The sequence below is a fragment of the Panicum virgatum genome, chromosome 8K, assembly GCF_016808335.1.
Source record: "Panicum virgatum strain AP13 chromosome 8K, P.virgatum_v5, whole genome shotgun sequence".
Taxonomy (NCBI): Eukaryota; Viridiplantae; Streptophyta; class Magnoliopsida; order Poales; family Poaceae; genus Panicum; species Panicum virgatum.
This window is the reverse complement of record NC_053143.1, coordinates 48,593,101-48,654,048: the sequence shown is the minus strand read 5'-3', so window position 1 is coordinate 48,654,048 and position 60,948 is coordinate 48,593,101. Positions and strand designations below refer to the sequence as shown.

The 60,948-nt window shown below is 45.2% G+C and overlaps 3 protein-coding genes and 1 pseudogene across 5 annotated transcripts in view; 3 read left to right on the top strand and 1 right to left on the bottom strand.

The window, feature by feature from the left end:
- The first annotated feature begins 17,504 nt into the window (after positions 1–17,504).
- On the top strand, positions 17,505–20,493 carry LOC120645872 (disease resistance protein RGA5-like). Its single transcript, XM_039922594.1, has 3 exons — positions 17,505–17,736; positions 17,858–18,678; positions 19,038–20,493. The coding sequence occupies exons 2-3, from the start codon at positions 17,870–17,872 to the stop codon at positions 20,491–20,493; spliced, it is 2,265 nt and encodes a 754-aa protein (XP_039778528.1). The 5' UTR covers positions 17,505–17,736; positions 17,858–17,869.
- Positions 20,494–21,601: 1,108 nt separating this feature from the next.
- On the bottom strand, positions 21,602–22,161 carry LOC120645003 (annotated as a pseudogene).
- A 31,723-nt stretch (positions 22,162–53,884) lies between these two features.
- LOC120644995 (disease resistance protein Pik-2-like) lies at positions 53,885–58,535 on the top strand. 3 transcript variants are annotated; one of them, XM_039921741.1, is made up of 3 exons: positions 53,885–54,696; positions 55,129–55,989; positions 57,781–58,535. In XM_039921741.1, exons 1-3 carry the CDS (start codon positions 53,885–53,887, stop codon positions 57,788–57,790), a joined length of 1,683 nt encoding a protein of 560 aa, XP_039777675.1. In that variant the 3' UTR covers positions 57,791–58,535. The 3 variants fall into 3 exon arrangements, 2 of the variants coding, with proteins under 2 accessions (XP_039777675.1, XP_039777674.1); XM_039921740.1 differs by lacking the exon at positions 57,781–58,535 and adding an exon at positions 56,165–56,212; XR_005664038.1 differs by lacking the exons at positions 53,885–54,696; positions 55,129–55,989 and adding exons at positions 57,287–57,371; positions 57,563–57,599.
- Positions 58,536–60,015: 1,480 nt separating this feature from the next.
- Positions 60,016–60,948, top strand: part of LOC120645004 (ubiquitin-like-specific protease 1A) — a 2,737-nt gene continuing 1,804 nt past the window's right edge. The window contains exon 1 of the mRNA XM_039921747.1: positions 60,016–60,202. The gene's annotated coding sequence lies outside the window, so the exon portion shown is untranslated. The remainder of the gene's footprint in view (positions 60,203–60,948) is intronic.

Here is a 60,948-nt window from a genome sequence, read left to right as displayed (position 1 = left end):
GTTGCTCGCAGATGACAAGTTCCTCTGCTTCGCCAGATCTTCAGATTAAACTGCTCGCCCATGCATAGTACGGATCAACTTGAACCGTGTGAGTGAATGAATCCTGGAAATTGCTGTCATACAGTAGCAATGTTATTTGCTTAGATTTGGTTGTTAAGCACTATTTGATGTCTTCCTTGTGCACGCATATGCCGTGTCTAAATTTTACTTCCTTTTTTGCAGTACTATAATGTTTCTAACATTAATAATGCGGTGCATGGGAAAGGCCGCGTGATGTGCCGGTCTCACGAACCTGCAACGGGCGGCCATGGAGGTCTGGAATGAATAAAACGCAAGGTTTTTTTTCCGGCGACAGAGTCGGGCCTAGATTTCACGCAAGGGTATATTCTATTGTAGAGTGTGGTCCAGTTGAGTGCAGTGATCTACTTCTATGTGGCTCTCGAAAGCAAAATCGTTTGCATAGATTTTATTATACTAGCCTATTAACATGTGCTCCTGCACGGCTAATTAAAATTAATATAAAAATAAGGTTTATAGCTAATAATTATAATTATCTATCTCGTGCTCTCTTTTATGTATTAAATATTCTAACACATATTTTAAAATATATATTTATTATTATCAAGTTGCAATATATTTCATGCATCTCACATCCATGTGTATTTGATATATATGTTTAATTGAACTATTTATTTATGAGTTGGTATTCTTATCTCCAGCATCCTATGTGAATGCATGGTGACACATGACATGGGTAATATTTTATATAAACATTAATATAAATAATATATTAATATTTTAGAGGATTACTTTAGTCTATTTTCATAACGGCAGCGTTGTGTAATTTATTAGAAAAAATAACAGATCCAATGACTATTATGATAAGAGTTGTTGGATGGATGACTTGATGTTTATGATTTTTGTGAAAATTTCTAGAATTTCTCTATTTTTTTAGAATGTCCACTTAGGATCCTAGGCGGTTTGTATTTATCTTCAAGAGTCTACTCCTTCCGTTCCGGAAAGTGAAGAGGGAGAGAGATGTAGGGTGGGGCCTACATGGCAGAACTGCCACGTCACGGTCAATGTAGTCAAAACCATCGCCACATCAGCGCTATGCCACCTAAAACGAGCATAGGTGTCAAAGTTGCATGATATTAGAACTTAGAGTGTCTATTGTACCCGGTTTTGTAGTTGGGAGTCAAAGTTAGACAAATCCAATAGTTGAGGTGTCAAAAATGAATTTTTTCCTTTATTAATAAAGCATACTTGGATAGCGTTGAAATCCATTTCAGTCAAATTTGAACGGCAAGGCCAACAGATCGGAGGTTTCTTTTGAACCTTCCACGTTCATTGAATTTTTTTAAATAATAAAAATTTTGATAGGTAATTGCAGAAATAAATGTCGAATAAAAATAAATGCAAATATTGGTGTCTGTCGGCCCTTCAAAAGCCAACAGGAAACCTAGGAGCTATCCAAAAACCGATAGGTACTTATCGGCTATAGAAGGGCCGACTAGTGCTACCACATCAGTAGCAGCCGCGTGGCCTCACGCCAGCTAGACCTGTCGGCGCGATAGGGGACCTATCGGCCACGCAAGAGCTGACAGGTCTATCAGACCGATAAGGGCACCAATCGGCCGCTTAGTAGCCGATAGGGGTATCGGCTCATTTACCCTCCATCTTCTACCCCGGCCCTCCATTCACCACGCCTCCTCTTTACTGCCGACTCCTACCACTACAACATAGATGACATTCTGCGAAGAATTTCTCGTGACGATAGAGCTATTCGTCATTGAATACTTCTGTTTGTGATGTTTCCTAGGAGTCAATACATTTTAGTGACGAAAATGCAGTCTGTGTCACTAAGACTAATAAAAAATCGTCATAACCAATTCCATTGCCACATTTATGACAAAATTTATGACAATCCTAGTTCGTCATAATTGTTTTAAAAATTAATGCTTATGTCATCCTTGTTAGTATGCCCGGCGCAGCCAACATGCGGGGTGGCTTCCATTGCCATTTGATTATGTGGGACTGACACGCACTGCTAGGTTCTACACGTACACAAATATTTATTTAAAAGGTAAGTGTGACCCACTAACCATTCGATGTGAGTTAAGGGGAAAATCTAACCCAAAATGAAATATTAAAGATAGATGTGAACTTTGTAAAACTTAGAGATGGGATGAGAAATATAATTAATAATAAAGTACAAGAAATTGTTAACGAGGTGCTGACCTCGGCGTAACCACTATGCGCCGATTGTATTTCGTTAGCTTTAATTTTTACCTTTATTTTTTTAGGGTTAATTCTTTCTATAGTTCCTGCAGCCTCCCTATTGAAAGCAAAGGACCAACCATTCATTGTAAATAGTGCATTTCGTTAATTGTGCCATGAAAAATATTCTAGTTCGGAAGCAGGAATCCCGGCCTTTTCCCCGTGCTGAAAGCCCACATGGAAATCGGCCCTGGGCCATTTGGAAACCCACGAGAAGGTGTCTAACCCTCCCGATCCCAGGGACCGGGCGTCACTTCCTCATCGTGAGCGACGCATCTGAGGCCGCCGCCTCACCTCCGCCTCCGCCTCCACGTCCAGGCGCCGCTACCCCTCCGTCCCTTCATCCTCGTCGGTGGCTCCTGCTCCGCCACCCCTCCGCCGCTCGGCCTCCCCGTCGCTGCAACCGCTCGGCCTCCTCGTGGATCTGCAGCAGCGCCTCCAGCTCGGCCTCCGGCCGCCGTCGCTCCGCCCCTCCGCCTCCCCGTCCAGGTTATGCCGCCCCGTCCTACCGCTGCGTCGTCCGCCTCCCCCAACTGCCGGTCCCCCACCTCCCCGTCCAAGATCCGGCACCGCGCTACAGTCCTTCGTCGCCTCCGTCTCCTGTCCGACTGATGGTGGCGGAACCTTGGTGCACAATTCCCCCTGCAGCGGCTCCTGGTTCCGGATGTGCAGTGGCTACACATTGTACAGTCAAGTGGTTAGTTATCTTCGGCCATAATCTCCAATCAAATTTGATTTTTGTCATTTAAACCAGTTAATCTTGATGTATATTATGCTTGTTTCCCCCCCCCCCCCCCCCCCCCCCCCGTTGATTACATGGATCCATCTCCGATCTGTGTGCTTGGCAGTATGTCATGTTTTATCTTTTTCTTTTTGTATCCCTCGGGTCTGTATGTATTGGATTTATAGTTCGTGATATTAGCGTAACCCAAGTTCTTCTGCATGTGATCCTTATACAGATTCTTATCCTCTGGTTTACATCTATAGGTGAATAAACATCTGCAGTACTGTTGAGATGTGCCTGATATATTGCCATCAACGTTAGATGTCTGTAACTGCAATGTTCACAAAAGGAGGTTCTGCTTTTATGTTCTCTTTCCTTGCAGGCAATAATGGATACGAGATGCAAGATCACAGGTACATATTAAACTATTGGAATTTACTTCTATTTTAATTCAATTGCTTCTTTTGTTTCAAAAGATTTAATTGTTTCTAAAAATTGTTTCAGATTCATTTGATTAATTCTGGCCACCTACAAGAGATGTAACTTTCTGTTTGTCTTGGAGCCTGTCAATTTTTTGCCTCTGTTGTTTAATGACAAGTCAAGTGCAAAGTATAGTGCTACTTGCATAATAGATTTTATTTACTAAAGGCAAGAGTATATACGCTGTTTTGGATCTAGTTGCTCGAAGTGTCATATTGACAATAATTTGACTGTGCACAGTCCGCTCTATCAAAGTAACATTTTTTATAGAAAATTTTATGACTTAATAATATAAGTGAACTACATTGAATAATATCTAAATTAACCATTCCTTATACTTTTTGAAAGAAATCGTATATTTGAATGCTTGTGCTTACATGTTTGTGCTTCATTTTTGTTTAGGATGATTATTCAAATAAATATAGATAGCGAAGTTTCTTCAATAAGAGTTTTCCTTCAAAATTTGAAAATCTAGGAATCTAGTGTTCATTCAGACAAGGACATTTCTATTTCAGCTTTAGAATAGAGATTTGGCTGATGCAGAGTGAACTTGAACAGAGAGTCGTCAGTTTGCCAGGTAACTATGATCACACTAGTTCTGGATGAGGACTTCGTGTAGTCCTTTAGTAGAAAGATGTCTTACAAAGATCAATTCCTACTATCTGAAAAAATGGTAGAAAGATGTCTTACAAGTAACTTCAGAGATTAATTACTATCTACTTTCTATTTCTATGAACGCAATGAGCATGGTTTTAGAATGAACTGTTGGTTTTAATTTCAATAGAAATTTAGATAGTATTTTTTAACAAAAGAAAATGTTATTAAATACTGTAATATGTGCTTACTGGAGCATCATATATTTTCATGCAGGACAAATGTATTGGCACTGGGTACGCACAGTGCGGGAAGCCTACGGTACTGGGTACGCCCTTTTTTTTACAAATGTATTGACACTGTAGGTATTGAGATGATTCCAAGGATGAAGTATGGAAACACAAGAAAGTTTACCCATTTCAGATGTCATGTATATTTTACTTCTAGTCTGGAATATTGTATATATTGTATACCATCCCTCTCTCTATCATTTTCTTCCATGTACAGAACAACTTATTGAATGGAAATATATGGTATATTTTATAATGAATCAAATCGTCATAATGGAGGTGCCACAACATATCCTAGTCATTGCCACATCATATGGGATAAAAAATTTATGCCGTTTTCTATCCTACGTGGCACATGTATAGTCATCTAAGCACTCAGTTTTGTGACGTTTCTTGGTATTGATTATGACGAAAAATGAGTGTCACAAATTAGTGACGATAGAATAATCGTCATAAGATTTACGATGAAAATATATGTTTTTGTTGCAGAAGACCTTTTATGACATGGTATAGGCGACGAACTGATTTTCGTTACGCAAATGTCACAGATTATGAAAGACGACAAAAATACCACTTTCAGTGACATAAATAAAACGTCGCAGAAGCCCAAATGTGTTGTAGTGTACCGCCGGTCACCGCCCCTGCACACGCCGGTGCCACCACCGCCCCTCCAAACGCCGTTGCCCCCGCCGCCCCTCCACACGCCGCTGCCAGCCCCCGCATCTGCATTTTAAGCGGGCTGGGTGCCGCACCACTCCAGCCCGTGGCCCCCGAGCCGGCGGCCCTGACCACCTCATGCCGGTAGCAGCGCGCGTAGGAAGCGCAGGCCGGTCCACTCCCACGCTCTCGGGAGCGCGGCCCCCGCAGTTGTCTCCATCCAGTCACCGGTGAGTTTCTTTATTATGTCTTTTTCAATTGCAGTCAGGATACAATAATATATATTTGTGCTTTAGTTAGTTTAGGATTATTGTAATATTATATAATTATTTAGATGAATAATTTAGTATTAGACTAGAAGAATAGATTTGTATTGCATATGATTTAGTTTGTTTAGTAGAATAGTTTAGTATGAGAATAGTATAATTCATTATTTCATGATGTTAGTTTTGACTGTGCAGGTCGTTCGCTAAATCGTGAACATGCATAGACGAGTATTGAATATTTAATGTCGGTGCAAATTAAAGAAACATAGCAGCATAGGGATTTTAATTTAAGAACAGGATTGTAGCAGCAACGTTTTTAGTTTAAAGAAATAATAAGTAGCTGGATGTGGTGTCTAATGTCAGATCATGTGATGCATTAGCAAGGATGAGTTCGGAACTAGTAAATATCAGAGTTCATCATGGCAAATGATTCATCAATTATTGTGAATCTGGGGTAGATTTATATCAGTTTCAGTACGTAGATACAAGTGTGACCAATCCGTTACAGACGCGACATGCGGATGTCTTAGGTTGGTTGCATAATTTTCTGCAAATGGACTCATTACACTGGAGGATGAAAGTTAGTGGTGTAGTTCCAAGAAAGCGTAAGCACGGTTGGCAGTGGGAACTATACGAGATGAGGAACTCGAAATGTTGGCGTGCATTTGTGGATATGGCTTTGCACAAAATTAAATCCCCCTTGTTGTGCTTGTTTAGCAAGAAATGGCTAATGACAGTCAAGGGGGCAGTAGCATGAGCCATGTCAATCGTGCAACAGAGATAGTCGCTGAAACTGAGTGGCCCCATGAAAATGCTATTGCAGAGGAGCACGAGGCACAACCTGTGGTCCATGAATAAGTCCTGCATGAAGTTGAAGGTGTGGAAGAATTTGGCGGTGAAATGAATGCTGATCAGGGGGAACTGGATGCGATGATTCTTGATCAGATGGAGCTGGATGACGAGGAGTACCGAACCTTTGTTGGAGGTCGAGATGGTAGAGTTTTTGAAAATGGAAGTACCATCCTTGAGAACTGGGGTGACTTTGCAATGGATGGGCTCACAGTTAACAATAGGCATGACAGTAACTGGGTGTATAGTCAATGGGAGATCACAAGAGGTCAACTATTTCATGATAAGGTGCACCTGCAGCATGCAGTTAAGAAGTGGGCTTTCTCAGCGAAGAAACCATTCAAAGTGATTATTTCCAACCCGAGCACATATGATGTGAAGTGTCTCGCCCCTGGATGCCCGTGGTGGGTTCACAGCTATCTGCCGAAGGGGGAGAGCAACTTTGTGGCTTCGATCGTTGTTGGGAACTCATGCAAGCTTTTTGGCACCATTGTCAAGCACAAAAACATGACAGCACAGTTTGTGGCTAATGTGATGTTTGGAGAAATTGTGAAGAAAACTTCCATGTCTCCTTTCCAGATTATGCTTGCTATATCTAATAGGTACACATATGAAATATCCTATGATATGGCACGGCGAGCGAAGCAGAAGGCACTTGAGTGGGGTTTAGAACTATTGATGGCCATTATTTTACATTTTGACCGCCAACTTCTCCGAAATAAATTAAGTTTTACACCATGTTCCATACATATTTTTCTTAATTCTAATGAGTTCCACAAGTTTTGGATGAGTTGTGCTTTCAGGAAAAAAATGTACCAAAAACGAACCAAAATTGACAAAATGTCCTTGCTCCACATACACTGTCACGTCTTCGATCCAGGAGCAAAGTAACACACTTGCAATGCTCCTGAGCCGTGGATTGGATGTCGGTTTGATCAAAAGGACCGAAACGCTTCACCATGGATCAAAGGACCCACAAATCATCAAGAACATGTGTAAAACTCATTGATCCACCACCTTGGACAATCCTCAAGCGTTGATGTGCAACGTCGGTAAAACGGAGGGCGAGATGGCATGGAAGATAGGTCGACCAGCCTTGATCAGGCCGCCGGCCTAGCAACCACGTGCTTTGGACCGGGGCAACAGTCAACCGCCTGCAGGAGCAAATCTAGGCCGTCCAAAAGAAGGTCGGTGCCAAGTGGCACCAACCCCAGGCCGGCCGGCCTAGGAGAGGCCGACTGGCTCCACTTTTCAGCCTCCCGGCTGCCTCCTTCGCGTGAAAGCTACGTCAATTGCCAAAGTTGCTTACAACCGACGCACCGACCATTTACTGACCTTGAGCTACTATAAATAGGCCCCTCATCCTCACTTGTAAACACACATTCAAGGAGCTCTTCTCTCTTCATTTTCTAGACTAGGTTAGTAGCTTGGGAGTTAGAGTCAAGTCGAGCTGGTCTCGAGACTCCGGAGTCGTCGAAAGTCTTGTATGGCTATTGTATCTTTCTTTTGACTTCATCAATATAAGTTATCTTTTTTATCTTTTAGAGTCAGCTTTACTTTTTGTATTTATTTACCTTTCCAAGTGCTTAGCTTGTGTGCGGAAGTAAACTCCTCTAGCTTAGGCTTTGTTCTCTGCCTAGTTTTATCAGGATCTTTCCTTACATGTTTTTTCGGCTGGACTAGCGAGCTCAATTTAGTTCTCTAGGTTGAGGGGGATTTCTCTTGAAGGCCTCAAGAGAAATTCTAACACTGAGTGCGCCACTCATCACCAACTTGCTAGATGATGAAGTTTTCTCCACCGAGCTTGAAGCCCTATGGGAGCTCTAGTTCGACAGCTCTTTCTACATGGATGCTGATCTTGATAGCACCCCCAAGCGAAGAGCTGGAGAAGGATTGGTGTTCAATAACCCACAAGGGGGAGTAAGGTATCACTCATTCTCCCTTCTAAAAGCACAATGCTCCAACAATGAGGTGGAGTATGAGGCGCTTGTCTTTGGGCTTCTCCTAGCCCTATCGATGGAGGTATGTTCTCTGCAAGTTCATGGAGACTCGCAGCTCATTGTTCAATAGGTCAATGAAGTCTATGAAGTTTGGAAACCGGAGCTGGTGCCATACTATCAAGTAGCCCGGAAGCTCATGGCAAAATTCAAGCACGTTGAGGTTGTTCACATCCCACGAAGCAGGAGGGCATCAGCCGATGCCTTGGTGAAACTTGCTGCAGCACTTTTCCTTCCTGAAGGGGAAGCTGCACAAGTCACTGTCAAAGAGAGATGGCTTCTCCTCACCCTCATGGAGCTCATCCCAGAGGAGTATGAATTCAACACTATCACGACCAACGTCATTGAAGAAGGCGATTGGCTCACACCCTTCCTCGACTACTTCAAACATGACACCCTTCCTGATGATCTGGTGAAGAGGTACCAACTGCAGACTCCTCTCCTACGCCTACAAGGTTGGCGTCCTCTACAGCAATCCTATGGATAGGAGGTCCTACTTCGATGCATCAATCGACATGAAGCTGACCAAGTCTTGAAGGAGATGCACCATGGAGTCTGCGGAGGACATTAAAGTGGACCTAAGATGTATCATGTCATCCGGTTAGCTGGATATTATTGGGCCAACATCATGGCGGATTGCCTAAGGGTGGCTAAAACCTGCCATAGTTCCCAAATCAATGGCAACTTCGAGCACCAACCACCGATTGCTCTTCATCCAACGGTCCCCTTGTGGCCGTTCGATGCATGGGGCATTGAGGTCATCAGCCCCATTGACCCCCCTTCATCATCAGGTCACCGATTCATCCTTGCTGCAGCGGACTACTTCTCTAAGTGGGGGGAAGATGTAGCATTGAGCAAGGTGAAGAGTGACAATGCCACCAACTTTCTAGAGCGACACATCATATACCGCTTCGGAGTTCCACATCGCATCATCTCTGACAATGCCAAGGCCCAGGTCAGGTAAGATGCATAGGTTCATGGAGAAATACAAGATCAAGTGGAACTATTCCACCAGCTACTATCCTCAAGCAAACGGGATGATCGAGGTGTTAAACAAGACGCTCGGCAAGATCCTAAAGAAGATGGTGCACAGACATAGAAGAGATTGGCATGACCGCCTCTTTGAAGATCTATGGGCAAACCGCGTCACAGTCTGTACCCCAACTCAAGCCACCATACTCTCTTGTTTGTTTTTTGATGGGGCTACTCTCTTGTTTGTGGGTGTGAAGTAGTTTTGGCCCTGGAGATCCAGCTACCGTCACTACGTGTGGCTCTTTGTGATGGTCTCACTCAAGATGAACATATCCGGCGTCGTTTTCAGGAGCTCTATTCCCTAGAAGAGGTGCATCTCCATACCGTACAAGACTTGGATCTGTATCAGCAAAACATGGCCCGACCTTACTCCACTGATGGCATTTCCTTGGACAGGAGATACTTGACGGGATATGTCAGGATGATGGCGACATCTGACAGGACTGCACCCTCTTTATCTCTTCTCTTCTCCACAGCTTGCTCCAGTAGAGTTTTCACTTCTGCTATATGCTTCTCTAGCTTGTTGGCATTGACGCACTGCGAGTTGACAACATCATTGCAAGTGCTAAGGTACTGAGAGTAGGTGCCCTCGCACTCTAGGAGTCCTACCTCGTGTTGCCTAGCAGATTTCGCAAGTTGCTCATACTCTGAATCTTGCTTCACATACTCCACAGCCTGTGTTGAAGCTTGCTATAACTAAGAGGTAGCCTTCATGCGCACAGAATCCAGGGCCTCGTGTCCCACCAACCCGCATTGTATCTCATCATTGTCTTCAATTAAGGCGGCGTCTAGCTTCTCCAAGTACAAGCGCGCCTTCTTTTCAACCAGATTGGCGGGTTCCACAGTAGTGGAAGTGCCCTCCAGGCATGTCGCTATGGCCCCCAGACAGGAAATGAGCTGGCCCAAACTCTCCGGACACACTCCCTTGTAATTATGCACACAATAAGGGACGTACATCTAGATGCGGCGTGCAGCAATCTCCTTGTCAATGGATCTTCTTTCAGGAGGTGCTGAATATCCTTTAGCTCAATGTGGATGCCGCGCACAAGGAAGTGTTCACGCTTCGACCCAGTTGGAAGATCAAGAGCGAGATACTACTCAGCCCTGGCTTGGGGATGAGTGTGGTCGGCGAGGCATTGCGGACGCTTGAGGTCTAGCTACAAGATACGTGTGTCTGCTTTGATTTTGATCCCCTCTCTTCTCCGCAACTTGCTCCACCAGAGCCATCACTTCGGCTATTTGCTTCTCTAGCTTGTCTGCACTGACATACCGTGAGTTGACGACATCATTGCAGGTGTTCAGGTGTTGAGAATAGGTGTCCTCTTGCTCCAGGAGTTTTGCCTCGCATCGCCTTGCGGACTTCGCCAGTTGTTCATATTCTATGGCCTGTGCGAAAACTTTCTGCAACTTGGATGTGGCCTCCAAGCACGTGGAATACATGGCCTCGCGTCCCATCAACCTGCGTTGTATATCATCATTGGCTTCAAAGCAGCATCCAGCTTCTTCAAGTATGAGTGCCCCTCCTCTTAGCCGGATTGGCAGGTCCCTCGGTAGTGGAAGTGCCCTCTAGGCATGTTGCCAAGGCTTCCAGATGGTAGATAAGCTGGCTAAAACTCTTTGGGCATGTTCCCTTGTAATTACGCACCCAATAAGGGACGTACATCCTGATGCGGCGTGCAGCAATCTCCTTGTCAATGGGATCTTCTTTCAGCAAGCGCTGAATATTCTTCAGCTCAATGTGGATGCCGCGCGCACTGAGGATTTCATGATCTGACTCAGCTGGAAGATCAAAAGGGAGATGCTCCTCAGCCTTGGATTGGGGATGAACAAGCTCAGCAAGGCACTATGTACACTTAATCCCGTCTCTTCTCCGTAGGTTGCTCCATTAAAGCCTTCACTTGTGCTAAATGCTTCTCTAGCTTGTCGGCACTCACACGCTGTGAGTTGATGGCATCATGGCAGTTGTTTAAGTGTTGAGAGTAGGTGTCCTCTTGCTCCAGGAGTTCCACCTCACGCCACCTTGCAGACTTCACCAGTTGTTCATATTCAGCAGCCTGTGCTGAAACTTTCTGCAACTCAGAGGCAGCCTTCAAGCACGCAGAATCCATGGCCTCGCGTCCCATCAACCCGCGTTGTATATCATCATTGGGTTTGACAAAAGCAGCATCCAGCTTCTTCAAGTATGAGCGCGCCTCCGCTTCAGTCGGATTCGCATGTCCCTCCGTAGTGGAAGTGCCCTCTAGGCGTGTCACCAAGACCTCCAGACAAGAGATGAGCTGGCTTAAACTCTCTGGGTAGGCTCCCTTGTAATTACACACCCTATAGGGGACATACATCCTAATGCGGCGTGCAACAATCTCCTTGTTAATGGGATCTTCTTTTAGGAGGGTCTGAATATCCTTTAGCTCAATGTGGATGCCACGCAGAAGGAAGTGTTCACGCTCCGAGTCAGTTGCATGATCCAGAGCGAGATACTCCTCAGCCTTGGCTTGGGGATGAGTGTGGTCGGCGAGGCACTGCAGACGCTTGAAGTCTAGCTCCGACATATGTGCATTTGCTTTGGTCTTGATCCCCTCTCTTCTCGACAGCTTGCTCCACCAGAGCCTTCATTTCTGCTATATGCTTCTCTAGCTTGTCGGCACTGACGCGCTGCGAGTTCACAGCGTCATTGCAGCTATTCAGGTGTTGGGAGTGGGTGTCCTCTTGCTCTAGGAGTTCTGCCTCACGCCGCCTTGCGGACTTCGCCTGTTGTTCATATTCTACAGCCTGTGTCGAAACATTCTGCAACTCAGAGGCAGCCTTCAAGAATGCAGAATACATGGCCTCACGTCTCATCAACTCGTGTTGTATATCATCATTGGCTTCGACAAAAGCAACATCCAACATCTTCAAGTATGAGCGCGCCTCCTCTTTTGCCGAATTGGTAGGTTCCTCAGCAGTGGAAGTGCCCTCTAGATGTGTCGCCAAGGCCTCCAAACAGGAGATGAGCTGCCTCAAACTCTCTGGGCACGCTCCCTTGTATTTATGCAGCCAATGGGGGACGTACATCCTAATGTGGCGTGCAGCAATCTGCTTGTCAATGAGATCTTCTTTCAGGAGGCGGTGAATATCCTTCAGCTCGATGTGGATGCCATGCGCATTGAGGCGTTTAGGCTCTGACTCGGCTGGAAGATCAAGAGGGAGATGCTCCTTAGCCCTAGCTTGGGGTCAAACGAGCATGGCGAGGCACTACAGATGCTTGAGGACTAGCTCTGAGATACATGCGTTGGCTTCGGTCCTGATCCCATCACTGAACCGCAGCTTGCTCCATCAGAGCCTTCACTTCTACTATATGCTTCTCTAGCTTGTCGGCACTTACGCGCTGTGAGTTGACAGTGTCATTGCAGGTGTTCAGGTGTTGAGAGTAGGTGTCCTCTTGGTCCAGGAGTTCCGCCTCGCACCACCTTGCGGACTTCGCCAGTTGTTCATATTCTACAGCCTGTGCTAAAACTTTCTACAACTCGGATGCAGCCTTCAAGCATGCGGAATCCACGGCCACGCATCCCATCAACCTGCATTGTATATCATCATTGGCTTCGACAAAAGCAGCATCTGGCTTCTTCAAGTATGAGCGCCCCTCCTCTTAGCCGGATTGGCAGGTCCCTCACTAGAGGAAGTGTCCTCTAGGCATGTCGCCAAGGCCTCCAGACGGGAGATGAGCTGGCTCAAACTCTTTGGGCATGTACCCTTGTAATTACACACCTAATCGGGGACGTATATCCTAATGCGGCGTGCAGCAATCTCCTTGTCAATGAGATCTTCTTTCAGGAGGTGCTGAACATCCCTCAGCTCAATGTGAATGCTGCGCGCATTGAGGCGTTCATGCTCTGACTCATCTAGAAGATCAAGAGGGAGATGCTCCTCAGCCCTAGCTTGGGGTCGAACAAGCTCGGCGAGGCACTACAGACGCTTGAGGACTAGCTCTGAGATATGTGCATCAGCTTTGGTCTTGATCCCATAACTTAACCGCAGCTTGCTCCACTAGAGCCTTCACTTCTACTATATGCTTCTCTAGCTTGTCGGCACTGATGCACTGCGAGTTGACAGTGTCATTGCAGGTGTTCAGGTGTTGAGAGTAGGTGTCCTCTTGCTCCAGGAGTTGTGCCTCGGGCCGCCTTGCGGACTTCGCCAGTTGTTCATATTCTGCAGCCTATGCCAAAACTTTCTGCAACTCGGAGGCAGCCTTCAAAAGCGCAGAATACATGACCTCGGATCCCATCAAGCCGCGTTGTATATCATCATTGGCTTCGACAAAAGCAACATCCAGCTTCTTCAAGTATGAGCGATCCTCCTCTTCAGCTAGATTGGTAGGTCCCTCAGCAGTGGAAGTGCCCTCTAGACGTGTCGCCAAGGCCTCCAGATGGGAGATGAGCTAGCTCAAACTCTCTGGGCACGCTCCCTTGTAATTGCACACCCAATAGGGGACGTACGTCCTGATGCGGCGTGCAGCAATCTCCTTGCCAATGGGATCTTCTTTCAGGAGGCGCTGAATATCCTTTAGCTCGATGTGAATGCCGCGCGCATTGAGGCGTTCATGATCTAACTCGGTTGGAAGATCAAGAGGGAGATGCTCCTCAGCCCTGGATTGGAGACGAACGAGCTCGGCGAGGCACCGCGGATGCTTGAGGACTAGCTCTAAGATATGTGCGTCGGCTTTGGTCTTGAACTCCTTGGATCGCTCCAGGAGCATCTGCACGGCCTGTTCCTTTGTTCTCTCAAGCTCGGAGGGAGAAATTAAACCGGCCAGTCATCAACGTTCTTGTTAACTGCAGAGTTAATAGATACATAAGCAAGCTAAAACTCTACGGAAGAGATAGAAACGAGTAGATTTGAATATTTTCCAACCTTTGTTATTTCCTGCCTCACCACCTAGTTGTGCAGGCGATCTCCCTCCGGAAGGCTCCTTGATTGGAGCAGACGCTTGACAAGGAAGACTCGCCACGCTGCTGGCAGGAGGAGCAGGAGCCTCAGAGACATGAGTTGGGGCCGACGAACGTGCTGGCCGCTGTCAAAGGCGCCACTATTGAGGCCGAAGATGGGGCCAAAACCTGAAGCTGTCATGGAACTTGAAGCTGGCCTGCGCCACCACGGACTTGTGAATCTCGGGCGGCATCCAGGTACAACATTAAGTCATCCAATGAACCATTGTCTGAAAATAAGTGCTCGGGCAGCTCAAAGATGGACACGAGGCTATCCAAAGTCACATCCTCGGGCCGCTTATAGAGAGTACATAAAAGGAATTCACTCCCAAAATCCTACAAAGAAAAGGGATTACGAGACGACACTTACATCTGAGCAAAGTGGAAGATGGTCAAAGTTAGGCAACCCGTTCATCCCTGCTGGCTGGGCGGCTTTATCCTGAATAAAAAAAATGCAATTAGGAAGGATGCATGGCAGTGTGGTGCTCCTCCGTTCAGATCACATTAGCTCAGAAGTGAGTTACCTTCCGTACGGCCGCATGCCCGCATGTGTCTGGTAGGTGTACTGAAGTTTCCGAAGGGTTCAGCTTGATGGATATGCCAGGGAACGAGGAGGCAAAAAATCTAGGCGGTGCAACCAATGCATCTTCCTGAGATTTAGTAGGGTGCGTAAGTTTAGACGAACCCTCAGGTGACTGGCTGGTAGATTCATTGTATCACGAGCACCTCCACCGCTGCTCGCTTTCTTCCCCTTCTTCCTCGAAGGAGCTTCTGTTGGGGACGACGGTCCAGAACTCCAGATGACTCATAGTTGAGTATGTTCTCATCAGCTATCATCATAACACCCTGATTGGGCAGATTGCCGTTCCACCGGCTACCAGGAGCACTCCTGTCGTTGCGCGCCCTCCTCCAGCTTGCATGTGCGTCGTCCTTGTCACTGATCATCCTCGTCCTCGTCACTGCTCATGGTGAGGCGCATGCGCGTCCTCCTTGCCGGAACCGCTCGGGCGCGATGATGATGGGACATTCACCTTCAACTCTGGCGGGCTCCTGGCCGCGCCGATTGGCGCGCGCGTCCCGGCATCAAGATCGCATCAGCTTGAAGAACCTTGATCTTCGCGGTCACCATATGGGACCTCCCTGAACGGGGCCTCTTAGCATGCCAATCCATCTCACGTTCGTTGTTATTGCGAGCCATCAATGCAAGTCTTGCAACGGAAAGCAGAGGAGAAATCAGCCGATAAAGAAAAAAGAAAATAAGGGAGATGAAACGGAAGCTCGAGTTGGCTTGCCTGTTGACGGGACATCGGCGGAGGCCTGACCTAACTTCCTTGTCGATGAAAACGTAAATCTCAAGCTCAGCCTAAAATGCAAGCAAAGGAAAGATTGTGCCATCGGTGGGATCTATGGGTACCGCGGGGCTGTATATATAACCGGCAAGTCCACATAGATTACAGCACTCCAAAAACTGTGTATATTTAGTCGATGCGTCGGACGTTACGGATTCTTCACCAATTCGAGTTCGGATCATGTTGTTTGATCGTGTGTCCATGACCGACATCCTCACCACGTACGGCCTCGACGGGTCAGAGCATCTCCAAGAGTTCCCAATCTTACTTCCCCATCTTTATTTTTTTGGAAAAAGAGAAAAAAAAACCTTCTCCAATAGTTCCCTATCCTAGTTCTCCATCTCCTAACAATTCGCAAATCCTCCTCTGCCATGCATAAAAATACGCACCCCATCACTCCTCCTTATCGCCCCGCCCAGCCGTGACGCCGAGACAGGGACGGCAGTCCACTCGCCGCCGGTGACCTCGCCGGCGATGAGGCCCAGTTCCATAGCAACCCTGTGCGACGACCAAACTCCTCCGACATCCTCTCCACCTCTCCTCCTTCCTGCGATGACCCACAGCGGCTAACTCTATGGCTGACAGCGACCAAGGCTCTGCTCGCGACGCCCAGTCATATCGAGGTCTTTCGGCCTCAAGCCCCCGCCTAAAAACCAACACAACCATCAGATTCAGCCACGGCCATCAGTCAGGCCTCCTGGAGAGCTGGAGCTCAAGCTCCACGGCAAACCTCCATGGCCGCGGCAATAAGCTGTGGCGAGGGTCGCATTCCGGCAACCTGAGGCACGAAACCTCCTGGATGAGATCCCCTAACACCATCTATGCTTTCTACTCTCCCTTCACCCAGAACAACATCCAAGCACGGGGAAGATCCAAGACTGTCTTGTAAATAGTTTTCAACTGGCTCGGATGGAGGGTTAATTTTGATAAAACTGAGGGACTCTTTTGCAAAAGTACCACAGTTGACCGGTAAGGGTTAGGTTTAACTTGAGTTGAATCTAATCTGGGCCACCCGATCTCGATCGGACGGCTGGGACGAGGCGGGCGGCGCTAGCGGCGGCGCAGAGCGCCGGCGGCGAGGTCGGGGCAGCGGCGCTTCGCCGGCGCAGGCCAAAAACGGCCATCCGGCTAGGAATTGACGCGCGGCTTGGACGGGGAGCATGCGCGCGACGCGGTGAACGCAACGGCGGGGCTTGCGCGGGGAGAAGTTGGGCCGGGAGAAAAAGAGAAGGAAAAGGGAGGGGCTGGGCCGGCTAGGCTGAAATCAAGGGGAGGAAAAAGAAGAGGCTTTGCATTTTTGAAACTAATTCAAACAATTCAATTCAAACTCAAATTCAGAGAATTCAAATTTGAACCGAACAACAAACAATAAAACAATACATTACAGCATGAATGCAACACTAAAACAACAACTTTATTTAATTTAAAAGACAATCAATTATTTTCTTTATACTAAATTCCCTGTGAAGAAAAATAAATGTTGAGAAAATTTTAAAACTATGAGAAAATTGTTGTTTTATTTTTAATTTTAATCACATCCTGAAATTCAAAAATTTCAGGGTGTGACAAAATGTTTCCTTCCATTGCCACTCAGCCGGATTCAGAGTTCATACTTCAGTGCATATGAAATGATATATGTGCGGAGATTTGTAAAGGGAAAGGATGAGCATCAGGGCAAGAAGATGCCATCTTCCACTAAGGCCCGCCTGTCTACTTCACTTTGGTCTAAGGAAAAGGAAGAAGATTCGTCTTGTGAGTGCACATGCTTTAAGCAAATCATATATGATCAATAAATACATAACATAGCTAAAGCCTATCTCACGGTGAGAAAAAAGAAGATTTCTTTTACCTCTGCAGCAACGTTGTCTTTTGCTAAAGTGGCAAGACGGACACAGCAGGACAGAACAGATGACCCATGCGTTGCTTTGAGAAAAAAGAAGGTTCCTTTAGTTGGTGCAAGGATGAAAGCAAAAGGCATTATGCCTAATTAAAAAACGCAGGTAAATGGTATTCTCCACCCCGCTTTTGCAAGAGCTTCCATTGTCATAGAGCTGCTTGCAGCAATTGGCCTGAGGTGTAGGACAGGCCCCAGTGGCCTTGTGTGTCTCTCTCGTCCATTATTTGCCTCCCCTGCGTACCATCAGGCTCTCCGTTCTCCCCCCACGACAGCAGCAACTTCTAGTCAATCAAGCTCGATCGGCGACGAGCTGCGGGCAGCCTGACCCGGCGAGGAAGTTCCATACCCGACCAGCATCGACCTGTGAGTGTCATCTCGCCATCTGTTGTTCTTTACAACTCTGCACGACACTGCTTATTGCTGCCCGCGAGGCTGTAATGAGGAACATACACAAAAATCTCAATCCTTGCACTCGTTTATTTAGGGGCAAAAAACCATGGAAGTCGTGACGGGGGCTCTGCCAAGCGTCATCACGAAGCTAGCTGGTCTAGCCGCCGGGGAGTACAACCTGCAGAAGGGGCTGAAGGGGGAGATCAAGTTCCTGCAAGAAGAGCTTGAGAGCGTGAAGGCTGCGCTGGAGGACATCTCCAGGACTCCGGCAGAGCAGCTTCCCAATAATGACAAGATCTGGTCCAGGAATGTGAGGGAGCTATCCTATGACATAGAGGATAGCATTGACACGTTCATGGTGGACTGCCATGGCAAAAGGCTTGGCAATCAACACGGGCTAAAAAAGGTCATTTATTGGAGCCTCAACTTGTTGATGCAGCCCAAGGTTCGCCATAATATTGCTAAAAAAGTCAGAGAGATCAAGAGCCGCGTCGTGGAGGTGCACGAGCGGCGGTGCAGGTATGAGGTCAACCTTGGTGTTGATAAACCTGTTACTGTCGACCCTCGTTTATTCACTCAATACACCGAGATGAAAGAGCTTGTTGGAATTGAAGAGGCAAGGGATGAGTTCATCAATAACTTTTTGACACAAGGGAATAACCTTCCCATGAAGCAAGGCAAGATAGTTTCAATTGTTGGATTTGGAGGCCTGGGAAAGACAACTCTTGCTAATGCAGTTTATGAAAAGATTAGAGCACAATTCGATTGTTGTGCTTTTGTTTCTGTGTCTCAAACTCCTGACTTGAAGAGATTATTCAAGGGCTTACTCAATGATTTTGGCAAGAGCATTAATGAAGAAATATTGGATGAGAGTCGACTCATAAAAGTACTCAGAGAATTCCTTCAGGACAAAAGGTATGAAAACACTCCTTTCGCCAATTTATACATATGAAGTTTTATCACATCTGCATGCACGGCTGCATTAAATGGTAGAACACCACCACTTAAGCTTTATCACATCATTATTAAGTGCAAATAATTCCCTGACGGGACTACATTTTGTTTTGGCAAAGATTCTGAGTGGACTTATTTTGTTCACAGACTTGCCAATCCAGCTACTCCCTATCTATTTTAATTTAGTTCAATCATTAAATCTCCAGTAGTGTTCCATGCCAGTTAGCTTAATTTGCATCTAGCTGGTATATGAACAATATTAGAACATTTTTCCATCCTAAAATCACAAGTTTTTTTGTTATAACTTGTGATATGTTTAGGTATTTCGTTGTTGTTGATGACATATGGGATATCTCAGTTTGGAAAAGGATTAGATGTGCTTTGCCTGATAATAATGTTGGATACACAATTATTACAACTACCCGTATTGCTGATGTTGCTGAACAAGCTGGTGGTCCTTACAAGCTGAAACCCCTTTCTTCAAACAACTCTCGGAAGCTATTTTTTAGAAGAATATTTGGAAACAAAAACAAAGACAACAATGAAGAAATAGAAAAATGTCCTGATGATGAACTTGCGGAAGTATCTGACAGAATACTAAAGAAATGTGCTGGTGTGCCCTTAGCAATTATTACAATGGCTAGCTTGCTAGCTTGCAAAGCAAGAAATAAACTGGAGTGGTATGAGGTGTACAAATCTGTTGGTACTGGCATGGAAAACAATATGGATGTGGAGAATATGAGAAAGATATTGTCTTTCAGCTATTATGAGCTGCCATGCCATCTAAGGACTTGCTTGTTATATTTAAGCAAGTTTCCTGAAGATTCTGAAATTGACAAGGAACGTTTGATAAGAATGTGGATAGCTGAAGGTTTTATCCAATGGGAAAAACAGGGGAAGAGTCCATTTGAAATAGGAGAGTTTTACTTCAATAAGCTCATAAACAGAAGTATGATCCAACCGATACAAGATCAATATGGCATGCTAAATAGTTGCCGCATACATGATATGGTGCTCGATCTTATCCGTTCCTTGTCAAGTGAGGAAAACTTTGTTACTGTACTGAGTGATATGGATAGCACATCTCCGTCAAATACGATTCGGAGGTTGTCCCTTCAAAATGGCAAGAAAAGTGACATAATAGCTCAAGCTACAAGAAACTTGTTGCAACGTGCAAGGTCAGTTGTTATCTTCCCAGCAGCCGTTGCTCAAGTGCCGGCTGCTGGCAGCTGCCGATTTTTACGTGTTCTGGATTTGGAGCATTGCAACCTTTCACATACTGATAGCCTTAAGTACCTTGGAAATTTATACCAGTTGAGGTACTTAAGACTATATTCTACGCATATTTCTCAGCTCCCGGAAGAAATAGGAAATCTACAATTTCTACAAACATTGGATGTAAGGAACAATCCTATTTCCATCTTGCCTTCAAGTGTTGTCGAGCTAAGAAATTTGATGTGCCTATACATTGACACGTCTACAAGAGTGCCAAATGGAATCGGAAACCTAACATGCCTTGAGCAGCTGTCACGGTTATGCATTGATGGCTCCACGATAAATATTATAGAAGAGTTGGGCCAGCTAACTGATCTGAGGCAGCTGTGTATTGAATTGGACGAGTGGAACGACAAGCTGTTGGAGTGCCTACACAAGCTACAAAAGATCCAGGAACTAGATATCTTCCATTTTGGTCAACGTCTGTGGGTTAGATTTGGTTGGTTAACAACTATTACGATGTCTGGCTTCTGCACACTTGGAACCTGGAGGCCTTCCTAGACGGCTCAATTTTACTCCCTTTTTTGCAGTACTGATGTTGCTCTCTGGCATCAATAATGCGGGGCGTGGGGAAGGCAGTGCAATATGCCGGCCCAAGGAGCCTGCAAACCCTGTATTGTAGGGTCTGTTGGTGTTGAGTGCAGCAGCTTGATCTCTTGAGGCTCTCAAAACCAAAATCTTTTGCTTATTTTCTGCGTTGTGTTTGTCCTGCCGCTCGTTCCTATTATTCTTCACGAGTGTTGCTTATGTGACGAAAAAGGTCAAGTAGTTATTTTGCGTGAGACTTCAGAGCATCGGTGCCGGAATGCATGGTTTTTTTGAGGAGTCAGGAATGCATGGTCGATCGCTCTGTTTCTTTCTAATACAGGGCAACTGATATAGCATTTCATTGCAACTAAGACGCCTGCTCTGTTTTGGTGCGCAACGAGAATATGAGATCACTAGATAGTAGTGATTCCCCATGCTCTGTTTTGGTGTGCTCTGTTCTAAGGATTACTCTAGTCTGCAGAACATGGTGCCGAAACATGAATGTCAGGTCAGCGGTCCCAGGTGTGCGGTCACCTTCTAGTTCTAGCAAAGATTGCACCCATTGCTTATTTTCTGCATTGTGCTCTGTTCATCTCATCTCATCTGTTATTATTGACGCATTGCATGGATAATTTGATGACCCCCTATGCTCTGTTCTGTGCATATCTCTGCTCCGACCAACCGACTGCCGGCAACACTCGTCAGGAGCGAACTGCCTGTATTATCATCCTTGCTGCTTAGCTTCTCTCTCACTTACATGTGGGTCCCACCTATCATCACCCACCTCTACTCCCTGCTCTTCTTCTTCCTGTATTATCATCCTTGCTGATTAGCTTCTCTCTCACTTACATGTGGGTCCCACCTGTCACCACCCACCTCTACTCCCTGCTCTTCTTCTTCCGGTTCCCTCCACCGCCGGCCGGCGAAGTCAAGGGATGTATATGATGTGGAGAACACATGCATCAAGCCAATTAATAGCTTGGAGGAGCCAAGATTGATCAGCAATATAATTCAACCAAGATTGCAATCTGTGCTGTGTTATTCGACGGATCGCAAAATTAAAGATGACCACGATCGAGCATATTTAATTTAATTGTGCTATATATTATTAGTTAATCGACCGCAACAGAAGAGATGACCACCAATTGCCACCGGCGGCACGGACATGTGCACGTCGAGCTCCACGCCTCCACCATCACGTACCCCTCCGACACCACCAGCTCTACCATCCTCCACGTCAGGTAGCCGGCGGCGCGCCGGAGCCGGCCGGTGCCGCCGACCACCGCGGCCTCCGCCTGGTCGTCGTAGACCCCAACACGGCCGGCCACGGAGAAGGTGCTGCCGTTGTACGGCCCCGCGGTGAGCGCCACGGTGACGGCGACGGCGAGCACCTCCTCGTGCTGGGAGGCCAGCATGTAGGTGCCCTGCGCCTGGCCGACGGCCCGCGCGCCGGCGTCGGGCTCCTCCGTCACCACGTCGTCGATCGCCACCGTGTCGCCGAAGTAGGCGCTCCGCTCAACGTTGTGCGGCGGCCCGACGCCGTGGATGAGGTGGATGGCCGTCGTCCCTGGCCCGCGCATCACGTCGTGCATGCCGCTGGTGGACCGTCTGCCGGCGGCCGGACGCGCCGGCGAGCAGGAAAGCCACCACAACGACGGCGACGAGCTGCTTTGTGGAGGAGCTGGGGGCCATTGTGAGGATGAGCTAGCTTGCTTGGGACTGAGCGATCGATCTGGTGGTAGCTGGAGTGTCTCGATCGTCCGTCTTGCTTATAGCGGGCCGGAGCGATCGAGGAGACATAAAGTAAGACACCATGCATCACGTGTTGACGTGTTGTCACAATATATATACTCTGTTCGTTTTTATTAACATATGAATGAATGTCGTATCTCTCTCTCTATATATATACACGGCAGCGCTATTCTACACCGTAGATGTAGAATGAGATTCTACACCTAGCCAACCCAACCAGCAAACCCAAACCAATCCGTGGCCACCCCTTGACCCGACCCATCCCCACATGTCCAGCTTCTCTGTTCCGCGAGCACGAGCCGCGAGCGTGCGGAGCGCGCGAGCGGCGAGTGCGAGACCACTCCGGATTGGCGGCGCGCGGACCGGCGGGCGGCCAAGGCTGTGCCGCGGCGCTATCGGTGTCGGGGGCGGAAATGGAAGCGAGCGCGAGCCGCGAGCCGCGCAGAGCGCGGCGAGAGGCGAGCGCGAGCAGGAGGCGCGCTGGGAGAGGATGGGCGGCCTGCACGGGACCAGCGGCGCGGCCTCGCAAGGAGCGGCGGCGTGGCCTCGCAGGGAGCGGTGGCGGCATGGGGAGCAGCCGCGGCGGCCTTGCTTGCAGGGATGCTGCGACGCAGGGGAGCACGGCCGCACAGGCCGGCGCAGGCGGCAATGGTGCCGCTGCTGGGGTGCTGCGGCGCAGGGGAGGCAGCCAGATGGGCCGGCGCCAGCCCACGCGAGGTGCAGGCAGGCTGCGGAGGCTGATTGCGGGGGTGCTGCGACGCGGAGGCGGCCGCACAGGCCTAGTGCGGCGAGTGCCCCCGTGCCAGGAGATGTACCGTAGCGAGATTGGGGATGAAAAAATTACTGAAACCTTGCACTGAAAATCGAAAAATTACTGAAGAACTTGACTTCTTATCTCAGTCAATGAGCTACTACTCCTCCTGTTATAACTTCTCTCCGTGTATTTTGCTATGATTGAGTTTAGTAATTTATGGCATGATTTTTAGTTTTTGTTCTTAGCCTTGGAGATCAGTATCTGGCGTTTTATGGTTCAGTAATTAGCCTATTCAAACTATGTTGTGGATTACTCACGAGCTCAATAGTTTTTAGTTTTAGTAGATTTTTTTGTTACTGAGCTGTGAGCTCTATTCAATCTCATTTTGTTCGGTCATCTAGTATTTTGTTGTTTGATTCAGTAGTTCAGCAGTTCCTAAAAAAATAGTTCTTTATTCAGTGATATACCTGTAGTTCAGTAGCTCAGTATTACAGCAGTTTAGTATTTTTCAGTAGTTCGTGAGGTCAACTTTGAGCCACTAAAATGGTACTCATGAGTTTTACATAGTGTATGCCAAACTTGCATGTTTTTCTAACAAGAAAGAATGTGCGAGCGGGGGAACACAAGGAGAAAGTTGTGCTAGAATAGCAGGGAATGGAGTTTTACACGCATTGTGCTTCAGCATAACTACATGCACGTCCCTACACCGCGTATAACGAGGCAGTATGAGGGCGCACAAGGTGAAGACCCAACTATGATGAATCCAGTTGACACCATATATGCGAGCCATGTCCTCCAACCCAACATTATGCGCGTCCTATGCAGTGTTGATCAACATATATACTGGATTACTGATTATTTATTACTATGATTCTGGAATAGTGAATCCAAAACATGTGCACAAGCGTTACTGGATCATAAAAATTCAATGGATTTGCTAGATAAATTGTAAAAAGAATTACTAGGCCTGCGTGTATTGAGTAACTGAATCTACATATACATAAAAAATACTGAATTGAAGTATCACCACACCACATTACTGAACCCAAATGAATGTACAAAAATTATTAGATGTATTACCAAATCTACATATACATAGGTATTGTTGGTTGAACATATGCATATGCCTTACTGAATAACTGAAACTGTGCATTACTGAAACCAAGCATGTAAATGGTTGTTACAAGAAAATGATTCCCCCAAAAACATAAGAAATTACTGGAAGTGCATAATACTGAATAATTGATTCTCTAGATTACTGAAAATCCAAGCATATACATTTAGTTGGCGGTGGGCATGGATAGTGGGTATGGATAACTGGAAATACTAAATAACATTAACTGGATGTCCCTGTTACTGAATCGAAGCATGTACATGGTGTGTTACTGAAAAAAAAACATTCATTCAAGAATATGAGAAACTACTGAAAAAAGTACATAATACTGAATAGTTAGTTCCCTAGATTACTGAATCCAAGGATATACATGTAGTTGGGCGGCAGACTGTGCATATGTACACATATTAGTTATGATTATCTATCTCATGCAGCCTCCAAAATACAAAAAGTCTTCAAAGAACACATGAACCATCTTTCACTTCACTTGGAACCCTCTCCCCCTTGCGAACTTCAGTACTATCACTGTCATGTGCATGAGGTGGCAGAGTTGGAAAGTGATGCCATGCCCACGTAAGCCTGCCACCAGTAAAACTCTGAAAAGATCATTGTCAAAAATAGAGCAAGAACAATAGGATATTGAATTACTGGGTTACTACTTTACTAAGGGTAACTGAATTACTACATAGTATTACTGGGTTACAGAGAATTACTAAAAAAGGCACAAAGTAATTCTGGCGTATTGAGGGGTTACTGATATGTAAGTATCACTGGCTTACTAGAGACATACCATATGCGAGGGCGGTAGGATGACCCCATATCCGACAGAATTGGGGTTTCGTTCTTTATCATCAAGCGTCGATAATGAAAAAAATAGTGACTATCTACTAAACCTAAAAAGTTACTAATACTAGATCCTAACAAAAACGACTAGCCTAACTAGCCAACATGGAGCACAGTTTAGAGCATCGAAATATTCAGTAATCTCCGACAAAAATGGGTATGTGATTTTTCATATAGAACATTACTCCCCCTGTTCTCAACCCAAGTTGTCAGCATCATTGCTTGCTTAACGACTAGCTCGATGTGATCAACGTGTCTCCAGTTCCAACGTACACCAAGAAAACCTAGAACACATATATCAGTCAAATATTGCAAGATGATTCAGTAATTAGCATATTCAAACTATGTTGAAGTGTCTGGCTCTAGATGATTCATGAGATGATTGAGCATAGTAGTTTTAGTTACTGAGCGATATTTCAAACTCATGTAGTTTGATAGTCTAGTAGTTCATTGTAGTTCATTACTGAACTACCTACTCAGTTCAAATCATCAGTACCCAGGAAATAAAAAAATACTGGACTAACCACCAAACCTAACGAAATTACTAATACTACTGGCCTAACTAAATTTTGAGCATCAACATTTAGTAATTGCCAACAAAAAAAAGTGGTGCTGGGAATATTACTGAGACTAGAGCGTCGAAATATTCAGTAATAGCAGACAAAGAGATATTAAGCATTACATTCACAGTTTTTATGAATTTATCAGTGCCACTGATTGCTTAATGATCAGCTTAATGGGATCAACATGTCTCCATTCGAATTGAACATACATGGATATGAATTCCGGATTAGGGGGTTGCAAAAAAAATTAGAAAAACAACACAGTGTTATGCTCACCGGAGCACCTCACGTAGGATCAGGATGCCTCTTCAACCTGCTGCTCATCGGGATCGTGCAGGGAGGGAGCCGCTAGGCGCGCAGGGGAGGGATGCTTTCAGGCCGCATCCTTACGCTGCCACTGTGCAAGGGCCCAATGCGAGGATGGGGAGAGCGCGGGCATCTGGCAACCTTCGAGACGCCGCTTGATGCTGCTGCAGGCCACGCGCAAGGGCCCAGGAGGGTGTGTGTGGGACCGCGACCGCCGCTCGCCCCACCGCACTCCATCGTCGGTGACGCACCTCGGCCGCTCAAGGACGTCGATAAGCCTCCTCCGCACCATGCCGCTCGCTGCCTCCGCGCCCCGCTCGACGCCTCCACCCATGCTACTCGCTACCACCTCCACCTCCACCTCCGTACCCATCCCTGGCCGCCGCGCTCCCTCCCGATCGGGTCCGCCGCGCAATCGCCGCTCGCGGCTGTTGCGCTGATTTGGATCGGGAAGGGTTGTGGTGGGGGAGGAGCAGAGGAGGCAAGGGGGTAATTGGAACGGGGTGGGCCTGGGCCGAACGGGTCTGGCATGGGGACGGGGTGATGGGGCTGAGTGGATCGGCTGGCTGGTTGGGTTGGGTTGGTGGGGGTGCTGGGTGTAGAATGCTATTCTACACCTAGGGTAGAATAGCACTAGAATGAACGCGCGGCGTTGCCGCGTTGGGCCATTGCTGGTCCATTTGTTTTGGCACGTCAGAGCTTCTTCATCTATTTTACCTGTAGGTGTCTGAATACCCAAGAGTTGGAGATATTGAAGTTTACCAAAGCAATCAAGAACGTAATGATGCGTATGGTTATGAGATTTTAGGACCATACAAATATGGTAGGAAATGCTCATAGTGCCATTCTACCAAACAGATAAGTTGCCAGTACTTTCATGCGACCATATCTTGGAGTGTGATCTTGGCCCATGCAGGTAGCCAGATGCGCTCTACATTTACAGCTACAAACTTAATCCAGTCACATTTGTCTCAATGACCAACAAAATCATTCTCCCAGTTAGCTTCAACAAATTACCAGCAGGAGGAACCATTGATAACCACCTGTGGATATTGCATTGACCGTATCTGGTGATGATCTTTCCATTATATGTTTGCAGAGGACCTCAGCATCAGCAAGCACCTTAGGATGCAGAGGTGCAATTACAAAATAGTCAGTCTTTGTTGTTGATAGAAGAAGCAACGTGATGTATACTGCATCTGTGCACCAGTTGGAAGCCTAATCCAGTCTGCACATGAAGAAACGCTGGAATGAAAAAAAAAGAATGGAATGAATCATAATACTGAATCAACTAAAGGAAAATGCAGCAATAAATTAGGATTTATAGCCAAAAACTGAACCCAATCACTGCTATCTGATTTACAAAGTTTTCAGAAATTAAACCTTTTACTACTCTGCATCTATAGTTGTCTCAAAATTGTCGCCCCTGTATTGGCGGTGGTAGCTGCCGGAACCGCCAGCCTTCGCCGCCACCGTGGTCGTGACAGAAAGGGCACGTGGAGCTTGGATGCTGCCACGGACGACGCACAACCGGTCATCGCCGTGGGGAGGGCGCGCTGGAGCTCAGCGCAGAACTCAGCCACCACTTCCGCGGGAAGACCGGTGTTCGCGCGCAACTTCAAATCTGAAGACCGGAAAATTTTAACTGAACAATCTCTTTGGATTTGAATCTATAATTACTTCCATTTTTGACTGAAAATACATCCACGTATATGGCTTTGTGCACACGGAGCAGACTTGAATTGTTTGCCAATTAAGTTGCAACATATACTGTCACACAATGCAGATGTCAGTAAACGTCAGTATTAAACTATTAGTAAAAGCTTTTAATACATTGTGCTGGAGTTCTAGTGATCTAAGTTAGAAATGAGGTAAAGAACAATCTATTTATGTATGGAAAATACCAAACATAGATCATATTTATCCATGGAACAACTATGTACTTGCATCCTTGGACTAACTTCAGTATGCTTATAGTTTTAGCTACCCCTCTGATTCATCTTGGAAACAGAATCCATTATAATTAGTGCATTTCTTACTATCACGAGTTCACGATGCTAAGCAGGACAGATAATTACTTAAATTGATTTCATGTGCCATACAGAGTTTTTCTTTACTATCTAATTTTCTTTTGCTTCCACCAACTTAAAAGCAAACACATTTCAAGGAGAGAGCACCAAAGGAGGTGAGAGCCAAACCAATCGCTTCTCTCTAAGTCTCCTACTTGGGCATACGAGTTGAACTTGTTAGCAGAGACAAGTGAAATGGACGAGATGCAGAAGCAAAAATCAACCTTGAACAAATAAATTGGCAGGGGATCATAAAAACTTCTTTGCCATTATCTTGAGGAAGAAAAGAGCTGAACACCCAGTAGCTTTGCTTGAACCTGGTGGCACTCGACCTGGATTTTCATGTAGCACATAATCAGCCTCATCGGCACTTGTTGCTATATTTGTCATTGCGTGCAGTAAATTACAATCATTCGATAAATACACTTACACTGCAAGGGACATGGGGAGGAGAACCAGTAGCATCATCTCTCAAAATCAATTCATCGAGCACATCTTGTGCATCTCCTGTATTGACATCGATTCAACCTGTGCACCTGCACTCAAGCCTCTCCGAGCTTGCAGGCATGGATGCACGCGTGAGCACCAGGTGCGTGCCCACGATCATTGAGTAGAAGGGCGATAGGGCCAGCATTGCTGTTGCGTGGCCGCGTCTCTCCGATAATTGCCGGCCGCCATGGATCCCTCAATCCAATCCAGATTGAAAGGATGATTGCAAGGGGCTATGGCGATTTTTACTTGATGGGAATTGGGGACAATTTTTTAGAGCTGGCACTGAGCTCCGCCATGTCGCCGGTGAAGCGGCCCATCTACCCGCGCTGGATGTCGTCTCCGTATCCTGCGAGGCGTGAAGACCATTTATTCGAGCAGGTGGAAGGTGCGCCGGGGGCAGGGAGTGGAGGAATGGCACCAGGAAGGACTCATGGAGCAGGGGTGGATGGGAGTCGAGGAGGCCAAGCGCGCAGTCCGTACCGGTGGTGGTGAGGGTGGGGCGAAGCTAGAGAGAGGACAGCAAGAGCGCAGGGTAGGAGGACGCATACCTGTTGAGGAGGAGTAGGGACGTGGCCGGAGAGAGTGGGAGCACGAGGAGGAGGGCTAGACAACGCGGGGTGTGTGAGTGGGAGGAGAGCATGGCGCGAAGGCGGGAGAGGCACGAGCACCTCCGTCCATGACGTCGTGGCGGCACCGGTGATGGAAGCAAGTGCCGCTCGTGGGCGCCGAGAAGAGGGACGAGCGGGTTCGCGAGTGTTTGGGTCCGCTGTTTAACGGACAGAGAGATAGCTAGGCTCGCGCTGAGACGATCGAACGGTCGACATTGCGAGCTGGGTGAATCCGACGGCTCGTGGGCTAACGGGCGACGTGGACCCGCTACCCACCCGTGGAATCGAGCCAGCTTTCGATCTTAGAAGATTCTACACCTAGCCGGCCCACCCTCCCCCGTGCCAGACATACTTGGCCCATCTTGGCCCAGCCCGCCACCAATACCCCCTCACCCCCTCACCAAACCCACCCCCGATCCCCCGATTCAAATCACCGCGGCGGCGGACCCGAGCGGCGGATGCACAGCACCGAGGCGGCGGCGGCAACGGCGGCAAGGACCATGGCGCGGAGGTGGCTTGCAGGGTGCAGGAGCTGCGGCGGCAGCGAGTATTGGTGCGCGGAGGCTGCGGCGGCATCACGCCGTGGGGCACGGAGGCTACGGCGGCGCGGAAGCGGCGGAGGCGTCGAGCAGCGGAGCGTGGAGGCTGCGGCGGCATGGCGCGGAGGTAGCTCATCGGCGTCCTCGACGGTCGTTCCTATCCCCACGTCAGGCCCTTGCACAGCGGCCGCGGCGGCCTCAAATTGCGAGGGGTGCAGGCTGAAGGCTTCCCTCTCCTGCGTGCCTAGCGCTCCCTCTCCTGCGGGGCACATGCGGTACTCCGCCACCATAGCGCCAGTTTCGGCGGCGGCGAAATGCTGTGCCCGAGGGTGTGAGCGGCGGCGACGGGAGTTCGAGCGGTCGCGGTGGCCTCGAGCATGCCCCGCTGGGCATTGAGCAGGCCTCCTCCCTCCCCGTGTTCCTCTATGCTCACCGCATGTTACTCTGATGAGCAGTATGCTTCTAATTTTTTTCCCCCAATCCTCCAATCTGAAATTGGTGTGCATATATGTGCAAATCGAGCAGTAATCAGATTCTCTGATTAGGCGACCCATCCTGATATGCTTATTCAGATCTTCTAGTATCAGATCTTCTCTGATTTAAATGCTGATGCTCAAAATTGATTAGTTAGGCCAGCAACTACAGAACTACTGGATCAAACAACAAAATACTAGACTACCAAACTACATAAGATTGAATAGAGCTTCGTAAGTAAAACTAATGCAACTAAAAAAATACAGAGCTCGTGCACTTTTATATTCAGTAACTCAAATTAACATAATTTTAAGCAGGCTAATTACTGAACCATCTAGAGTGGATACTGATCTGGATTTAGATCACTAATTTGTTAGGTTTCGTAATTAGTCTAGTAATTTTTACGATTACTGAGCACTGTCGATCTGAAGCGAGTACTTCCTCTAGTAGTTCTGGTAAGCATTTTCAGTTCAGTAATTTGTTATTGCAAGCATAGTAGTTGTTTGATCCAGTAGCTCATTACTTTATTATTTCAACATCAACATCAACAAAGCCTTTTCAAGTGTAATAGTTTGGGAAGTCACAGTAGGTGTACCGGCGGGCCGCTGGGAACCTTTGGTTAGCAACAAACCATTCAGTTAGTGTGCTCTTGCCTGAGTCTGGATCGTTTACAATCCCCTCGAGATCGTCTTCTTCGGACACCGCGACTATGTTCATACCCAGCAAGTGCACATGCAGCCTTTCAACTGCAGGGAATTTTTCATGTATCTCAAAACCAAGCAAGCACCACACAGCTTCGCAACAGGAAAGGTATCTCGATTTGATGTATTCAGCAATCTCATCAACACCTGAACTGTTCTCTGTGTCTTTATCCATATTGACTGAATTCTGAGGAGCGATACCTAACCTGGCAGCATCAGCGCCTTTGTGACAATATTTGGAAAGGTACTTTATAAGATAGGATTGATTGCAGGCCTCTACATTGATATGGGCTTGGAATTTCTTAAGGATGTCAAGGTTGTGCGGCACAACCCATCTATTGTCGAGGTCCACACCATTTTTGCGTGTCTTGATACCAGAATCACGTCGTCGATAAATAGGAAATCCATCTGTGTCGAATGTGGTCTGTTCCTGGAAGCTCTTCGGAAACCTTTTAGAGCACTTCCCATCTTTCATACATGGGCAGTTTGGATTCAGGTCACCACAAGGGCCATGCATCATGAATTCTTGGACTAAGACGAAACCTAATGGATCTTCACGTGGATCTGGCAGCTCCGCAGATATAAATTTATCCACAAAGGTGGCTGAAGGTTCGCAGTTTAAGCCGGCTTGCCAAATTAGGGTATGAGCGTGAGGTAGGCCACTTTTTTGGAATTCTATAGTATCAGCAACTACAGGCAAGCAAAGGGATTTTCATAGCACACGAATTCTATAAAGGAATAATGTAAATGTTGAAGTAAGGTAATGTTAGGTCTTACAAGCTGTGACAGGACCGTAGGCTTCCCCGCTTCTAATAGACTCTATATATTCTTGGAGCTTCATGTGGAATACGCGACTTGTGATATCAGCACGATCAGGAGGTTTTTGTCCAGGATCACAACGCAAGGCTTCCTCTATCTCTGGCCAGTTAGCATCGCATGTGAAAGTTGTGAACAGCGTCGGGCACCCATATGTTCTAGAAATGGCCATACAGTCATGGTAGTTTTGATTTAGGTTTCGCCTGCTGCCTGGATAAGATGCAGGCAGCATTGTTTTGACTCCCACATCCTTACCCGTCGATGCACCTCTACAAAGGGCATCGGAGATCCCCTAATATGTTTCGCTCCTTAAGAGTTTCTGATTGAAAAAGTGAAAGGAGAGCTTGTTGGACTCAACACATGAGTAGGCATTAACACCATACTGCTGTGAAAGGCGTCCTGAACAAAGGATTGGATTTGGATCGCCTCTACGGTAATGCTGGTAGTAGCTATGGAACTCCATCATGCTCACCTCAGTACGGCTTCCTACGGAACCCTTCCTGAATTTGATACCTAACTGATACCCCTTGTCACCATATGGGAACAGAATTGGGTACTGCAATGCCATTAGAGAAGGATGGATAGGAGATACGCGTTTGAACCTCCCCTAGCATGATTCAAGAACTATATCAAAAGGATGCGTGGAGGATGACATATCCCCCACAAGAAGTGCAGCCAACTCATTCACTGTTGGTAGGCTGTATCTGCCACCACTTGTGTCAGAGGACCCAAAAAGTTTAATCCGGACATCTGGAGCGGTAGGAGAAAGAAGCCTATCCCGAGCCATCCGAAATTGCTTAACCAAAGGGTTGCAGCGATCAAACATGGAAATCAAAGACTGGACAACTTGAGCCTTTGGTGCCGAATCAGTACCCAAATCTGGAGAGTAGATAGCCAGCCTATTTTGCACTTCATTTGCAGTGTCATAGATGTACAACTGCGCATACTGCGGTCTATCTCCTTTTTCTGGAATCAAAGAACCAATGCAATGGTGGACCACTCCATTGATTCTAAATATGTAGGGGCCTCGGACAATATTTATGGATTTGTCTATATCTACTCCTAAAGATGTAAAAGTAAACATAGAGTTGTACTGCCTGATAAGTTTCATGAAACTATTTGATGTAGGTCCTCCATCGAAGCCTATCAAATCACTCTGTGGTTGAGGAAATGGCCGGTGTTTTGGAAGAGAAATCCGCCCACCACGGCAACATGAATGGTACACAATGCGTTTTTGGGCATAAGAACTTAGGCTCACCACCCGCTCCTGATACCAGAACATAGCATCTACTATTATTTCAGTAGTACCAAAATAGTTGTGTTAGCATCTACTAGTATCTATAATTTTCAGTCATTACTAATCCTTTGATGCTCTGAGTTAGCATAGTAGTACAGTAGTCATTAGTCATTACTGAACTACTGGATCAAATAACGAAATACCAGAGTAGTGAACTACATGAGATTGAGTAGAGCTCAGTAACAAAAACTACTGAAACTAAATAAAATTGTTGAGCTCGTGCAATTTTATATCCGGTAGCTCAACATAGTTTGAATAGGCTAATTACTGAACCATCTAAAGCATGCCCATTTTTTGTCGATGATTACCGAATATTTTGATGCTCTAAACTGTGCCCAATGTTGGCTAGGTAGGCTAGTAGTTTTTGTTTGGAATTAGTATCAATAATTTTCAGGTTTCGTGGATAGTCCAGTATTTTTTTATCACTGATGCTTGATGACAAAGAACTAATCCTCAATTTATTTGGATATGGGGTCATCCTACCGCTCTCATCTTGGGTATGTCTCAAGTAATCTAGTAATACTTACAAATATCGGTAATCCCTTGGTACCCTAGAATTACTTGCGTATTTTTCAGTAATACTCTGTAAACCAGTAATACTATGTAGCACTTCAGTTATTCTTAGTAAAGCAGTAATCTAGTAATTCAGTATCATGCTGGTCTTGCTAAGTTTTTCTCAATAATCTTTTCAGTTTTATTACTGGCGGCAGGTTCGTGTGGGCATGGCACCCCCTTTCCAACTCTATCACCTCATGCACATGACAGTGATACTACTGAACATCACAAGGGAGTGGGTTCCAAGTGAAGACAAAGAGGCCTCAAGTGTACTTTTAAGATTCTTTTTGAAGGTTACACGATACAATTTAATTGTGAATAATATGTGTAAATTTGTGTAGTCACCACCGAACAATAATATATGCATATGTTTGGATTCAGCAATCCATAGGAAGCTTTTTATTTTTAATATTATGCACTTCTCCATTATTTTCCTTGTGTTGCTGGTGAATCATTATTTCTAGTAACACTGTACCCTTGTACATGCTTGGATTCAGTAAAAATAAGATCCAGTCATTCAGTACTTTTTTATATACAACTCTAGTAATGCTCATGCGTATGTAGATTCAGTAATCAATAGATCCTATTAATCAGTATTCTATGCAGGCCAGTAATTGTTGCAAATTTGAGGGTGGGAGGAGGGATGATTTTTATGTGAATTCAGTAATTTGGATGTATATATAGCCCCTGTGTTTTGATTCAATTACCAAGAGACTGGAGAAAAATATTCAGTTGATGTTAGTAACCCAGAGCGCCTATTCAGTATTTTATGCAATATGTATGTAGTAATTTCTTCAGTTATTCAGTATTTTTATTCATCCAATAAAACCATAATTTCTTTTGTGATCCAGTAATGCAGTTGTCTTATATTCAATAATCCAGAGCCACAATAATAAATATTCAGTAATTTAGTACTACATGTTCATCAACATTGCGTGGGACCTACATGTTTACCAACACTGCGTGTTAGTGTAGTAATAAATATTCAATAATCCAGCAATACCTGTCCTTCTTGATTTTTTTCAAATAATTCGGGGGGGGGGGGACAGAAATCCCCACCTACTCAATTAATCGAAGAGGCAAAGTTCAGCCATACAAGTACTCCCCGGTTTCCTAGGGGTGCTACAAAAATTTTGGAGTGGAGAGAAAAAACGGGAGGGAGGGGAGGGTACATCAGAGTGATTACAAAAAACTTTGAATGACAAGCTTCAAGGCCTCCATCTCAGGCTGACGCTTCTTGAAGCGGCATTGCCAGAGGTTGATGTCTTGAAGGGCGCCCCGCAGCGTCTGTTCCCAGCGTCTGTCCTTCTTGTTGAGAAAACCATCAAACTCGACACACACTCGGTAGAACTCATATGCAGCATCCAATTACTCAAAGTAATTTTTCAATTAACGGTATGGTTGTGAATCAATTCAGTAATTTTTGTGAATCCCTTCGCATAGCCTTCGCTTCACCTCTGCTGCCGATCCCCACGTGCGCTGCATCCCATCCGTGCTGAGCTGCGCCGCTGCCCCCCGCGGCCGCCCATCTAGTAGGCCGCGGCTGCGCGCGCCTGCCGCCGTTGTTCACCGCCAGCTCCTCCCACGTGCCGCACCACATCGTAGCGGCCTCCTGTACCTGCCAGCTCCTCCTGTGCCCGCAATTACTGAGAGAGAAGCACAATTGACACCTGAATTTGCTGCTCCCGTGCGACTGGACGCCGCTACTCCTGGAAATCCCCAACGCCACACGTTCCTCGCCGCCCAAGCACGTCGCGCCGCCGCCTACCCACCAGCAGGCCCGGGCGACGACCGCGCCGCGCGCCACCTCGTGGCCTCGAGCGCCTGCTGAACCGCGCCGCCGCCGCCCTCGCCGGCCTACGCCGCGCCACCGTAGCCTTGCGCATGCCTGCGCACCGCCACTACCCGCCGGCCTACGTGCTGCCTGCAGCCTCACCGGCCTGCACGCTGCCGCTGCCCCTGGACCCTCGTGCTGCCAATTCGGGGAGGTCTCGCACTCGCCGCTCGCGGCGCGGAGCGCCGCTCGCGGCTCTTGCTCGCAAACAAAGAAGCTGGACAAGGTTGGGTGGGTCGGTCGGTTAACTGGGTGGGTGTTGGGCTGGTTGGGTGTAGAATCTCATTCTACACCTAAGGTGTAGAATAGCGCATAGGGTTTAATATATGATATAGAGGCAGGCTGGAATATGATCTCATTATCTGAAAAAATGAGTTTGGGTGCTGCCTATACAGGTATACATGATCTTACATTTTGCTATACTTGCATATAAATCCTTTGTGCGGTACACTTGTACTTCCTCCTTTCACTTTTATAAGGCGCGCACGTATATCAAGATTTAAACTTTGCAATCTCTGACCAACAATTTAACAATTATTTTTTTATTTTTATAATGCAAATTTTTTATTATTGGATTGGTAATCAAATATACTTTACTATTAATATAAATTTATAACTATAAGTGATATAATATACGATAAATTAATAGTCAAAGTGTTATTCGAAAGACCGGGTCATATTATACTAATGACTTGTCCAAGGAGAGGTACTACATTTTGTAGTACGGATATGCACATGGGGATAGAAAAAGATGCTGGTCCTTGGCCGTACATGCAGTAGCTGCTAATTATTGCCATTGCTCGTTATTAGGAGTGTCAGCGATATTTGCAGCCTTCGGTACAGTACTCAAAGGTGGCATGATGCTACTGTTCTGTGTACCATTATGTGTGCCATTCACGATCATCGATCAATTCAATGTTGTAAGATCGTGAATTAATTATTGTGCTCCATGAAAGGTTCGTGCAGGTCCTGACGCGTTGGAACTGTTACGAAATCTGGAGCCCACCTGTTCGGCTGGGCTAAAGCTGTTGGGCTGCAGCTGCTGGGCCCAGCCGCAGTCTTTGGATTTCCAGCGAGTTCAGCGCCAGCCCAGCTCCAGCTGCATCCTTTTCAGTGAACCGAACAGGCTTCTGTAGGAGCGTGTGGCCGCGCCGCCGCTTCAAGCCGTCGGTGCGGTTGTTCTGTCGCCGCTCTTGCCCCGGCAAGGCCCATGCCAAGCAAAGTCGCAAGGGACAAGGGACCGTCAAAAGGTTAGTAGATCGTGACTGCCATCTATCAACAATAATTGACGCAAGTGGGGGCAATACTGATCCATCTGAACAACTTTGTCTCAACTCTCAAGAAGCGTTAGAAATAAGCAAATTTACCAGAGGAGAAAGAGGAAAGGAGGCGTGCGATAGCGAGAGAAAATTATAAACTTAGAAAGGATAAAACTCTAAATTTAGGCTCCAGCGATCCTATTTCTACTGGTAATCGTAAATTTTTTGGTTTGTAATATATAGAATTATATCATTGGTATAGTATGTGTTTAATTTTTTTTACTAGCCTATAAACCGTGGTCTCGCACGGACTAATTAGAATTAATATAAAAATAAGACTTATAGTTAACAATTATAATTATCCATCTTGTGCTCTCTTTTATGTATTAAACATTCTAGGGTTAATTAGATCCATGCCATTACAATTTTTCAAGTTCACTGATCTGCCATTACAATTCACCTATTTCGAACCGTGCCATTACAATTTCACATCTCTTCCAAACATACTACTACGTACCCTTTCGACGTGTTTCTGAGAATTTGTGGACCAAAATACCCCGTCTTCTTCCTCCTCTCACTCCCCTTTCCTCTCCTTCCTTCCTCCTTCTCCATGGCCCAGGCAGACCCGCACCCCCCAGCAGGCGATGTGGGGGCCGCCACCACCATCCGCTGCTCCGCGCCCCTGGCCAGCGCTCCCATCCTTGGGCCCGTGCCCCTCGCCGACCGACTGCTGCTGCTGCTGTGCGGCGACGACGGCTGCTGGGGGCCTGGGGCGGGGCCCCAGGAGGCAGTCCGGCCAGCCACCAGCTTCTTCTTCCCTTTCTTCCCCAATCCACTTCTTCCGATGGCCACCACCGCCGCCCTGACCGTGCTCATGAGTCGCTGCCGCCACCCTTCCATCCTCCGCTGGATGATGCCGCGGGCGTGGAGGTAGGCAAGGTCCGCGCCGTCGCCGACGACACCGAGCTGCTCTGCGCACCCGCCGCCCGGTCCTGTAGCAGCCGCCGCATAGCAGCAGCAGCATCAGCCGGTCGGTGCAGGGGGCTCGAGGTGAGCCGGGATTCCTTGCCTATGCCTACGGGCCAAGTGCTCGTGAAGCCCTGCGCCATAGCAACCTCAAATCGATAAAGCTGTCAGGCATTATTGTCGATTTGGACATCAAATCGAGCTTGGCGCGGTCACCAATCCATTTATGAGATGCTCTGGTAATTTTGTTGATTCCGCCGGACAAGAAGTCGATCCGCCTGATTCCGCTGCCGCAGCAACATTGCGGCCTCGCTCCACACGACGCCCGGCCGTACCCGTCCTCGACGCCAGCCAAGAATAATAGTGTGCCACTGCCGCACGGCCTTCCCACTCCTCTGTCCCACGCCGAGCTGCTCTGCGCGCCTGCCGTCGGGTCCAGCAGCAGCCGCCACACAGCTACAGCAGCATCAGCCGGTCGGCGAGGGGCACGGGCCCGGGGGCGGGGGCGGCGCCGGCACATCCTGCCATGGAGAGAGAGGAAAGAGAGAGAAGGGATGAGAGGAAGAAGAAGGTCAGGGGTATTGTGGTCTACAAATTTAAAAAAACAGATCGAAGGGGTACGTAGTGGTATGTTTGGAAGATATGTGAATCTGTAATGGCACGGTTCGAAATAGGTGAATTGTAATGGCAGATCAATGAACTTAGAAAATTGTAATGGCATTAATCCAATTAACCCAATATTCTAATACATACTCTAAACTACATATTTATTATTATCGATTTGCAATATATTTCATGCATCCCACCTCCATATGTGTCTGATATATATTTAATTAAACTATTTGCTTATGAATTGGTATTCTTATCTCATGCATCCTACATAAGTACATGGGGACACATATCATGGGTAGTATTTTATATACACATTAATATAAATAATACATTAATAATGATAGAAATAGTAATTTAGAATTTTATATTGGTGCACTTTAATATTTATTATAATTATATAATTTTGATTCAGATTTAGGGGTTAATTTCAAATTTGATAATGATATAATTGAATAATTTATATGTAAATTTAGTCGATATTTGCATTATTTTTATAATGATGTAGGTGGGTAATTTACACAAAGATTAGGGGATTATTTTAGATTTTTTTTATAATGACAGAGGTGGGTAATTTAGACACATGTTTAGGGGTTTGTTTTAATCTATTTTTGGTTGGTAATTTATTAGAAAAGATAATAGATCCAATAACAATTATAACTAGAATTGTTGGATGGATGACCGGATGTTTCTAATTTTTGTAAGAGTTTCTAGAATTTCTCTATTTTGTTAGTGTATCCATCTAGAATTCTAGGTGACTTCACGTGTAGGCTCAACAAAAACCTCCATTTAGTAATAGTAGATACATTTTAAAATTATGCGGGGATTGAACTTGCTGGCCTCCACGCACACTGCCGTGATCATATATATCAAATGATGATACCAAATACACAAATTGATAATTTTCTAACTGGTAATATCATATTTTTAAGGCATGCCTATTTGTAGTAGTTCCTTATTTACACACAGAGCATCTCCAAAAGTTCCTAATATTTTCTTCCCAAAAGTTATTGTTTGCCAACTCCTCAAATAGTATGAGAAGGCAAAAAAAAGAGTCCATCTCCAATAGTTCCCTATTTTTCTCCAAAAAATGAGAAGTTGTGGCCCCACAAAGATAATTCCACGAGAAACTTCCATGGCTGGCGGACATGGCTGGCAGACAGAAGCTTCTTGCAAGTCAGATTGCCGGTGATTTAGAGCACAAGAGGGCTTGAAATTTTTGAGAAAAGAAAGAGAACGACGAGAGAGTTCCGTTTTACCTCTTACTTGTGCTGGTGATACACCGTGGCGGCTAGAATCAGTGTGAAAAGAAGTGGCGACGGGCGCAGTCCATGGCAGGTCGGCCAACGGTGGCGGCGGCGGTCACAGAAACTAAACCCTAAATCCTAGAATGTGGGAAAACCAAAAGAACAGACTGGATCCATGGCGCGAAGGAAGGACGGCGAGGGGAAGAAGATGGCGCCAGAAAAAAAAGTCGTGAGGGAGGTGCGATGGGGAGCGACGGAGGCGTGCGTCTTTTTACGCACAAGGGAATCCAATTTGCCAATTGTTAGGAGATAGAGAATTAGGATGGGGAACTATTGGAGAGTGTTTTTTTGCTTTTTTTTTTCAAAAAAACTAGTAGAGATGCATGTGCCCCAAGCACGTGTTATAAAAATCTAATACTAAAATTTTTCTGTTATTTAAATATTATAAATAATAATTAATATGTATAGTAAAGATGTGCATGCATCGAGAATATTTTTTATAAAAATAGGAATAAAAATTATACATTCAAGAATCAATAATTTAGCTTAACTTGCAGGTTCTTTTTTCTGGCTTTACTTGGAAGCATCAATGCACAATTCTAACTTCTAATTTTGGACAGGTCCTTCCGAAACAAAAGATGTATGTGCATTAACACGCGTGAATTCAAAAATTCTAGTAAACAAGAAAACTATGAACATAAGATTCATGCATCCCTAAATAATAAACTTTTTCTGTTGACATTTTGGGCATGTACCCGAATAACATATGACTAAAATAATACAAATTTGGATGTTGACGTGTGCAAGGTTCAAATATCAAAAAAGTTTAAATATACACGTACATATATTCATTCTCCAAACATCACAAAAATTTGAATGCGCACACACGCACACATCCATCCTGCACTCTTTTCTTGTTATACACAAAGCCAGATCAGAGAAATAGGTTCCACACGCTTCTAAATTCTAACCGACATGTTCTAAAATAGCTTGCAGATGACAATGATCCTCTGGACATCTTAAATCCAATAAGTTACAGAAATTCTGCACTTTATGATTGCCGCTCCATGTTGTGTTGTCCACTGCCTTTTCCACCATGAATGCTGCCTCCAACCTTTTCCATTGTTCTTCGCTCAAGCACCTCTCTTCATCTACCCCACTATTTCACGCTTGAGCATAAAAAGATGTACCTGATACACCTCCTCTTAATTTGATCTTATCATCATATGGAGCAGGATGGAGAACAACACTAAGAAGTCGCAGGAGGCCAGGATGATATGTTAGAATATGAAGGTCAGACTTTGCAGTAAAATTAACTCCACCATAAGGCATCTATGATCTATTTTTTATATCAAGCTTCTCCTTTCGATAACCTTGTTCTATTTCAGACATTGGGAGCTAAATGAATTACTTGCTCCAGAATCAAATATAAGGTAATTACTCGATATGTTACTCAATATAATGTTACTCAGCGTGTTGGCTTGACAAGTAGAGTAGTATAGTGTCACAAGCAAAAAAAGTAATACCGTTACTCTCAATGACAAGTAGAGTAGTATAGTGTTATGAAAAATGCATATGCAGGGAATTGTACCTGTCCAATGCAATGGGATCCCCAATGATGTCATCAATGAGTGTGGCCGTCTCCATTCAAGATTTTAGAATGGCCCAGATCAGATAAAAGGCAAAGTGATCTTTACTCACCCTCAAGCACTCAAGGGATCAAGATGTCCTTTGAAGAATATGATGTTATTACCAAACTTTTTCAAGACCATAGAAATATTCTTGAAGAGAAAATAATTAATAGACAAAGTCACTAAAGTTCATCACCTCGTCCCCACGGCCGGCAAAGACGAACATGTCCCTCCCCTGCCCCGCGCCAGCACCCTCCGCCATGGCCACCACCTCCGCGAGCGCCCTGCGGTGGCGCACGTACTCCTTCCTCTGCGGCCTGCCGCCACCGTCGCACCCTCCCGGCCCCAGCCCCCGCCCCCTCCGCCGGAGACACCGCCGCAGTCTAGGACCCCGCCGCCCGGCGCCGGTGCAGGCGAGGACCTGCAGCTAGAGGAAGAACGCGCCGCGCCTCGGCTTCTTATGCTTTGCCCCCTCCTCCTTCGATGCCGCTGCGGCCCCCGCGGAGGCGGCAGAGCCCGAGGCTGCATCACAAGTTCATATATCACCTATTCAGCCTATCCACAATTCCACATTTCAGTGGAGTTGGAGTGGCTGTGTCCAAATTCAACCGGTCAGTTTCTTTGTCGTTGTTATTTTGCGCAGTTTGGGTATTGTTTCTTTTTTTTAATATAATTGGCAGCTCTCCTGCATGGTTAGTTTCAAAAAAATGTTGCATTGGCTTTTTACCGCCCTGGCTCCAGTTGTTCTTTCTCCATTGTTCTATCACATCTTCCCCGCTTTATTTTCTCTAATTTTAGTTTTGTTTTAATTCAATCTCAGGTTGAGATGACCAATAACGAAATCGGTGCAAAGATTTGAGTTGACGTAAATGCTCAGTTGCTGCGCCACATTTGCAGAGATAAAATAGCTCGCCCATGGACAGTACCAAACAACTTGAAACCTTTGACTGCTTGAATCCTGGAAATTGCTCGCAAAAGTAGCAATGTTATTAACTCTGTTTCCCATGGAAATGTGACATGTGTGGGTTCAGATTTGGTTGGCTAAGCACAGGCACTACTATGATGTCTACCTTGTGCACGCTTGGAACTTGGAGGTCTTCCTATCTGGGTAAATCTTACTCCCTTTTTTTGCAGTAGTAAAGTAACGTTGCTCGCTGACATCAATAATGCGGTGTGCCGGCCTCAGGAGTCTGCAACGGGCATCCTATTGTAGGGTGTGTGTTCCTGTTGAGTGCAAGCACGACCTTTGAATAGTTTTTACGTTGTGTGGAGCCTGCTGTTTGTTCTCATCTCACCTGTTATTAGTGACGCATGGATGATTGGATGATCCCCCATGCTCTGTTTCAGTGTGCTCTGCAGCCACACACAGCTAAATTTTAACAAAATTCTCAGCACACAATCTGATAAAATAGAGAGAAGAGTACACAAGAGTACACATGTTGCTTAGCACACATGGAGAGACGACATCTTGAAGCAACAAAAAGTTAATGAAACATGTGAGAGAATGCGTCATGTTGATCTGGTCAGTTCATATCCCGAAACGATCCAGCTGATAAGTCCGAAAGGGACTGCAATTTTCCAGTACCATCGTGCTAAGCAATCATCAGTGTACGCTTATTGTCAAAATGGAGTTGTGCAAACTACGAAAAATGAATGAACAGACACTGCTAGAAAAACTCTCATTAGTACTGGGCGGGAACTCCCGGTTAGTACAGGTTTCCCGCCTGGTACCGCTCCTCTGGTACTAAGTGCGCGTGCACTTAGTACCGGTCAGACCACCCGGTTCTAAACGGTCTGTTTAGTATCGGTTGGTAACACCAGCCGGTACTAAACTGCCGTCCACGCCAGTAGCTAGGCCGAGCAGTTTAGTACCGGCTGGTAATACCAACTGGTACTAAAAGAAGTTTTTTTTCTTTTTGATCCTTTATATTTGTTCTCTTTTCCTTTCAATTTCAATTAATTAGTATTAGTAGTCATACTCGTAGCGGTTTGTGTATTCGTACTCATACTCATATCTAGAATTTGTATTTGTATATGGAGCAAAGCAAATAAAAGGAATTATATACATACATGGATAAAAGAAATATTAGAAATTATATACATACATGGATAAAAGACAATAATATTTACAAGTACGAATGCTCATAAGTTTTTTTCGACAAATTCTTCAATAATTCTAATCATCTTTATCGTCATCGGCACCGGCATCCTTCTTGCGGCGTTTCTTGAGTTCAGCTCGAGCCACACTTATCCTTGGATCGGAATGAAATTCAGCTTTTGGATTTATCACCTCATCCAACAGGAATCCATAGAGTCCTTCTTGAATTGCCCTGATTCTTTCCGGTTCGATGAGGTTCTCTTTTATATTCCAAATTTGTCAACAACAAATAAACACCAATATTTTAATGTAGTACCTGCATGGAATCAGATACAAGAAATTGTTACTAATGTTATACGTACTTTGAAGTTTTCTTGTGTCACCCTCTTGGTATCTCTGCAAAAAAAGTGCATGTGCTCACATACGTAGTATCCGCAGAGGTTGGTTCCTTGGTTCTGTCTCAAACACTATATACATATATACATGTTATGAAATATTCATGTTGTTTGAATAAATGAAAGTAGATGTGCGATATTCGTACCGGCTTGTTATGGTTGAATTCAAGTTCAGTCTGTGTTGACGTGACTCCTAATTGTGTTTTGAGGAACCGAGACCATGCCCTTTGCATGATGTCTACGAGATTTTGATATAATTCTGGTGGCTTCTTCAAGGAGTCCCACACAGTAAGTTGGGACCGATCGATTTCGATCGCAAGTAGGATCCAGTGGAAACTGTTGATACATACATATGGATACAAGAAATGTTAGATATATACACTTATTAGCTAGTTGAAGTGACTCAAAAAGTCAAAGGACTCACTCGAAGTTGTACGGAAACAGAATGAATGTGCGATCGTACTGCCCTTCCAAGGATATGATTATATTATTCTCGGTCCGATTAGGATATTGGCGTACACTCTCCTCATGTACAACATTCGGATCGATGAAGCCAACGTTGTAAATCCCGCTCTTCCGGCATCCTTGTATTTTCATCCTGCACGATTACAAATAAAAAGATGGAATGAGAAATCTAAACGACTTAATAGAGCTAGAGTATATAATTGACAGGAAACACTTACATAGACCATACACTGACGAGGGACTTGTCTAGGGCGTCTTGATGGAATAGAAACAAAAAATGATCAAAATCGATCCAAATGTCATCCATCCCCCGATAGAAATGGGTATGTTTGATTCGACCAGCTATCATTATATACCCCTCTGCACAAGCTTTCAAGTACTATTTATGGAACTCACGCATTCTTGTTGGTAGGGTGTCAATCAACTCTGGCTATATAAGAGGTTCCCCCATTACAAATGGCTTTCTTCCTGCCCCTTCATGAATTGGGATTTTTTCATGACCTAGGAGTTGAGCTTTTGTGAGGTTTGTTTCCTTGACAAACTCAGCAGTAGCTTCATCCTCTTTTGAAAGCACTATTAGAGGGGGTACCATTTTTTTGGATTGTTCTCCGAGCTGGGGAACTCTCTGGTTCTCTCGCCGGTTACTCTTCTTCTCCCATGACTTTGTGATCGAGAGGTCGTAGTCCGACATCAGTGGAGGCTTTGGTTGGCACATATTGGATAGAAAGAATTTATTCGCTGCTGGATCCACTGGTTCCTTTGGCAGAGGCTTCTTTGGCTTCAACTGCTTGCGCACATCTTCTTGCACCCAAGCAGTCAATTTCTCATCAGTCATTTCGTAACCTGACTTCTCTGGCGTGGGCTTCTCTTTCTTCTTTCGTTCTTGGGTTTTCTTCGGCCTTGGAGGTGGTGGTGGCGGCACCCAAGCAGATTGTTTCTTGCGGAGGGAGGAGATGGCGGAGGCGGACTAACACTGGGATCCCGAGAAGCGGCCGGTGACGGCGATGGACTAACGCTGTGGTCCCGGGCGGCGGCTGGTGATGGTGGATCCACGCTGGAGTACCCTTGAGCAGCTGGCGACCTCGGAGATGGGCTAGGATCCCTTCCTGCAATTCTTATGTACTGTTTTTTCCAACAGATCCAAGTGTAGAGGGCCTGTCCTAGTTCCTCTTCTCCATCGCCTCCAGGGACCTCCAGGTCGAGGTCCTCCCATCCTTTCTCGACACGGTCAACAATGACTCTAGCATATCCTTCTGAAATCGTCATGCCATGGATTGTCCCGCCTTGAACAGGGACTTTAGCAATCTCATGAGCGACTACTTTCAGTTTTTTCCATAGTGGACATAGAAGCTCACAGGGGGTCCTGACGGCGATGTCATCCACGGGGTAATGTTCCGCAACCATTTCCTCTCGACCTGCGGCTGGGTATTCCGTTGAAGCGACGCTGCTATGATGCTGTGAGCCGACGGGGCTAGTCTCCAACGGAGCTGTTGATCTGGCTTCTGGTGGCCGCTGCTGGCTAGTTGCAAGTGCACCTTCGATCAAAGCAATCCGTTCTTCTAGGGCACGTATCTTCTCTGCTACTTCAGCCTTTCTTCTCTGTCGGCTTCGATACGTCTCTATGTCGCCACTGAAGCCATGCTTCCATGGAACTACGCCCATGCCTCGCACATGTCCTGTGTGTTCAGGTGTGCCAAGAGCGTACGTCAGCTCGTCTTTCTCTCTGTCCGACTTGAAGCTGCCTCCGAACATAGCCTTTAATGCCACATCGAGCCTGTCGGCCACTTCCCATACGGCATCACTTGTGACGAACAACCCATCTTCCATATTCAGTGAGCCTCTATGAGTGTAGAAGTAATGTTTTGCTCGCAACGGCCAGTTGAAAGTGGCCGGTACGATTCCTCTGGCAACGAGATCATCCTCCATCTTCTACCATTTCGGAATCGCCGACGCATATCCTCCTTGCCCAAGATAATGGAAGTGCTTCTTTTTGCTCGCATTCTCTTTGGCTTGGGCTGTCTTCTTCTCGCTATCCTCAGACGACTTGTACTGCACGAATGCCTCCCAATAAGGACATTGATTCTTGAAGTTTTTCTCAAAGTCCGGCGTGAGTCCCTTTTTAACATAATATTTGTTCAAATTTTTCTTGAATGTCTAAAAAGCAATAGCCATCTTCTTCATGACCCAATCCTTAAACAGTTGTTCTTTATCCTCCGAAAAGGTGAAGTGGCATTTCATATCTGCCCATAACATTTCTTTCTCGGTCTCGGGGATGATGTCAGCATCGATATCTGTGGCTTTACTTTTCTTCCATAGCTTGAAGCTAATGGGAGTGTGGTCCCTGACATAACATCCACATTGATTCACCACTGTCGTCTTCACACCCTTCAGAGACTTTGGTTCACCGTCAGGGTGGAGTGAAGTGATAATAGTGTGCCCCTCCATAATTTTCTTCGACCCTCGTTTCCATTTTGGTTTCCTAGTCGATCCGGATGCCTAGAAAAATATGTATTTAGTATGCATTGTACTTACATACAGAATTAATGTGTATGTTTATATGTATAATCACGAATTGTATATACCTCGGTGCTAACATCTTGCACAGTCATTTCTTCTATCTGATTATCATCGCCATCGCTAGTATCATTCAGATATTGGCTGCCATCGTACTCGACTTCATCCTCTTCGTAGTGGTGTGTGCCGGTACCAATGATGTCCTCAAGAAAGGCCTCCTCATCATCACGACAAAAGGGTTCCATTTCGTTTCCTATGTGAATCATCATATGTTTGATATGCAATTTTATACTAATTAACAATGTATCAAAAAATTACAAGTGCACCTTCGATAAAGCCGTACAACACAAAAGGGTTCATTTTGTTTCCTATGTGAATCACCATATGTTTGATATGCAATTTTATATTAATTAACAATGTATCAAAAAATTACAAGTGCACCTTCGATAAAGCCATACAACACTGACATGGACAAAATTTCTAAAATTTACATCATATACATCTTATATACAATGTGCCCTAACATTTCTAAGATTTTCTACTATTTTTCTACTATTTTTGTACTATTTTCACCAATTTCTAAGATTTTCTACTATTTTCTACTAATTTCACCAGTTTATAGTATAGCAAACTAAAATTAGACATAATTCCTAACATTAGGCAACTATTTACTTCATTTGTACAAATATCTACAATTTAGACATAATTTCTACAATTTTTTTACAATTTTCTACAAATTTTCCTACTATTTTCATCAATTTCTAGAAGTGTTCACAAATATCATCAATTTCTATAAAATATTAATATTGATACAAAAATATAATATGTGCAATTTGCCATGGGAGTTTCTACAATTTTCTGCTATTTCCTACTATTTAATGGAAAATAACTACATGAAAAATATTGTAACATTTCGTACTATTTTCTATGAATTTTTACTAATTTTCACAAATTTTCACAAATGTTCACAAATGTTCGATGCAATTCATCATTTTCTACAAATATTCACAAATTTGTACAAAAGTTCACAAATTTCGTCGATTTTAACAAATGTTCATAAACCTGTACAAAAGTTCACAAAGTTCATAAATATCTATAGACATTTCATCAGTTTGAACAAATTTCTAACAATTTCATCAATTTGAACAAATTTCTAACAATTAAATAGCTTTGCTGAAGTCAGCACGGACTCGTGCTGACGTCAGCCCAAGTTCTCACGTCGGCGGCGAGGCGCGTGCGTTCGAGGCGGCGGCGGCGTCGCCCGAGATGGAGGAGCCCGGACGATGCGGAGGAGGGCGGCGCGTTCGACGCGGCGGCAGCGGCGAACGTCGACGCGCGCACGGAGGTCCTGAGCCGCGGACGGCCCGTGCGGAGGTCGGCGCGGAGGTGGCGCTGCGGACGGCCCGGGGCAGCGCAGGAGCTGGAGGCGGAGGGGCCCGGGAGCCGCGGCGGCGAACGGCGGCGTGGAGGATCGGGGGCGCCGGCCCACTGCCGAGGAGGAGAGGGCCCGGCGTCACGGAGGCGGAGGCAGTGGCGCGACGGGGCGTCGGCACGGAGACGGAGGCGAGGCGCGGCGGTGGGGCGGAGGCGGAGTGGCGACCGGCGGCAGCAGCAGCGGCGAATCGATCTCGGCGGAGGCGAAGGTGAGGGGAACAGTGCTCCTGTTATATATATAGGGGTGCCACTTTAGTACCGGGCCAATGCATCACCCGGTACTAAACTGGCGCCAGCGCAGGTTTAATTAAACAGTTAATTAAATAGATTTTCTGTTTTCTTTGTGGGTGTTTTACATGTTGTTTATTCATAATAAATTAATTATAAATACAAATATATGTGTATGCACTTAGTTATAAATACAAATATATGTGTTTATTCATAATAAAATAATTAAATAGATTTAATGTGTATGCACTTAATTTATCATATATGTGCATGCACTTAATTAAATAGATTTTCTGTTTCAATTGTGTTTATCACATTGAGTATGCACTTAATTAATTTATCATATTGAATCCAAATATTTTTTATATGTGTTTCAATTGTATTTTGTGTGCAAACTATTATATAAATGCATAAAAATTTAAATATAAGTTATTTCATGCACCATATATTGCATCAATCACTTGGTCACATGAATATGAAAGTATAACATAATAATTACACATCATTGTTTAATGGAACGTTGACAACTTTTCTTTTTACGAATGTCCCTTGATCATGATCGGGGCATAAGTAAGGAGCGTCCTCTTTGGACAACAGGATGCTAGGGTCAACATCGACAGAGAACGGAGGACGGTCGTCAAACTAATCAAAGTCTTCTGACTTGTCTGAAATGTCTTCAACTCCAACGATTTTTCTTTTTTCTGGAAGAACTATGTGGCGTTTTGGCTCGTCGTCGGACTTGCCTTGATTTTTCTTAGGTTTGCTTGCCATGTCCTTCACATAGAAAACCTGCGTCACATCCATGGCGAGGACAAATGGTTTGTCTTTATATCCAATCTTTTTTATGTCCATTATTGTCATCCCATACCGGTCTATCATTACGCCGCCACCTGCTCGGTTCACCCATTGGCATCGAAACAAAGGAATCTTCAAGGGGCCATAGTCAAGCTCCCATATTTTCTCTATGACTCCAAAGTAGCTGTCCTTATTTCCATCATGTCCAATTGCATCAATACACACACTACTATTTTGGTTCGTGCTCTTTTCATCTTGGGCTCTTATGTAAAATGTATATCCATTGATCTTGTACCCTTGGTATTGCATGATTGTGGCCGATGGTCCCCTAGCAAGCCATTGCAGTTGTACATCAATCGTGCTGTCACCTATGAGTTTTTTTTTCAGCCAAACCGCAAAGCTATCTATGTGATGACGTGCAATCCAGGCCTCAGACTTTCCTATGTTTTCAGATAGGACAATATTGATGTGCTCATCCATATATGGGGCCACGAGGGATGAATTCTGTAGAATGGTGAAATTTGCTTTGCGGATTTCACTTTCAGAGATGTGCATATTAGATTTCTTACCTAGTGTGCCCTTTCCTTTCAGTTGCCCATCATAGCGTGACACGGGGACCCCAATCGGACTAAGTTCATCAATGAAATCAACACAAAACTCAATGACCTCCTCTGTTCCATAGCCCTTGGCGATACATCCTTCTGGCCTACAACGATTCCGAATGTACTTCTTTAAGACTGCCATGTATCTCTCAAAAAGAAACATATTGTGTAGGAATACAGGGCCTAAAATGTTTATCTCTTTCACAATATGAACCAGGAGATGGGTCATAATATTAAAGAATGAAGGTGGAAAGATCATCTCAAAACTGACAAGACATTGGACCACATCATTCTGTAGGCTTGTGAGCTTATTTGGATCGATTTCCTTCTGCGAAATTTCATTAAGAAAGGCACATAGCTTCACCACTGCTAATCTTATATTTTCTGGTAGAATACCCCTCAGCGTGACTAGAAGCAATTGGGTCATCAGAACGTGGCAATCATGAGACTTTAAGTTTGTGAACTTTTTCTCTTTCATATTAATTCTTCCCTGCATATTCGAGGAGTAACCGGACGGTACCTTCATACTGTTCAAGAAATCAAACATGTTTTTCTTCTCCTCTTTGCTGAGAATGTAGCTAGTAGGACGTAAGTAGTGCTGTTCATTTTCTCACTTCTCAGGATATAGATCTTCTCGTTGTTTTGTTTCTTTCAAATCACGTCTTACTTTCAGTGTATCTTTTGACAGCCCATACGTACCAAGGAATCCTAGCAGGTTCACGCAAAGATTCTTCATCACGTGCATCACATCGATTGCTAATAGATACATTACACTACATGCTTAAATTACACAACATGATAAATAGAAGTCCAAATTAATATATACATTACACTACATACTAGCTACCTAATACAAACTACTCATCATGAGATCTTTGGACCAATGCCTCGTGAACTGCCTCGCGAAGTCTTGTCACGGAACGGTCATATTCCGCCAGCCCTGACTCTTCACGTCTTGTATTATATCAAGCCATCAACTCACGATCATCATCAGTACTATGCAACTCGACATTAAATTCATGATAAAATTTACGGCTTTCTTGGCCAAGGGAGAATATATGAAAAGCTTTCTTAATCAAACGACGAATACGACCGCTAACAAGACCAACACGCTCTGTAGGGTGGAACTTAAGCAAATGACCAGTGCGCTCCAATTGATTGCGTACCGCCGCCCGAGCCACAGCTCGACGCTCAAAGGCATCATGTTGCAAAGGCATTTCTAATAAGTAATATTAATAACATGTCAATTATATGTCTCACTAATAAACAAAACTAATTTGAGTAAACTAATCAGATAAATGTAAAAACCTGAACAAATTATTAGAATTAAAATGAAAACATAAATTGTAAACAATAATTTTTTTGACACTCTTCAATTCAACGCGAACACGTCATTCCACGCCATAAGGGATGCACAATCAATGTTCGCGGCTTTGTTTCAGGCTCACCTTCTCTAAAATCATCGAGAAGAAAAAATGTTTATTTTGAAACATGTCTATGTCGTTAACCTTGACCCTGCAGTGATAACACTGACATTCGGGGCTAGTATTGACATCCACGACACAGTGCGGTACAATAGGACACGATAAAGGAGTACGGCCTTGGTCCGGATAATTTCATTCTCAACTCGCTCAAAGGTGTGGATTTCATAATTAGGACCAAGACCGTACTCCTTCATCACGTCCTCATATATACCGCACCGCATCGTGGATATCGATGCTAGCCCCGAATAGCATTGTTTTCACTGAAGGATCAAGGTTAACGACATATTCATGATTCGAAACATACATTTTTTAAACTTCTCGATGGTTTCCATATGAGCCCGAATAAATACATCATTAGAGTGCCAAAATAATGCAACTAAGTGCATAACAAATAACAAACTAATTAACCATGCCACTTGAAAAAAATTTGAAAAAAATCCGTATAAATTATCCACATTGAAACTATCCAATACACCTTCTCCAAATTCAAATAATGGGTTCTATACATCTAAAATCCATCCATAAATCATAGAAAATGTGCTCATTCTATATATTTCTAAAAATCACAAATATCTCAAACTACAGAGCATGAAACAAATAATAAATACCATCAAACAAGAGAGGTAGAAGTTGCAAACCTTTAGTGCACTTGGATGAGTGGAATCTCCACAAAACTTGAGAAAATGGGGCAGCACCTCCTCTCTAACTCGCAATGGGAAGAAAGCCCCAGCTCGGTCAAATGGTTGGCTCGAGCTCGGAGAGGAAGAAGACGAGCTGATTTATAGTGGGCGGATTAGTACTGGCTGGTGGCTCTAGCCGGTACTAGAAGTCACAATTTCATTCCGGCTGAAGCCATTAGTCGGTACTAAATTACTCGGCTCCATTTAGTACCGGCTGGTGGGTCCAGCCGGTACTAAGTGGCCACCTAGCTGTTGCGTCCGGCTGTCGGTGGCGCACTTTAGTGCCGGCTGGTGGCTCCAGCCGGTACTAAATGGCTCCAGGGGGTACTGTAGCTTTGGCCCGGTACTAAAGATGTACGTTAATACCGGGCCAAAGTGCGCCCGGTACTAATCTTCGCGGACGAATGAGCAGTTTTCTGGCAGTGAGAAAAAGAAACATAGTATATAATTATGGTAGTACAAAGCTTATCTCATCTGTTATTAGTACCAGTTGCGTAGCCTAGAATTCACCTTCTGAATAACGATAGGCTTAAAGTCCAACATAATTGATTTCTAGATTTTTTTTTCGTTTTGAACTCTTGAATATTAGCTGATTTGCATGCTGCCGCCCGCGACCCATGAAGAAAAATGGCTAGCTGCTAGGGTACCGTGTCACCGGAGATGACAAAAGGTGTGTTACGCGCTTACTGTTTTCAAATGAAACTTTGAAAAAACCTCTATTCCTCTGCGTATGGAGATCCGACACGTTAAATGAAAATTATTGTTTTCTGGCAAAAAGCTGCGGCAAGAGGCTTGTTTTCTGGCAAATGGTTGCAGCAAAGAGGCTTCTTTCGAGGAGCGCAACGTGCTTTCCCATGGGAGATGCAAAAACTTTCTATTTTCCCGTACTAGCAACCCGGCGCTGGCAGTGGCGTGCGAGGTGCGCCCGGTATTTTTTTTGTCCGTCCAAGACCAGGCTCATCACCAGGCTCGCTGATCTGGCCGCCGGCGAGTACACACCCATCCAGCTTCTCTTATGAACTTGGCACGTCACAGGTTTACACGCCCTGCACGGTCTCTCATCCTACCGGACTACTCTCCGGCGATGCTATTATGCCTACCTCACTCGTTTGATGTGTTATACCTAACGGATCGGCTAGGCATAGATCTAGTGGGTACAACTTGATTAACTTGAGTAAAACAACAAGAGTCTTTACATCTGGAACAAGAACTAGAGAGAAAGGTGTAGAAGTAGCAGACCAGATCCAGAATCGGAGGCCTCGGTGTTGTTGGCCATGGCGTGGACGCGGTGGTCGGAGTCGACGGCGAGATCAGTGCAGAGCTGTGGCGGGGGGTTGCAGTGCAGCGGCGGCGGCGCTTCCCATCACTGACAGTGCACCCTAGATCGGATTAGTGTTGTAAGGTGGGTTTGGAGAGGGGCACGACGGATCAAGGCCCGACTCGGCCTTTGGGCCGAGTTGGGGTGGAGATCAATCTAACATGATGATCTGTTGGAAGATCTGACCACAATTTCAAAATTTTGTTTTACAGATAAATATGTGCATCATGCATGGTGAGAATCGAACTGAAACTCTGCCAGCAGGTCCCCGTCCATCTGCGTATTGAGATTTGCGAAGTTTAAACAAACTTGTCTCCTCTGCCATGTTTGGTTAGGTGTCAAATCAAGTTTGCACAAAAAAACGAACGTCTGCATGGAGTACTAAACGAAGTTTATTTGCAAAACTTTTTTAGGAATGGGTGTAACTTTTCGAGACGAATCTAATGAGCCAAGTTTCATCATGATTGGCTACAGTGATGCTACAGTAACCGCACTCAATCATCCTCTAATCGTGCGGTCAAAGGTCTCATTAACTAGAGAAACTGCTACAGTACCATAGTTGTGGAGGTAATTTTGTAATTAGACTTTATTTAATACCCCTAATTAGTGGTCAAAACTTCATTTCTCTCTTGAAAACATTTTCACACTTCAACCAAACATGGCCAAGGGGTGGCAATGCATGCGGCTTCTTTCATGGAGCGCCCCGGCACTGGCAGCGGCATCCCAAGGCGTGGCACGTGCACACAGCCATTCATCACCATTTTTCTTTTGCCCCTCGTGAGAGCCACTGCACGAGGTCTGATTTTGCTCAGAAGCCAGCCTAAGCACCACAGTCAACTCTTCACACCATTACTGCTCACAGCTCACACACACACACCCCAAACTTGCTTCTTGCGCCCATAGCCAGATCCTCCGTCTGGCCATGGAGCTCGTCATGGGGGCACTGCCCAGCCTCATCCCCAAGCTCGCTAATCTGGCCGCCGGCGAGTACGGTCTGCAAAAGGAGGTGAAGGGGGGGATCATCTTCCTCCAGGCTGAGCTCGAGAGCATGCTAGGTGCTCTCGAGAAGATCTCCAAGACGCCGGCAGACAAGCTTGATGACCAGGACAAGATCTGGGCAAGGAAAGTGAGGGAGATGTCCTACGACATAGAGGACACTATCGACACGTATATGGTGCGATGCAAGGGGGGGAGGAAGCCGGCCGAACAGCATGGCTTCAAGGAAGCCATTGACCGGACCCTTAAGTGGTTCAGGCAGCCTATGATCCGCCGTAAGATTGCTAAGGAGATCAGAGAAATCAAGAGCCATGTCGAAGAGGTAGCCATGCGGCGTGATCGGTACCAGATTAACACTGATGTTGCGAAGCCTGTGACTGTCGATCCTCGGTTGCTATTTGCTCAGTATGAGGTGAAAGAGCTCGTTGGCATTGATGAGGCTAGAGAAGAGGTAATCCGGATTCTAATGGAAGGCAATAAGGAAGTGTCCAAGCAGCGCGGCAAGATAGTTTCAATTGTTGGGTTTGGAGGCCTGGGAAAGACTACTCTTGCTGATGTGGTGTACAAAAAGATTAGAGCACGATTTGATTGCTCAGCTTTTGTTTCTGTATCTCAGACACCCGACCTGAAGAAACTATACAAGCAGTTGCTGTATGACCTTGGCAAGAGCATCAATGAAGAAACACTGGATGAGAGGCGGCTCATCGAACTACTCCGAGAATTCCTTCAAGACAAAAGGTAAGAAACACTCCTTTTCATCAATTTGTACATACCGATTTTTTTTTAGCCACTGATAATTTGCACCATCTGTTCATCATACTCCTTCCGTCAATTATATATATGAAGTATAAGGCTACATATGGTTAATTAAATGTTCATGGATGGTTTCTATCAAATGACAAAATACAAGCACTTAAGCTTTATCACAACATTATTAAGTGCAAACAATTTCCTGACTGGCCTTATTTTTTGTTTTGGCAAACATTTCGAGTGGATTATTTTATTTGTCCATGAACTTGCTAAACCAGATTCTATATAGATTAAATTATCAAACCATTAGTAGTGCTCCAGTTAGCTTGATTTGCATAAAGCTGGTATATGAACAATACTTAGAAACATTTCCGTCCTAAACAAGGAGTTTTTTTTTCTAATAACTTGTGATATATGTAGGTATTTTGTTGTTGTTGATGACATATGGGATATCTCAGTTTGGAATATGATTAGATGTGCTTTGCCTGATAATGATGTTGGATACACTATTATTACAACTACCCGTATTGCTGATGTTGCTGAACAAGCTGGTAGTGCTTACAAGCTGAAACCCCTTTCTTCAAACAACTCTCGGAAGCTATTTTTTAGAAGAATATTTGGTAACGAAAACAAAGACAACAATGAAGAAATAGAAAAATGTCCTGATGGTGAACTTGCGGAAGTTTCTGACAGAATACTAAAGAAATGTGCTGGTGTGCCCTTAGCAATTATTACAATGGCTAGCTTGCTAGCTTGCAAAGTAAGAAATAAACTGGAGTGGTACGAGGTGTACAATTCTGTTGGTACTGGCATGGAAAATAATATGGATGTGGAGAATATGAGAAAGATATTGTCTTTCAGCTATTATGAGCTGCCATGCCATCTAAGGACTTGCTTGTTATATTTAAGCATGTTTCCTGAAGATTTTGAAATTGACAAGGACCGCTTGATAAGAATGTGGATAGCTGAAGGTTTTATCCAATGGGAAAAAGAGGGGAAGAGTCCATTTGAAATAGGAGAGTTTTACTTCAATGAGCTCATAAACAGAAGTATGATCCAACCGATATATAACTTTTACACTGGCATGGTAGAGAGTTGTCGCATACATGATATGATGCTCGATCTTATCCGTTCCTTTTCAAGCGAGGAAAACTTTGTTACCATACTAAGTGATATCGATAGCACATCTCCATCAAGTACGATTCGGAGGTTGTCCCTTCAAAATGGCAAGAAAAGTCACGTGATGGCTCAGGCTACTAGAAACTTGTTGCAACATGCAAGGTCAGTTGTTATCTTCCCAGCAGCTGTTGCTCAAGTGCCGGCTGCTGGCAGCTGCCGATTTTTACGTGTACTGGATTTGGAGCATTGCAACCTTTCACATACTGATAGCCTTAAGTACCTTGGAAATTTATACCAATTGAGGTACATAAGACTATATTCTACGCATATTTCTCAGCTCCCGGAAGAAATAGGAAACCTGAAGTTTCTACAAACATTGGACGTGAGGAGCAATCCTATTTCCATCTTGCCTTCAAGTGTTGTCGAGCTAAGAAATTTGATGTGCCTAGACATTGACGCGACTACAAGAGTGCCAAATGGAATCGGAAACCTAACATGCCTTGAGCAGCTGTCATGGTTATACATTGATGGGTCCACCATAAACATTATAGAGGAGTTGGGCCAGCTAACTGAACTGAGGTTGCTGCGTATTAGATTGGACGAGTGGAACGACAAGCTGTTGGGGTGCCTACACAAGTTACAAAAGATCCAGGAACTACGTATAGCAGTCCATCGTGGGCCACACAACATCGGTGGATTGGATGCCTGGGTCGCTCCTCGACATCTCCGTTTGTTGGATGCAAAAAACATCTGTTGGTTTTCTACACTGCCGGCTTGGGTGAATCCATCGTTTGTTCCGGTTCTCACCTGGCTACGGATTGCCGTGAGGGAGCTACATCAGGTGGATCTCGACATCCTCGGGAGGTTGCCAGCTCTCCGCCGTCTGTTTCTGATGGTGGACAATAAGAACCTGGGAATCCTTCAGGGGTTAATTGTTAGTCCTGGTTCGTTCCCGTGCCTTGAATTCTGTTACTTCTCGCGTTTTGTATGGCCAGTGGTGTTTCAAAAAGGAGCTATGCCAAGGCTCGCATGGCTTCGCCTCTTGCCGTTGTTTTATGTGCGGGAGGCAAGAGGAATTGGCAGCAGCGATGGTGGTCTCGACTTGGGCCTGGGGAACCTGCCATCGCTGCAGCACTTCGAGGCTGATCTCCGATGTGAAGGCCCTAGCGAGGAGGAGGCGGAGCAAGCCATGGCTGCCCTAATGCATGCAGCTGAAATGCATCCCAATCATCCCCGCCATGATATATATTGAATATGAAGGTGCGGTAGCAATTATTCCTTGCTTCTGTCCTTTCCCATTTCTTCTCTTCTTCTAAACTTATAAAATCGCGTTGGTTTTTCCCGCCATGTTGCCAGCCAGTCTCTTGTTGTTCTTTCCCCATTCTCTTAAACCATTTCCCCTCTTTATTTTCTTCTAATCTTAATTTCGTTTCGATTTCTGTCAGATGACGAATAACTAACCAGAGAAAGGATTTGATTGCAGCTAAAATGCATCCCAATCATCCCCACCATCATATACGTATAGATGTATATTGATTGTGAAGGTGCGCTAGCTCCTGTCCTTATTCCTTGCGTTAGTTTTTTCCCACCCTGTGCCATTTTTTCCCGCTTTGTTTTATTACAATCTTAATTGAAGATGAAGGTGAGTTAGCTCCTGTTGTTATTCCTTGCTACTCCCCTTCTACATTTCTTCTAAACTTAATTTGCATTTATTTTTCCCGGTTTATTTCCTCAGATTCGGATGATGGATCTTGGACTGACAGTGCTAATAGGTATATAAGCCCAGCCTGACTCCTGTTGTTCAATATAACCCCCTTTTCCACCTTCTAATCTTAGTTTTGTATATTTGTCTCACACTAGACAGAAAAAATTTTATTCTAAAATTAATTGCGTTTGTTAGATTGCTCACCTCTTCATCTTCTTCTAATCTTATTTTTTCGATTTCTGTCTCAGGTTCAGATGATGAATAACGAACCGGATAAAAGATTTGAGTTAATGCAAATGATAAGTTGCTGGTGGAGCTTCGCCACATTTGCAGAGATTAGATTGCTCACCCATGGACAGTACCAAACAACTCGAACCTGTATTTAGTGATGTTATCTACTCAGTTTCCCGTGGAAATGCCACGTCTGTGGGTTAGATTTGGTTGGTTAACAACTATTACGATGTCTGGCTTCTGCACACTTGGAACCTGGAGGCCTTCCTAGACGGCTCAATTTTACTCCCTTTTTTGCAGTACTGATGTTGCTCTCTGGCATCAGTAATGCGGGGCGTGGGGAAGGCAGTGCAATATGCCGGCCCAAGGAGCCTGCAAACCAAAATCTTTTGCTTATTTTCTGCGTTGTGTTTGTCCTGCCGCTCGTTCCTATTATTCTTCACGAGTGTTGCTTATGTGACGAAAAAGGTAAAGTAGTTATTTTGCGTGAGACTTCAGAGCATCGGTGCCGGAATGCATGGTTTTCTTGAGGGGTCAGGAATGCATGGTCGATCGCTCTGTTTCTTTCTAATACAGGGCACCTGTATGTAGTGATGTTATGTACTCAGTTTCCCATGGAAATGCCACGTCTGTGGGTCAGATTTGGTTGGTTAAGCACTATTACGATGTCTGGCTTGTGCACGCTTGGAACCTGGAGATTTCCTAGCCGGCTCAATTTTATTCACTATTATGAGTGTTGCTTATGGGACGAAAAAGGTCGAGAAGTTATTTTGCGTGAGACTTCAGAGCATCGGTGCCTGAATGCATGGTCGATCGCTCTGTTTCTTTCTAATACAGGGCAACTGATGTAGCATTTCATTGCAACTAAGACCTCAATTTTATTCACTATTATGAGTAAGACCTCAAATGATTCCCAGCCGTCCATTTCTTAATTAATTAATTAATTAGTTAACATAATCTTAAACATTGAAATAATTATGACTCCCAGCCGCATCCGCCCTAGCGACCCGCCTGACTTCCAGCGGCGACGGGTGAGGCAAATCAATCTCTATCCGACTGCAGCCGCCGCCGCTGCCTCCTACGCCGCCCTCGTTCCGAGATTCATGATTCTGTTAGCCTGGTTCCTGTACTCTCAGAGATGGATTCAACATGGGCATGGATGGATTAGGCTTCCATCGCTACATAGAGGCTGCCGCCGCCTTCTACGCCGCCCCGGCACTCGACGGCGTCTTGCCGGCGGCCACTGCGTGTTGTGCATCCCGGTGGTCCGCCACATCAGCTTCCGCCGTCCGTCAGCCACGGCTGGAAAGGTAAGCCGGAATATGTCCTGCCACCGAGGTTGCTGAGCAACGCTTTGGCCCTCTATCCCCATCCCTGTATCTTATCAGCAGACTTTGCTTTAGATTCATCTCTGGGTGAAACTGAAGGAGATGGAGAATACAGAATAAAGCCACTCCCATTAGATTGTTTAGGGGATTGACCAGTCCATAGAGTTGGTGAATCGAGTTGTGTGCTGATCAAAGATGGTACGTTCTTGTTTGTAATATATTATGGACAAGGCCTTCAGAGTCATTTTTTAATTTGATATATTTTGTTGTTTTTTATATGTTTGATAACCAGGTTGCAACCGTGTGTATGCCAGGAAAATTTGCTGCATTATGCAGGAAATTGACAAAGGATCAAAGGGATATAGTTGAAAAAAAAGGATTAGGCAAGTTACTTAATATTCCATCGATGCCTATTCAACTAATGCTAGTGGAGAGTCTTGTTGAAAAATTCAATGCAGCAGATAGGACCTTTACAATTCAGGGCCACGTGGTTTGTATTTCCCCATGGGATGTGTACTGCATATTAGGTCTAGTTGACAAAGGAGAAAAGATTGAAATTAGTAGGAAGCAAGCAGACCGTAAATGGTTTAGTGTTTATAAACAAAAGGGTGATACAGCAATCGCTTTCAAATACTTGGAGGAAAGAATACCAAGGGAGGCTGATGCTGATCACTTTGCTAGGATGTTTGTGCTATATGCTATAGGAACAATTTTGGCACCTAGTTCTAAGGGATATGTTGCCAGCAACTATTTAGATTTGGTGGTTAATGTTTCAAGAATCAAGAATCTCAATTGGGCACGATTCACATTAGTTCATTTGTTGGACAACCTGGTTGAATTCAAGAAGAACAGGACTTGCTGGAAATTTGGCACTATTCCAATGTTCAAAAGGAAAGTGAGTTGGCAAGTCATGCAAAAAGTATGGATAAATCAGAGAAAGAAAAACCATGTCCGGAGCAGGGTACTGGTGATGAAAGGGAGGTTTCTTCATCCAACTTATCTTCAGGAGCAAAGAGGAAAATTGATTTTGTTTTGAGTCCTACACTGGTTGAAAAGGTAAAAACCAGAACCAATAGGCAACAAAGCAAAGTCTGCAAGTCTCCGTACATAGGTGTTGTCAGTCAAAACCCACCGGCGAGCAGCGATAGGCAACACAAAGAGCCGGGAGGTTACCGGAGCGCTGGCAGGCACTGCTCCCTCGTCGACGGCCCGCAATTCCGTCACGCGTCCGGAGATTCCGGAGAATGTCGGGCGTGCCACCTGACCTATACCCGATCAGGAGGGTGCGAACGTGCTCCAAACGGTTTGCCTGCGTATAAAGACACATGTAAACATAAGTCCGAGCCGTGGGGTCGGCTCCCCGGGATGACTCTTGCATCGGCTTTAAAGAGCCGATCGAGTCCCGGTGTCAGATCAGATCTATGTATCTGATATTAGGGGATGAAGCATGTAATTATGGAGACTGCTTCAATTAAACCTAGCTAATCTAATCTACGATGGTAAAAGTTTCACTGCTAGATCGGAACATCCTACACGTGATTGGGCCTAGTGAAGATAATAAATAACTAAACCATAACAAAAAAACAGAGGCCTAAAAACTAGCAAGAGCCGATTCCCGGATCAGTTCCCTATTAAGACTAAAGCAAAGCATCTAACACGTCACCGGATCATCCAAACCGTTTGCAAGGCCTAACCTAGCAGATATTATGCTAATTCCCAATCATGAGAACGAACCATAACAGATCAGATCTACTAAATATAAAAGAAGCAGGATGTTGCCTTTACGCAGCTAACTCTATGCAACAAGAGCTAGTATAAAATGATGACATGATCGCGTAAAGACAACATGATATTCGT

Excerpts from the sequence above, each read along its gene's own strand:
- LOC120645872 (XM_039922594.1), top strand. The coding sequence starts at position 17,870 with ATGGAAGTCGTGACGGGGGCTCTGCCAAGCGTCATCACGAAGCTAGCT. Across the intron at positions 18,679-19,037 it reads GAATTCCTTCAGGACAAAAG|GTATTTCGTTGTTGTTGATG; the intron begins GTATGAAAACAC and ends TGATATGTTTAG.
- LOC120644995 (XM_039921740.1), top strand. The coding sequence starts at position 53,885 with ATGGAGCTCGTCATGGGGGCACTGCCCAGCCTCATCCCCAAGCTCGCT. Across the intron at positions 54,697-55,128 it reads GAATTCCTTCAAGACAAAAG|GTATTTTGTTGTTGTTGATG; the intron begins GTAAGAAACACT and ends TGATATATGTAG.